Source organism: Ostrinia furnacalis, unplaced genomic scaffold (genome assembly GCF_004193835.3).
Source record: "Ostrinia furnacalis isolate ACB-3 unplaced genomic scaffold, ASM419383v2 OfSCF7173, whole genome shotgun sequence".
Taxonomy (NCBI): domain Eukaryota; kingdom Metazoa; phylum Arthropoda; class Insecta; order Lepidoptera; family Crambidae; genus Ostrinia; species Ostrinia furnacalis.
This window is the reverse complement of record NW_021137412.1, coordinates 183,117-254,497: the sequence shown is the minus strand read 5'-3', so window position 1 is coordinate 254,497 and position 71,381 is coordinate 183,117. Positions and strand designations below refer to the sequence as shown.

At 37.5% G+C, this 71,381-nt stretch overlaps 7 protein-coding genes across 7 annotated transcripts; 5 read left to right on the top strand and 2 right to left on the bottom strand.

Annotated features, from left to right (window-relative positions):
• Positions 1-36,185: 36,185 nt before the first annotated feature.
• Positions 36,186-39,734, top strand: GOBP2 (general odorant binding protein 2). Its single transcript, XM_028319316.1, has 3 exons — positions 36,186-36,367; positions 36,776-36,956; positions 39,093-39,734. The coding sequence occupies exons 1-3, from the start codon at positions 36,242-36,244 to the stop codon at positions 39,269-39,271; spliced, it is 486 nt and encodes a 161-aa protein (XP_028175117.1). The 5' UTR covers positions 36,186-36,241; the 3' UTR covers positions 39,272-39,734.
• Positions 39,735-41,495: 1,761 nt separating this feature from the next.
• On the top strand, positions 41,496-43,037 carry LOC114363557 (pheromone-binding protein). Its single transcript, XM_028319315.1, has 3 exons — positions 41,496-41,700; positions 41,943-42,123; positions 42,623-43,037. Exons 1-3 carry the CDS (start codon positions 41,569-41,571, stop codon positions 42,808-42,810), a joined length of 501 nt encoding a protein of 166 aa, XP_028175116.1. The 5' UTR covers positions 41,496-41,568; the 3' UTR covers positions 42,811-43,037.
• A 2,014-nt stretch (positions 43,038-45,051) lies between these two features.
• LOC114363592 (pheromone-binding protein) lies at positions 45,052-46,204 on the top strand. The gene is made up of 3 exons (XM_028319360.1): positions 45,052-45,236; positions 45,447-45,627; positions 45,835-46,204. The coding sequence occupies exons 1-3, from the start codon at positions 45,105-45,107 to the stop codon at positions 46,020-46,022; spliced, it is 501 nt and encodes a 166-aa protein (XP_028175161.1). The 5' UTR covers positions 45,052-45,104; the 3' UTR covers positions 46,023-46,204.
• A 2,680-nt stretch (positions 46,205-48,884) lies between these two features.
• On the top strand, positions 48,885-50,647 carry LOC114363576 (pheromone-binding protein). Its single transcript, XM_028319340.1, has 3 exons — positions 48,885-49,071; positions 49,186-49,366; positions 49,624-50,647. Exons 1-3 carry the CDS (start codon positions 48,946-48,948, stop codon positions 49,803-49,805), a joined length of 489 nt encoding a protein of 162 aa, XP_028175141.1. The 5' UTR covers positions 48,885-48,945; the 3' UTR covers positions 49,806-50,647.
• Positions 50,648-51,107: 460 nt separating this feature from the next.
• On the top strand, positions 51,108-52,306 carry LOC114363561 (pheromone-binding protein-like). The gene is made up of 3 exons (XM_028319319.1): positions 51,108-51,206; positions 51,397-51,577; positions 52,131-52,306. The coding sequence occupies exons 1-3, from the start codon at positions 51,108-51,110 to the stop codon at positions 52,304-52,306; spliced, it is 456 nt and encodes a 151-aa protein (XP_028175120.1).
• Positions 52,307-53,181: 875 nt separating this feature from the next.
• Positions 53,182-54,402, bottom strand: LOC114363607 (general odorant-binding protein 1). Its single transcript, XM_028319379.1, has 3 exons — positions 54,231-54,402; positions 53,684-53,864; positions 53,182-53,418 (listed from the first exon to the last, which is right to left on the bottom strand). The coding sequence occupies exons 1-3, from the start codon at positions 54,363-54,365 to the stop codon at positions 53,240-53,242; spliced, it is 495 nt and encodes a 164-aa protein (XP_028175180.1). The 5' UTR covers positions 54,366-54,402; the 3' UTR covers positions 53,182-53,239.
• A 3,464-nt stretch (positions 54,403-57,866) lies between these two features.
• Positions 57,867-59,271, bottom strand: LOC114363608 (general odorant-binding protein 1). Its single transcript, XM_028319381.1, has 3 exons — positions 59,041-59,271; positions 58,681-58,858; positions 57,867-58,102 (listed from the first exon to the last, which is right to left on the bottom strand). Exons 1-3 carry the CDS (start codon positions 59,182-59,184, stop codon positions 57,918-57,920), a joined length of 507 nt encoding a protein of 168 aa, XP_028175182.1. The 5' UTR covers positions 59,185-59,271; the 3' UTR covers positions 57,867-57,917.
• Between the last annotated feature and the right edge of the window lie 12,110 nt (positions 59,272-71,381).

Sequence of the window (71,381 nt, the reverse complement as noted above, 5' to 3'; positions counted from 1 at the left end):
ACACATAATGTTTAGTTGATTCTGGGATAATATAATAACCTGACTCTGGATAAGTGGAAAACCGATCAAATTAAATAAGTGAACTTCGTCCGTGCCAGGTTTTACCACCCTTCACAATACTTAAGAATTTATATCTGTCTATAAAAAAAGAAAGAACAGTGTCAGGCGTAATGTATTTGTTTTAAGCTTAAGAATTTACTAAATTTTTCTTTACAGAGTAACCAAATAAGTTCTTCATTTCGCGTACCGAGGTACCCTTCTTATTACGGCTTAAGCCGAGAATCGACCCTGTCACCTTATCCGTGAGATTGGATCTAGAACCGTTTAGTGCCGCTTTACATACGAATTAACTTCTTTGTTTCACGAGGTGGTGATTTAATTAAAAAGAAAAGGTAAACAAATTGTGCAATTTTTACGAAATTAATAAACTCCCTTGAGCAACGAGTAAGTACCTATAGTAACCTGCATGATGTTGTTCATCTTCATCACATTCTTCATACGGAGAGATTTAAGCAGATTAAACATAACCGTAACCTTAAAAGCTTTATGAAAAAAGAAACAATGTTTGAATATTGCAATAGTTTTTCAATGCAAAAAACGGTAAACATGTAAAAATATAATCCACCTGAGATGAACACATTGTTTACGAACATCGAAGCCACCGAACCCGAAACCAATTGAAACCGTATTAAGATTTTTACGAACATCTCTTAGGATCAGACTCGCTCTGAAGAGAATTTCCAATTCGCGTCACATAGCCACGGTCTCACATTCGGAGACGGGTTCAGTAAGCTCGTGAGCTGGACATGAACATATAATCCAAGACTTTTTTGTAAAGATTATTTAGTAATTTGTTATTACACAAATTACTAATACTCCCCCTCGTACTAAGCTAAATATGCTTGTGTCACGAGTGAGCTCACCACAATAGTCGAGCGGCGGTCCTTCGTGTGAAACACGTGTCCATTTTTTGATTTTGGGCATAAGGCCTACCATTAGTTGAACTTTTTCGAGAGATTTCTGCTTTCGCGATGGTGGCATCACCAAGCACCAGTAATCGTAATATGAACAGAGGCAGTATTAGTTTTTTTCCGTACTAATGTTGTGTAGGATGCAATATTCAAACGCAATAAGCAATATTCATGTTATGTCAGTCAAGCACTGCGCAGATTTGATTTGAGTACCGCTTTGTCTTTTACGAGAATACCTTATTTAGCTAATAACTAATAAGCCTCATAGGTAAATTGCTTCATATATAACAAAATGGTTAATTTCCAAGCCGTCGTCGTTACGAAGCATGTATTAGATAGGGAAGAGTAAAGCTACTCCACGTGAGTCAGTTGCGTCAGTATCGTGTCTAGCAATCGTCTGTCTGGCGGACGACAAAACGTCCACGACCGGCCCGATCGGCCGGGGAAATGGACTCGATTGTGCCACAAATCAATATTCAATGGGACCTTGCAAGACGCTAACCTTTATGGGCTATTTGTTTGAGAAAATAAACCATAAGCTGAAATGGAAATCCAGTTGCGATGGCTTTTTTATGGCTGGAGGAAATAAGCATACAGCGAGTCTGGCAGTATATTCCTGTAAGTAACTGGACGTGTGAGTGGGTTTGAATCCTGTTAGGCGCTCGAGAATTGTTATTATTTCTCTTACTACAATAGGTACTTATGAGGGATACAAACAGTGCCTTAGCTGCCAATAACTATTTACTCTAGGTTACTACAGTTGAAGTACCAATGTTCTGGCTACAAAAGCTGTACCAACTCCAAACAAGTAAATAGCCAAAACGGAAACTTGTAGTTTCCTCCTCAATTCTATTAACACACCAACGTTTCCAGCACTCAATCGGCTAAGTCTGCAATCGGTTCGAATTTAAACTTACTATTTCCTAGCACTGATACTGTTAAATTGACAACCCCAGCAACATCAGTTGATAAGCTTTAATAAAACTTTATGTGGGTACTAGTAGAGTTTAAAATTCAATGCCGATGGTTTTCCGATCAGCAAAAGTAATTGCTAGAGCCCTTTTTCCTAGCTATTAGGAAACCGATTCCGGAAAGCGGAGCGGCATCGAGTCGCTACTTACTGCCGGCGAGTGTACGTGGAAATGTGTTAATTTGATTAAGTCGTTTTCGAAGGTGTTGTCGTGCTATTGTGCAACTGTTGAGACTTGGTTGCTTTGCCTTTTTTGTATTGTGAAGGTACAATTGAATTACCTACATTTACGAAAGTTCGATTGCATTTGCAAACATTTTCACGAACGGACTGAAATAAATGTTGGAGAAAAGTTTGCTATGTATTAGTTTCAGATAGTTACTTCTGTGCGTTTCCTTTTCAAGTCTCTTTTGGCTGCCTATACCTGAAGTGTAGATTTCAATTACCAATTACAAGCCCCATCTCTCGGTATTTAATGATGTTCCTATGTGGAGCGACGGGGTGTATTCTCCGTAAAGGCCATCAATTTATTTTAACGACTTTAAGTTATGATTTATCGGCTCCAACGTCATTTTCCGCCATGGCATCTTAACTATTTCTAGACTTATAAACTGTGAAACGACTTTGATAGCTGCTTCCATCTCTTTTCGTCGTGAATACATCTTCCTGTGAGTGATAGAGACAGACTTAGGATCAAATATTTCAAAAATCGTTTCGAGAAATAAAACCATTGCATGGTCGACCGCCGCCTAGAGTTTACAAACAAAGAGTAAGCATTGAATAGCATTGTGTATAACGACTTTGAATTGCGGGTGTTATTGATTGTAATAATGGACCTACTCGTGCGATGGTCCTTAGAAATATTGCTGTTGATGCTTTGAACTGTAAATTTTTGTAAACGGTACTTGCTCTGTCGAATTTCTTGACTGTGTTTTATGCGAAAGCCTTTTTCTTTGCTTTAAGCTATGTATCTGTAGCAAAATGAAACTACTTTGTATGAAGTTGCAGAAACTATCTGGGTGTGATCTTTTGCACATTTGTACCCTATTAAAATATAGATCCTAAATTGCAATATTACTTAAATATCTTAGTTTATTAAAGGACATTTGCAGTTATTTGTTATAATCTCACGTCAATGTAAATCTTCCCGTCACACAAACAGTATTATGATGGTCGCATCCCATTCATTATCATAGGAGCATCTCACTATCTGAGCATCTCCCATGCAAACATGCCTCCAATCGAGATAAGTCTCGCCCGCTCAATTCAAGGAATCCGCTCAGATTGTGCCTGCAATCAGGTTCGTATGAATAGGAAGCGGCCCGCCCGGATCCCATTGTGTGTTAGATAGGGGTGCAGGGATGCCCTTTGTTGGGTGGGACATAGGGTCTAGATGGGACACTAATTAGTGACTAGGGACACGATAATTATATTGGTTAATTGGTTCTTTATTTACTGGTCAAACGCACCTACTAAATAATATGTAATATTTGACTCTGTTCATAAAATTGCTCCATCTACATATTCGATACTATTGAAAATCCAATAAAACGAGACTAACTGAATAATTGCATAACTCTACTTTTAACGGCGCAATTCAAAGTAAAATATTCTTGAAATGAAAATTTAATAGGTTTGTTGAGTGTGGTGGTAACAGCAACAGTTGTAAGTGCTGACCGTCAAAAGATGGCAGTATAGTGAGTTGTCACAGATAAAAACTCAAAAGGGTTAGCGCAAGACTGAAGTAGACCTAGGAGAATAGAATTTTTAATGATCATGTTATAAGCAGATAATACTAGAGCTATCTACCAGTTAGTGATTAAAAAGTTTGTCTGCTGTCCCGATTTCAAAGCATCACTACAATTATCCGATCCTGGACGCTGGGCCGAGCAGAGAAATAGCTGCGCCTGCGCTTAGGCCCGATATTCTATTCAAATGCGCCGATGGAATGGCAAATACACCGATAGGGCTTTTTACCAATTGTCTTGTTTTATACGCTGAACTTTATTTGTTTAAAATGCCCACATAGTTACATGTTTGTTCACAAAGTTGTAGTCAAATTAGGGTTCCTATTGGAAAATGTTTTGGAAGTGCGGCTGGCAAATATATTTTCGCTATCGAAGTAACTTATGTGTCATGTATGCAAATTGTGCGTCAATTATGTGGGACTTCTGTAACAAGTGCACCATAGGAATTGTATATCACTACAATAAGGTACAATACTACACAGTATATTTATTTCATTTAATAATACGAGTACCTACCTATCTTTAATTAGTTGGTGCATACATCGTACAAAAATGATCCCCTCCCACCGATCAACTAATGTATAATAGGTAGGCATAAAGATTGTTCCAAAGACTAGATTTTAAAATTCCCCTAGCCCAAAATTACCAAGTAAATACTTTAAGACTGATCTTTTCTGGTCTTACCAATTTCAAATCAGGAATGCCTACACGTGGATCATTCCTTCCTTAGAGTAACCTCTTGACCGTTTTATAGTCTTCGTTATAACATTGTAATTACTTAACTGATTAGATTCTGTTTGTTACTTTCAGGTAATCACATAAAACAACTTGATAACTTCTAACGGAGTCGTCGTGGAGTGGAGGTGAGTGCGGGGCAAGTGCATGCAAATGAACCAATCGCCCTTATTTATCGACAGGTTGGGGTGAACATACAGATCATTATTCTGTACGGTCACGCTGCTGAACAGGCGTGAACCTTATTACACGAGAACGATGTTTTCATGACTCTCAAAAGTCGCGAAAAAACACAAGTTCATCGCCAATATTGAATTAATAAGCTGTCAGTTTACATCTTGGTATTTATTATAATGAACAAACTGTATACCGTTTAGTTTTAGATAAGTATACTACTTAAACATTATCCTTGCCTATGAATTTGAATCTTAATTTTCAACGGGATGAGTCTTTTAAAAACATCAAATGATCCCAAAGAAACACCAATCTATAGATGCTAAGTTGCGGCCAATAATACGGTTCAAATAGATTTTCGTCACATTTTAAAATGAAATCATTTGAAGAGTGCTTTGAAGCTTTAACCCCCCCGTGTGTTTCCAAGGGTTATATAAAGGTAGCGGGGCGCAGGGCGCGTCCCCGCTCGCGATAATCCGCGCTGATTCGCAAGATTTGCGCGGTGACTCAGCCCGGAACTAGAGCACTGGAAGAGAAGACAGATCAGCCCGGTTTTAAGTTCGACGACACAAAAATGTAGGTTTTTAGTTTGGAGAAACATGCCCATTGTTATGAAATGCTTCTTCTTCTTGTCATGTTGACTGTCGTCGTAGTGCAGTAATTCGTTTCACGGCTTCTGCTGCTGCAAAGGTCGCTCTACGAGAAGGCTTAATGCACTCCCCCCCACCTGAATCCTAACTAGCAAGCTATTAGATGATACTGGATAGTTTTAATCATCGAACTCGATTGTTAAAACTATCCAGTATTCATCCAAATCGATTAGAAATAAGATCAGAGATGTTTACGAAATAATCACGGAGATAGTATGAACGTATTTATTTAGGTCACTCAATACCTTGTAGAGTTCATCTTTTATTAAGTACCGGTTTTGTTGTAGTTACATACCAGGCTAATCTAGTTCACAAATAACTTTTTGTGTAGGTAAAGCAATTAACGTAACTAAAAGTTAAATTAACAAGCACAAAATATTTCAGTAATTTTAACCCTCATCTAGCGGCAATACATCTTGGAAGTAGAGGTACATTTTCAATCCGTGGCATTGTCGGTAATGCGCATAGAAAGCGCTGCACTTTAGCCTAATGCCCGCTTTACGCAGCGCAACAAAGCTCCGTCTAGCGAGAATAGCTTTTAGAGCTTATTAAGCTCGCTACAGCTAGATGGATCTTAACCTCCATCTCTGAAATTATAGGTTCCTAACTGCTGGTTCATAATCAGCTTGGGTTGAACTAGAACTGTAGTTGGCAACTTAAACGAGTACCTATTCCTGGGTCGTGGGTCTGTCTTGCAAGTGGAGTTAACTACTAAGTATTATGTGTTCTCGCATATAAAGTGGTAAAGATACCACTTTTTGTAGTTCCTGGCAAGACAATGAAGCCTTAAATAAACCTAAAGTCCCTTCAGAAACACGGTTCTTGACTCGTTGCCTGACGCATTATGGTCGGCTTATAAAATCGGACAACAACTTTGTTACTGCCGTCACAGTATGAACGTTTTGCTCCAACTATCACATTACCCACTAAGCAAATCTCTTCTATAAGCACTTAACGTTAGTTGCTGTAGAATCAGTCGACATAACTTTTTGGAAATTATTGGTCTGTTGAAAATTTAATAATCTGAATAAATTTTGAATAAAGCTTTATGTTAATAGAGTTCAGGGTATTCTTGGTTTAAGTAAGTTTCAAACTGGGACAGTTAAATTGTAGTTAGAACATTTCTGAAACGTTTTCGACATCAGTCTGGAGTAATTGCTGTCAGTCTAGATAAAGCACGGGAATTCGCCCCACAACATAATTGCACCATTTAAATCTGCTATCAGTCTCTTGCCATAATAATATCACATATCCATCAATGCCTCAGACCCTGTCCAATAAATAGACAACCGTATTTATGAGAAAATAAGACGTATAGTTGCAAAGATAAACACTATGATGCGACAAAAAGTTGATTTAGAGTGGAACCTTGCATCAGTAGTCCCCTCACGCACCAATAGATGGCGTAGTAAGTGTTTAATTGAATTTAATTTGCTGCTGCAGGTTTATTGACGTAACTATTATGGCTCTTTAATTGGCTCGAGCGATTGTTATTGAGTAGCAATTATTGAGCAGATTTGTTTCTAACGTCTAAAAGTTTGTGTAGGTATAAGGGGCCGTCCATATATTACGTCATTCTAAATTAGGGGGGGGGGTTGGTCTGCGGATGACGGTAAATGATAGATAGGGGGGGGGGGGGCATTAAGAAATGACGCTAGGATGATTGTAGGGGGGGGGGTCTACAAACGTTTATTTTTATATGAAAACTAAGCCATTATACATTTATATTAAGAGCTCAAGACTTACAATTGTGCAGTTTTGCAGGTAAGTATGGAACGCATGATGTTGCTGCTTTACAAATTATTGTACAATTCAAAGCTTATAAAAATAACATGCTAATAGATCCCATATTTCATTCCAATCCCAACGATGGATGTCAAGATAAAATAATTTCCATAAAAATTCCATATTACGACTGATGCCATCTCCACAAATGACCATATCCGATTTTTGGGAACAACTTTCAACAATAAAAAGACAAACAGAAGACGGACAAGCCTCTGTATGACAGGACGGGCTTAGTGTTGAAAAACGATGTCTGCCAGTCAACAAGAGATGTTTATGGGCGGCGCATAGTTATCTCGTCCGATTCATAATGTATAAAGGTTCTTGCGCATGCGTTATTATATGCAGCGGGTGAATTGTGCGCACTTTGATATGCACATATTGGTTAGCTTTTACTTCAGTGAAATGTGTCCACAGCGTTGTTAATGTTATTCTTAAACTACTGCTTGTTGCATCTCGCGACTTTTTCTTGGTTCATGCTATAAAAATAAAATGTATTGGTTATTGGTTGGAATAATTTTAATTTCTAGATAAATTAAACATTTATAAATTTTAATGTACACACGCCCACACTGTTAACTATCCATTTCCGTTTTTGCTCTCGCTCTAATCAAATGGCGATTCTTTGCGATAGAACGAGATGACATGACTTTCAATGGGCAGTTAACACTGTTGGCAATAGTACGTACATTAGCAAATACCTAAATATTTAGAAATTAAGTAACAAATGATACGAATACGAATCACCAAGTCAGATTATACTCATAGTACAGTGGGTAAGCTATGTGACTTTATTTTGCAACAAAATCCTAACTTTATTTTCAATTAAGTATTCGCGATAAACTATTGTTGAATAGAGTCTCAATAAACTCAATTCTATCAGGAACTTGGACAATAAAATGCCACCACTGCCCGTTGTATGGTAATGCTGAGCCGATAGTGATAGCGCGCAACTAAGCGTGCCCCTTTGAATGTAGACTGTGCAAATGTCACCTCACTCTTGTTTAGTATTAGAAACCTTAATAAATGTGACTACACTGTGACATAAATAATTAGATTAGATTTAAAAGCAAGACTAGCTGATGAGACGTGTTTTGGAAGCATTCAATTTTCAATTTACGTACAATCAAAAGTTTTATAGGGTTATTTTTACAATTTTGCATAAAATGGTATGTTTTAAGAGAGCCTTTCTCTATCCCTTTGATAATAAAATGTTTTGCTGATACCAACATTGCTTGGTAAGTTGCCGAGGAGTCTATTGTGGCGATGTGCGTGACAAACATATTAACAAATCAATCTGTTTACCTCTGCCTAACAGATAGGTAGACCTTCTAGTATTTCCATTTATTATTTTTAAATAAAAATATACATATCCTGGGTAGAGGACACCCCAAGAAAGGGCGACATAACTATCATGATAGAATTAAATAGATAGAGAAAAAAGTAGATAAGACATACATACACATTCTTAAACGAAAATTCAGCTAAAAAATCACTGCCAAGAAAAAGGAAGACAGTGACGTCATCAAATAATATTCTACAAACTGTTTTACCGAAGGATTCTTCAAGACCAGTTATTGGTTAACAAAACATAACACTGTAATAACTCGCTGTCGTTCAACATAATTATCCAGGTTTTTAGCGTCTACATGAAAACGCATGTCGGCCACCGCGCCTCCGCGTACTTAGCTTGTAAGCGCGCGGTCTTTTTGTAGCCCTGTATTGATTATGATGATGAGAGCCGAGGAGTCAGGACCGGTCTGCAGGATACCTTTTTGACAGCCATTTTATAGTCCAGTTTTAGTGTTGCTCTTGACAGAAAGAATCTAGATTCAAGTTCAAAGACATACAAACTTAATAATCCTATGTAAGTAGAGTAAAAACGATTTCCTGAAAAGTACTGATTCCGTTTTCAAGAATAACCTAAAGCCTTACACTCCATGATTCATGTCAACCCTTACGCTCATCTGTAAGCTGTGACTATGGAAAATTAAAAACTGTTTGTAGTCCTGTGCATAAAACTGTTAACAACTGACCTTTTGAATTTGTCCATTCTTAAAAATGAAGATACAATTTTACTCTAGACAGATATACAATGTAAGTTTAACCATCAAGAAATATTTTAAATAATTTATATCTACTATAACTTTTTGGTCGCCACATCAAGCCATGTCAACTGGCCGCCGCTGCAGCGCTGTAGCTCATCGCGCGCACCCAGTTTTTGCGCGTGTATAAGGCAGATCGAGATAATGTCCCGATGGCGCGTATTTATGCGCCAAGCTGCGCCCGCGCAGGCCTACTGGCGAGAACGTTTTGTTAGCCCTTTTTGAACTGGTGAGAATTTGCTAAAACAATGTGGGCAATTTTTCAAAACAGTGTTAGGTAATAAAATGAATTTTGTATCTGCTGTGCAATTATGTTGTAGGTAGGTTAGGTAATTCTGACAACTTTGTCATAACTACCTAACTTTGGGTAGTGAAAGGAATGAAAAAAATAAGAATAAAATTGATCTCAAAGCAAAGAAAATACATGCGGGAAAAGCTGCACTCTATTCAACGAATATGCAGTGTTTGAATCCGAGAATATCGGTCCGAAGTATGACATCATTAGATAATAATGGGTCATTATAAAATACATTTTTAATGGTTAAGAATTTAAAGAAAACATTTTCACATACCTACATACATGTGTGCATAGTGCCGCTAGAGACATGACTAAGCACAAGTAAATCCGTTATATCTGTAATCCCTTCAACGCCCTATCAAAGTCACAACATCCCATATCCGTGCGACAGAGACGCGGTGTCAGTCACTCTCGGTGCCGGACATAACGCCGGCGGGTGTCAGGCACGGCGCGGCGGCGGCGCGGTGCGTGATAAATCTAGCGGCCCACACGCTTGCTTACAAGGTGCGAGGCTCCACCACTGCTAGTGAGAACTGCAAAGGTCTTACCTACTCAGTGTATCTATCTACCTTCCTACATGTATTTTGGTCGTAGAATAGGATTTTCTTCGCGATAAAAATACTAGCACAGAGGAAAGCTGTGGTAACAACACATGAAACATAATAAAATCCCTTCCAAAATACTTTAGGTCTTTAGCCTAACTCGACTTAAAATGAGGAAAAATCTGATATTGATTAACTTATCTTCCTAGATGTATTTTGGTTTTAGGATAGGATTCTCTACAATGTTTTGGTCTCAATATACCCAAACTGCTATCGGCTCTCCTACACATGCTCCCATTAAACACTAATTACATACACTCGAAAAACATAATCCTCCTTCTGGCGCAGTCGGGATAATATTAATTTAGCTTCCATATTGTGAATTTTTTTGTTGGAACGGACAATTCTGTTGGCGTGGAAAGAAGAGGCTCGTTTACCACCAAAGACAGTCGATGTTCATAGGAATTCTCGTAATAATTATAACTAGTTACAACTGTGTAGAACTCCAAACTTATCAATGTGTAACTCGAACTAAATCTCGACTTGTCTCTAACGGGCGCAGCGCAACCGGTTGCAGTCGCGGGTTCGAATCCCGACGCAGGTTAATTGCTGCTGGCGTAACACTGTGTGTGGAGATATCGTTTTATATTTATTACGAATTATCTGCTACAACCGTGCTGCGGAAATAATCGCCTTGATACCTATTATTACGTTTAAGTCTTTTGAACTAAGCTTGTGCTTTGTTCATTTCAGTACGGTGCTGGATTATTAATTAATAATACAATACAAAATGAAATGAAATCGCCATTTCTTTAATTTTCAAACAACGATTTTCAACAAAACAAAAGGCCGGCAACGCACCTGTAACGCCCCTGGGTCTGCGGGTGTCTATGGGCGACGGTAATCACTTACCATCAGGTGATCCGTCTGCTCGTTTGCCTCCTGTCACATTAATGATTAATTTATTCATCTCAATGGATTTTATATTTCCTGTAAAATATACCTTATCAACATTATATTACAAGTAAACACTTGGAAATCTACGCGCAAGCACTTTCGCTCTCACCTCGCAGCCGCCGCATCTGTAGGGCGGGCGGGCCGCCCTCAGTCGCGCGCTGGCTACAGCCGAGGGCGCGCGTACAGCCTTGGACGGTATCACCTTGAGATCCCGCGATGTATTTTACGTGACGTAAACAAAAACTAAAGTTTCGTTTAAAATAGTTGAATGAATTGTTACCAGTTTAAAAGTTCAGTGTTGGAGATTTTTCTGTTGCGGATATTAGTAAACAAAATATTCGGTATTATGTAAACAAAGTGATGGAACATTTGTACTGTATTTTGACTGGTCAAGTTACAAACTAATTTCTGTGAAACTGATGATTCTATTTGAAAGTTAGCGTTTTTGATGAAAGTGTAAAACATCAGGAGGTGCTATGAAAGTGTTTATGTAGTGAAAGAATATTCTTGAAAGGAAGTGATTGCTGAAAAGAAATTTTGTGGACTCAGAATATTAAGGTAATCGGTACTCAGAAAATTTTGTGCTTATTATTAAGTCGTAGATTTAAAATCTGTTTAGGTAATTATGTTCCTAAAAAGTTATTATTTATTACCTACAAAAAATATTTTGCTAGTACTTGGAAACTTAACGTAAATAAACCGTTATTTAGGTATTTCGTTATCCTCGTTGTTGTAATAATCACACCAATTTCCTAGTCCCAAAGTAAGCGGAGCTTGTTTTATGATGACTATGTAAAAGGTAAACAAACAAACATACAGACCGTTAGATAATAGGCCGTACACATTTTGTTGATTCCATGTATTCAAATTTCCATGATCCGATCGATCCTTACTAGCCACTATTGTAAGTTTAACGATAAATCTCATAAATAAGTCTTTGATATTCATTAATGTACTGTGCTCTACAAAACAGTTGAAATCAGGCTGTATACATTCAGAACAGTTTGATAAGTGGAAACAACGGCTCATTATAATAAATGGGACACAATAGTTGGGCAAGACCGATGCCAGTTGGCATCGACTCCAATATTCGTAGCTGGCAGCCACAAATTGCATGGAAATGAGTAAATTATTGCAACAATCATATAGTAAATATTTACGTACATAATATCACATTTGAATTTGAGACACAAAGAGCAAATTTCAACAAAATAAGGAAGAAAAGATGGTGGGAACTGATACTGAAAATCTTATTCAAATGCAAGTTTTGACTGAAAAATTCTATTACATAACTCTGATCTCACATTAAGCACTTTTATTTTTTACTAGCTGACCCGGCGAACTCTGTTCCGCCGTAAAGGTAATAAATAAGCCATCGCAATTTTTCCTTATTTGCTCACCGTTTAGACCTACCCTGGACTACGACAAACATTTTAAAACCAAAATCAGCTCAATCGGCCCAGCCGTTCTCGTGTTTTAATCAGACTCACGAACAGCAATTCATTTTTATTTATATAGATAGATGAAATGTAAATATTTTACAACTATCAGCACGAATAGTAATGTGAATCAGTGAGAATATCTGTGATAATTGTGTAAATTGTTATTATTTCGCGAGTTGACTTAAAAGAAATTCCTGGAGACGGAGATTCGTCCATACCTGACCATACAGGTACGAGTAAGTCTTTGCAACGGATTGTATGTCTCAACATTTCATTTCACACGTTCCAACTATAAGCTTTCGATACAAACTTTCTATTTCTACCTTACAGTCTTTCTTAACTACTAAAAATACACCCCACCTCATAAGGCAACTCCTGCTATGATAACTCAGTCCGGGGTGTTTGTTATTGTAACTTTACACCAAATATAGCGGCCGGTGTTACTGTGAAGTAAACAAACATAACCCAATATACTTCGGCCGCGATAAAAATACTAGCAGAAGGGAGCTGTGGCAACAACACACGAAACAAAATAAAATCCCTTCCAAAATATTTTCGCTTGACTCGCCTTAGAATAACGATATTTCAAATATCAAAATATTTTTTCAAAAAGACGGAAGACATTCTACGGAAACTTTACAAAAGCAATAAAGTAATCATAATCATAAAGTCGGTGAATATTCTTCGGTAAAAACAAAATATTTAATTGAACTCTACATCATTTTCAATGTCGCATAATCTTCAATTCGTCTGTTCTATCAACTTTTCTCTTAGTAAACTTAATAAAATCAAAAATCTTACGGAATGAAAATGTACGAGTATGTCCAATAAAAAGCATGAAATTGAACATTTTACTGTATAGATTAGGCTCTACATCATTTATGAATAAATGCTAGTTGCAAGACTTATTGGATGAATTGTAAGATTTAGATTAAGATATTAGTCCGGTTGTGGAAACCAGCCCATTAGTAACATTTATCATAATCGCTGGCGTGCAATAGCGTTTAATAAGCAGGCAGGACGTAGCAAGGTGGTTTTCTTTTGACAGCATAGCCACGATCTTACGAGTACCTATACGCGCCGTGCGACTATTCAGTATTCTGCTTGCGGTTGCAAAAGTTTTGGCGCATTAAATAAGTACTTACCTGTTTTTGAATTCTAAAAAATATTTTATTACCTCAAGTGGGAATTGAACCCAGTTATTCGACTTGCATTTTTATTTTTGTAAGCCTTATTCCTTCAGGAAAAGCAATTAATGAGATCCTATGTAATGTTATTGTCATTTAAAATCTTTTTTAAATTATTTTGTCATAATGGTTTTAAAAATAACGAGGTAACTACAAGAGTTTGTGGTACTTAATGAAACTAGTCTAGTCTAGTTTTCCGTAATCACGAATCTTTGTCTTTTGGACTTTGTCTAAATAGTACAATAACCGCTGTATACCTATGTTTATTAATTCATATTTCATGAATATTTTTCACTTGCTGTCTGCAAGTACGTATGTTACTGTAGTAAACAATCCCAGCATACAGCCGGCGGAGCACCGAGCGGCGCAATAAACAACGCTAAATCAGTCAGGGGACAGCGCTCGGTGCCGCGTTTAGTATCAACATTGTTCGGTTTAGTAGTTAAGTAAGTAAGCAGAAAATCTGCTTGCTTCGTTGACGCAAATTGACAATGAAAATTTTGGTTAAACAATTATTTTCACAACCACATTAAAGAAGTACGACAATTGGGGGCCCCAACTGTCGTAATTCTTTAATAACTTTAATAATTTGGGGGTGTGTATCCTGAGGTGCAATTGTGTAAAGCAATCCTTTTCATTTGACAGATCAAAACGTACAATAAAATCTGGATCACAAAGCGTTTGACAGAATATAGCGTACGTTTTGAACTGTCAAATGAATACGATTACTTTACACAATTTTGCACCTTAGATGTTGCAGGCAGTTTTATCACAGTAGTTATTATTACTTAGTTACTATGTACTGTATGAATTAGCAAGCATCTTCTGAGCGAGTTCTTCATATAAATCGCGTTTATCTTCAGGTTATTGTGATGAAAAGCCAACCCATTCAATGTAAAGGCCTCACCATGTTTCTCATCGGATGAATTATTTTTTGAAGTTGAAACGTTGTCTGGTGGAAAAAACTGATTTATTCAATATTATATTGATTACAAAGTATTCAAGTTCAAAACTAAGTAGGTACTAGTAGAGCGTTCAGTTTGGTGCATTGAAATAAATCTGTTGTGAAAACAGTCAGTTGCTGTAAATTTATCATAAACGTTATGAAAAAAAAAACCTACCAATTAGTGAAACATAACCTTCTTTTCTATCGGATAATAACGTAAGCGAGTACATTAGCGCGAGTCGACTCTCCCGCCCAAACGCTCTCGCAGCGCACGTGCACCCGGCCAGGCCGGACGCGAAGCTTTCCGCTGCTGCCGCCCCCGCGTCACTTCCGGTTGTGCTGCGATCTGTTGCAGCGCTCGTCCGGTTTGCAGAACTTTCGGAAGCTTGCGGTTAGGTAGCCGTTACTAATAAGAGGGTTTAACAAGGGATTAATGGTTGATTCGGTAAAAACAGTTTTGTTGGCAGACAATTCACAATTTTGGTTTTTGTTTTTAAATTGTTTTCTAATTCTTTAGCTAACGCGATGTTTCAATTAACATTAAAGGTGTATAATGTTAAATTCACGATTTTATTAATTATCGTGTTCTTCCTCCTTGACTTTTCTTATTATACAAGCAAGAGTGACTTACAGCGTCTGACTTCGTATGCTTATAATGTTCATATAGGAAATCGATGACGTATTTACCAACCATCGTAAAGAAAAATCATCCACAAGATTAACGATAGAGTTAGAGTTATCAGAGTTGGAATGCTATCATGCTATCACTATATTTCCTGTGTACTTACATAACCCACCAACTTATAAATAACTATAATAGATCTAAGATCCAAATCTCTTTCCGACTCAAACAGCACATTACAAAATAAATTATTTGTTTTAAGCAACACGATCCCACTTTAACTGTGAGATCGATATGTTATTAATAGGCGATAAAGTTAAAAAATTGAACCATTTATCATGTAAGGTGAGACTTGAAACCTGCTATTATTTCTTTAGAGAACTTATTGATGGTGTAGAACAGATTATGGTTTTATATTTGTGGCGTGTAGGCTCTAATTAAAATACGCATTTAGGAACTTGGATTTATAACGACATAAAACTTGCGATGTAATAATGGAAACTTTATTACTATCGTGAAATGATAATGGTGATCGCGAAACAGAAGTTTTACCTATGTTTATTCCTTGATCCTACTAATATTATAGATGCGAAAGTTTGTATGGATGTCTGGAGGTTAACATGTTTGTTACTTTTTCACGCAAAAACTTCTGAATGGATTTCGATGAAACTTTACAGTATTATTGTTTAAAACCCAGAATAACTTATAGGCTATAATTTATGACGATCTGTGACAAACTACGTAAAAGACAATGCCGGAAATTGGCGTCTTTTTTTTTCGCGCGGCCATCGATCAAACTTTGTTTTTTGATTACAAAATAGTGTAATAAACCAAACTTACTATGACATGTATACCTGTAAACTCAGTCTGAACTGAGTTACGAGCATTAGAAGTTTGATGATTTTCATACTAGATTTGCTTTTTTCGCGCAAAGTTTTGTAAGAAATTGCAACAAAATAGTGAGATTGTATGTGTAAACAAACAATACCATCCATTAAAGGCTCCAGACATCAGTATGGAGCAGAATCAGCGCAATAAAAAAATAGCGCAATATTTTGTTGCAATTTCTTTCAAAACTTGCGCACAAAAAGCAAATCTAGTATGAAAATCATCAAACTTCTAATACTCGTAACTCAGTTCAGACTAAGTTTAGAGGTATACATGCTATAGTAAGTTTGGTTTATTACACTATTTTGTTATCAAAAAACAAAGTTTGGTCGATGGCCGCGTGAAAAAAAAAAGACGCCACTTTCCATACAAAATCTGGCATTGCCATTTCACGCGGGTGAAGCCGCGGGCAAAAGCTAGTATACAATATATTCGTATATGTATATTTGGACTTATTGGTAAATTCTGTCGGGGCACGGCAGTGAAAGTCGAGCGCTCGATATTCTATTAAGATAGCCGCCTCCAGTGCTGGCGTTATTATTGTAAACGCATATTTTCGTCACCCGCGGAGCTGTCAGCCTGAGATACGACACTTGTAGACTTACCAAATTTTTAGAGGCGATCGGTTTTAAAATATAATTAATGAAATATTTTTAGACCGTAAAGTTAGATACCCAGAATTAAACCTATTCCGTAGGTATACGTTATCCCTGAACCCTGATGATAGTAAGTTAGTCTCATCCTTGCTGTGTAGGCAGATGCTCTGATATCCAAATTATCCAAAGTGCACGTTATTAGTAGGCACGTACGAGAATCTGTCATATTTTTATAGGTTCTTTGAATAGTACCTAGTTGGTACTCTTTATCCCCTTTTATTTTAATTCTAAATAAACATCTTGCATTCTGCCAACTTGGCCGTGAATTCTCATCTACGAGTAATCTTCCAGACAGTTAACGTCTCCTATTTCACCGCCCGATCAGTAAAGTTGTCGCCTCTAAAACTTTACGAGGTGCACGCAAAATATTCATATTATTCAAAGTGATTTGTCGCGATTGAAAGGCAGCCGTTACCGCCATCTGCTGGCGATATAATAATATTTTATAGCGTTTCCGCGGGGTGGGCGCGCATACGGATTGGGATAGCGAGTGGTCGCTTTTCACTTGCCATGAAAAAATTGAGGACTTTGTGATAGCAACAACAGACCAAAGAAACATGGGAGAGTACGCTCATGATGATTTCTGTTTCTTAAACCAAGATTTTATGGACCTAGTGATTTGAGTATGCAAGCATTAATCTAATTGTAAAACTAATCTTTACTCTTATGTTGAAGATCAGACAAAGAACAATAGGTTGGTTCGCAAATAGAAGTATGTTGAAGGTGTCTATTCAGTAAATTATAATACCTACGTTTTTATTAGTTTTTCAAACTTTTCATAGATTTTTTGATGTTCATTGGACTCTATGAAAACCGATTCTTATTACTACTTATGTAGACTTTGTCACCGTTATGCAAATTTCCTTGCTGGTCCCATACGTAATAGGGATGTGGGTGTGTGAAGTATTTTCTAGAAGTGGGGATCAGGATTGACTTTTTGCAAAATCGACACACTATAAAGTTTTATTTTTTGCATTTTTCCTGAGCAGCGCTGCGGGGTGGAAGAAAAGGGATTTTAGATGGGCATTTCCGTTTTACGGACTTGGGGTTTGATGATCATTTTATGTTGCTCTAAGGAAAGTAAAAGAATATAGCCTTTGTTGATACGATCGTTATCATCAGCAGTATGCTGTGTCCCAGTAGTATTAAATTCTTGGCTATTTAAAATAATTACTATGCGTTTTCGAAATTATCTTGGATATTTGAAATAATATTATGAGGTAATCATCATCATCATCATTATTTCAGCCGTAGGACGTCCACTGCTGAACATATGCCTCCCCCAATGATTTCCACAATGGCCGGTTGGTGGCGGCCTGCATCCAGCGCCTTGAATTGTTATTATGAGGTACCTAATCTATCTATCTATATAAATAAAAATTAATTGATGTTCGTTAGTCTGATTAAAACTCGACAACGGCTGGGCCGATTGAGCTGATTTTGGTTTTAAAATGTTTGTCGTAGTCCAGGGTAGGTCTAAACGGTGAGCAAATACTCTTAGGATATTGTTTTTCTGTGACAGACAAAATTCCATGCGGGCGAAGCCGCGGGCGGAAAGCTAGTACATAATAACAATTAATTTATTGAAATAACTTGCTATCCGTATTGCTCCGTATCCGCTAGCCGGCTGTTCGTTGTTACAAACCGCGAATCCAAACCGTTTATTCAGTTTACATAAGTCATTTGGCATGCCGAACGACGCATAACTCCTCGCCGGGTTAGAGCCTAGATTTATGCCTAGATCGAGCGCGGCCGTTCCTCACGACCGCTATTACGGGTAACGGGTTCCGCTCCCGGTGAGGACATTAGTTTTCATCGGCCACTGATATGAGTGTAACAAACTAACGACGTTCCGCGTTCGATTCCTTGGTGGGCTGATGAGGAACGCTAATTTATAGTTGGCTTGGTTAAATATACTTCAAGTAACTTGAATTTGATCGATGGTTACAAGGTCCGGTAGTTTGTGTACCGGGCTACAATGGCAGCCGCGGTTGCAGGTCTGAATCTATCTGGGAGCAATTTCGTATTTTAAGCAAGTACGTGTGGATATTGGTTAAGCATAAAACCTTTCCCCCCTAGGAAGTTTGAGTTTGGTGCTATGGGCAACGAAAATGTGTAGTCAGTCTTATGTGCATGTTATTGAGTATTTTGCATTTAGATGGACGTATAAATGTGGTCAATCAAAACAAGCTTTCATGTGGGTTCAAAGCACAAATAAAATGAAATAAAACTCAGCGATTGATTTGAACGGAAAGGGGTTTTATTTTCACAAACGCTTTGGAAAACATTCACCCTCTCGAGTAGGTGCCTAGCTCGAATTAAATGCAGTGTTGTGATGGTATTTGAGATCAAAGCCGAAAAAAAGTTAATTAACCTATTCGTCTGCTCGCATTACCGATTACACACCCCATTTGAACCCGCAGTTAATCGGTCAGGCGGCTCGCTCTGAGCGAATTTTCATAGAACAGCCAACGACTAGTCTGCGTACATTCCAGCTCCTCTAGCCCAGAGATGGCGCTGGATGTAAATTAAAATAATTGATAGCGAAAGAACCAGGCGTTTTCTTTCAATTACAAAACAAAAACACACTTTTAATGGAAATATGCCAAATTTCACTCGATTTCGATATTAATGCTTATTTGCAATGCTTATTTAAAAAAATAGGAGCTATTGGACAGTTTTACGAACTCTACCCATTGTCAAAAATCCAATGATTTGAATGAAACTTTAACTGGAAACTGAAATTGGTCCTGTTTAATTTGCAAAACGTCGTTGAAGTGACAACACCTCCTAACTGCAGTTATTTTATTACAAGAGGTGGAAATAACACTTCAATATTACTTGCGCATATAGTAGCTACGAGTATTTCCGCAGATTCACTTCAACGACGAAAAATAACTATGCTATTGTTTTATGTGGCACCTAAACATTAGGAAGATGTTTGTATGCTATTTAAGGTTTTGTTATAGTTTGTGTGCTATTTTCTAACAAAATCCTGTATTACTCTGTTGTGCCATGTGTAATCTAACTGTAGATTATGATTAGCAAATGTTTTGTTGCAGGTAAGCGACTAATTAATTCGTGGGCACTGGCGGGTGCGCATTATGCGCCGGCACGCGCCTCGCCGCGTCGCGGCGGACCGGGGGTGAGTTTATATTCATTTATGTAACTGGTAGACATAATTCATGAGTGCGCATTTTTCACTAGATAGAAGCGGACTGCATGTCTTGGGAAAATTTTATAAAAAATGCTATCGTGAATTTTATTTACCTACCTACTTTAAGTGCAAATCATATCTTAATACAGGTAATTTTCAGCATCGTTTGACTGGGAATTTCCATAAGGAAATATCTTATTGTAATTAGAATCATCGTGATCGCGTAGGATGTAGCGGTAAGCCAAGTATATTTGCGGATGAACATAAAGCGGTGTGACGTTTATTATTACGGGCTACGTTTTAAGAGACCATCGTCCGAAACTTGTAAAACAATATGATTTTTCTTTACCTACTTTAATATATCGCCATATTATTATAGATTTACGAGAATATCACTTTCAGTTTTTGGACTGTTTATTAATTTCAAAGCAAATTTTTTTTAATCTTACAGCTTAAAGATTTGAACTGTATAAAAGTGATTTATAGTAGTTGAACCTGCGAGTTAGTGGTTTATCCACTACGCAATTTAGATTAGAGCCATAGACCAAACCTCTTTAAATAATGGCGAGGAAACATGGCAGGCTTATCAGTAATCTGGCTTGTTTTTGTTATTCTTGATGCAAAATGTAAAAAAAAAGATAAATGTGAAAAGTGGCTAAATTAAAACATGTCTAAACCCATTCGGGGTCTCTTAACTAATTCAATAACAAAATATGTCCGAGCTCCCGTCTGGGGACCATGTTGTGGAGACGGGAACCCAAAGTGAAAAGTATGGTAATCAGACCTTCCGAAACGCTGACGTGTTTATAGAAAAACATCCAACATTGTTGGCATTTGTGCCAGTTTTAATTTTATGAAATAGTGTTTTGCGTGTCTGTTTTATTTACTTCGTTATTTTGCTTGAGACAAGGTAAGTAACTGCGTTTTCATTTTAGCACGTAGTTTTTGTGGAAAAAACACGTTATCTTAATTAATGTATCTTGTTGTTCGTTATAAAATATTTGTAAAAACGTCATAAATTGTCCATTATTAAAAAAATACCTATTCACACAATATCAATAATGGTTTAACGATCGATGAGCATTTGTAAATAAATAAAGTATTCTACATTCATAGAAAATATCCATTCTCGTTACCAATAATCACGATGTGTCTTTATTATAACACTATTTACTTTACCTGTTATTATTGCCAAATCGAAAACTCCTTTAGAGGTAAGCCCTATTAATAATTTGATTGATGGGTTTGAAAAACTACCTATTACAAAAGGAAGAGAAAACAAATCAATAAAACTAATCAAGTCAAGTGCAATAACGATATCGCATCGCATTGGTGCAGCGAGGGCCGGTGCACGCTAGGGCTGTGTGCTAAAAAGGAATTTGGGACACCACAGTCTACCTCCACTACAACTTTTGTGTGACAAAACAAATCAATAAGCCCAACAAAAAATTGTTAGTTCTTTTTTCATCTTTTTTTTCTTACCATCTAGCTAAGGTAATATATAAAACAAACAAAAAAAGAACTGTGTGTGTGTGTAGAGATGCGTCCCGTTAAATCGCAATGGGGCTCGCAAGTCGGGACAAGACATCAAGCACAGCGTGTTTATGTGTGGGGCTGCTGCGGGGACAGTATTATGCGCATTTGGTGCCGACGCTAAATTATTTTTAAATTTTTAATGAACGCAATATATTCTCACGCGCTTGGATTTTATGCTTGTATGAGCGAGTTTTGACGGCTGAGTGCCTGTATTTATTTTGTAATAAAAAATGATACGTCCGTATATTAAAAAAATACCCGTTGGTTTACCTACATACCTATGTCCTATCTAGGTATTTAAACCTTACTAGCCTTAAAAAATATACTTACCAATACTTCCATAGGTAATAAAATTTTAAATGTCTGCTAGGCATTTTCATGTGGAAAACGGTTACGACTTTTACCAGACCTTACAGTTAAAATGAAAATGTAGCGTCACAATGTACCGAAATGAACCGAGCCGTGTTATTCCAAGGTCGACTCCAATGCGCCCCTGTGCGTACTACGAGCAAATGAATGAACGAGGGCGCCGGACATAGGGACGGGGTGGAATACCCCAGCACGCCGACTGACGCTTTTTGATACTTGACGCATTTCGGACCGTTTATTTTAAACCATTTTCACAGTTTGATCGTTATTTTGGAATGTTAGTTTAGCATTTTTAAGATCTAATTTATAGCAATATCAGTTTGTGTAACGTGCGATTCATACAATGTGCGATTTCATACAACACAAATACTATTTATAACTCAATAGCATTACACAAACCATGGCTGTATTTTCAGCTCTCCTAGTTTTTTATGTTAGCGTTATCAGGCTCTACCTAATTACCTACCTAGCTTATTTTATACTTTAACTAGAAAATGTTGTCTCGTAAATTATAAAGCGTTTGTCTTATTATAATATGGTAAGCTCATATAAATTTCTTGCTAATGAGTGTAGACTCCGGGTGTTGATGGAGCAATTTAGCGTTAGCCGTTTTGTATCTAAGAAGTGTAAGTTTCCCACAGCTTAAAGATGTTAATCTGTGATGGGTGCACAATGTAAGAAGATTATCTCGTGGTACAAATGTATTCCGCGCTACACGGTGGGCTAATTAAATGGCCTATGTCAATAAAATCTCAAGAATGTATTAAATGGTTGTCAATACTTTAATCGTGTCATATTAAATACATTTTATATGTTCATTTAATTTGCATACGTTAAGTATGGTCACTGAAATTAGATCTTTTACGACCCGTTTAAAATTATAAACGTTCCGTTTGCATAAAATTTTATCGCTAATGGATTTTAATAGGGTCGTTAAAGATATACCGGTGAATTTTTCACTATAACCGTTATTTAAATGATTTTGTTTCAAATATTATCAAGATGTAAAGCTTTATATTGCGGGATTTAAGTGATTAAGCTTCAGTGACTTATCTAAGACCTCAAAGGATGCGCTTTTAATGGGATCTAAATGCAGAAACACGTTGCCCGACCGCCGCAAGTATCAAGACCATTAAATCAGCATCGGCTTTTACGAGCGGGTACTGCACGCGGCAAGGTTAGGTTAGTTCGCAACGTGGCCGCCTAGACGCGCCACCTCCGCGGCAATGTCAAAAATCGAACGCGAAATATTCATTTGTTTCATAATTTAAAAGTGGTTTAAAATTAAAAATTTAAGTGTGTGTAGTGCCAGAATTTGTCAGTGTATTGTGTAAAGTGAGTTAGTTTAGGTTTTGACATTTAGATCAGTGTTGTTTTTGAAAAATATTGACAGAAATGCAACTTGTTGATTGTCTTTTCTTTGGTTATACTTAACCAAAGTATAGTCTAAAATATTTTCTTTTAAAAGCTTTGTTTTCACTTTTTAGTTATGCAAAATATTAAAATTCACCTAACTTTATCCAAGCTCTTTGTTGTAATTTCGACTGTATGTCTATTTACATAAGGTCAACTTTACTCTATCACCCTTTTGTTTGTGTTTAATTATTGTAAGCCTTAATAACATCACTAAACGCCAGAAAATATTTTTCAAAAATGTTTACTCCAGTAAGTTTTCAAACTTATTGCAACGCTTGCAGCACCAAAAAATCAATAAAAAGCGTAATAAAGCTCAAGTAACATGCACCTCCTGCATTTGATTGTCTCCCCAAGCAAATAAATAATAAGTCCCGCCGCGCTGCAAGTGTTTACAAACACACATCGATTTCGCATAAACCGCGCGGGACACGCGCGCGACGAGCGGGGGCGGACTGTCATTGTGACAGCGTGGCTCTATGTTGTCGTTGGACAGTGATTGTCGGGTTATCTGTGGTCGAATTGTCTGTTTTTCAGTTCCTTTTTTTTTAAATTATAGGAGAGCTATTACTATAATATTATGTAAATTAAAACATTATTTATTTGGCAGCTTTTCAGTTAGGTGTTAGTTTTGTGTTTGCTAAGTAACCGATTAAATAAATATTAGACAAAATGTTTTTACGTGTAGTGGAAATTTTTCAGGATAAGTTTTATTTAAACAACAGAAATGTAAATCCGTCCCTCCCTCTGGTATCTATGTCTCGATTTTTCATAATAAGGAGCAACGAAAACAGACTATGTACCTGCTTTTTAGTGTAGGCTACTCCTTGGGCCTAAACTACCTTACTGTTTTATCTACATATTAATTATGTCTCTGTGTTTTATTACAGTTATAAATCATCTACAGTATCTTTCCCTCTAGTTTCTCTTTATCCACTTTATTTACTTAATATCAGTTGAGTATCGTCTCCTTTAGTCACTCTGCGCACTACCTTACATCTGACGCGCAGCGCCTGTGTGCGTCGGACTTTACCGTGACTCACGCTGCGGCGGGACTTTGCCGCCTTTTCGCCGGCTGGCGCTCGTCTTCTCAGACTAAATCGCTTGCGAGTCTCAAATAAATTAGTTGGAAAAGCGATTTTTATTGTAGATTAGTTTTAAAGTAAATTAAAGCGTTACGAGACATTTAAAAGCAGGATTCATATTACAAAATTAGATTTCGTCTTGTAGAATTGTTAGAGCAAAGTAGACTTTTAAAAAGACTGCGTAATTAATTTATTCAATTATACATTCAAAATTTCGTTACAGTAGTTTTTTTGGAAGTCTTTACCACGAGGATTGAATCAAAACAAACAGAACTTCGTTCTAATATGGCCCCAATTCTTATAAGAATAAGACCTATTTATTTGAAAGGGGTGACCTCCCCTAAGTTAGACTCAGACTGCATCGCTTTTTACACATAAAATTAAAAGTATGTAGGTACTACCTACCTATGTTCCAAAGCAGTGCCCGACAGGGTCCATAATTGTATCTTACCTTACCAATAACACCGTTTGTAAACATTATGGAAGCAATAAACTATTGAGTATAGGTATCGTAAATGAGTTCCTATTTTGCGGTGATTGTGTGAAAAGAATATATGTATTAACTTACACACAAGAAAATTTAAACCTAACAATTCATTGTTGTTCAGTCTGCGTGATTTTGAATAATATCAAAAAGTTTCTGACAAAAACACTATTATTTTTTAAAATTCATATTATTATTAAAATAATAATCTTGTAATGGACAATAATATACATGATCTATTGTTTATCAATTTTCAAATGTTAGGCTAATTAACGGAGTAGTGGCACTGAAAGTAGCCGCTTTTAAACAAGCCCGCGATAAGCTTATCAGTCCGCTGTTGTCTGACGAGCTTAGAAAGTGGTCCACGTGTTAATTAAGGCTGATGTGCGAGGCTGATACTGCAGTGCACTGAGTTATTATTGTCTTTGACGATGCATGCTCATGAATGCAAACGTAATGAATTTGATTTTTATCTCGGAGCCCGCCTGGCTTGGTGGTGCGTGTAGAAGAAAGTCAGCGGTCGCGTATTCGAACGCAAAGGGTAGACGTTTGGTTTGAACAGGGTGACTTTGCATGGTGTTGCCAATTTTTTAGGAGCGACTAAGAATCAGTAACTTAATCAAAGTGCAAAAAAACTTTTTTTCAAAACTAATTATTTCTAAAAATTGCACTGTTGCAAAATGTCATATCTCGAGGGCGTCGTAGTAACAAAAGTTTTGGAAGACTTGATTTACAGAGAAACTGGTTTAGGATTTTAAAAGGTTCATTTTTAACCACTGAAACTTGGGTGCTTTTCGTATACTTTTTACTGCACTATGTCGACATGTAGTCGCGAAAATACGGACGTGTTACTCGTACGAGATGCAAGTCTAAAAACAATAAGTATTATTGCTTAGAAAACATTTTCCTATGGTTTCCTACTCGTATAGGCAGTCTTTCTGAAGAAATTTCTTCAAACAGTTACCTACTGATAAGGTTCCGATGTCAGAATTGTCTGAAATTAAAATACTCATACAATAGGTTTGCTGGAGGGTGCCGTAGCCACCAAGAATGTGTAAATGATAATGTGCCATAAATCACTCTTCAACGGAGGGCGGGGCCCTCCTGTGTGCAGCAGCGGGGACAATAGTGCAGGGAAATTTCATTATTTCCAACACACTTTACAGTTCAAAAGAATTGTTATAAGGCACGTGGAAGAGATATCGCCGTAAACATTTTACAAGGCGTTTCTCCATTGTGCAAACACGTATTCTGGCATAAATTACGTAGCTATTTTGTTTCTGGTAAATAGGTATGATTTATGAATCGCTAAATTAGCATTTATGTATGTATGAGTGCTAGTAAATTCCATTTTCGTTATTGTACACCTGGTCAAGACGTATTTTCTATTGGTTAGGTAGCAGAAATAAATGGTTTGTCCAAAGAATATTCAATCCTTTTACTCCACAGATTTCTGTGTCCCGAGATGCAACAAACTATTACGATTAGACAGTGACAGAGGTAGCGCAAGACAGTAGGTGCGGTAGAGACGGGGCATAATGGCAGGGGTGCAGTTTGTGCACCAAACACGGCACTCAGAGGGACTGATCAAATAAATTATCATTAACTCATGCAATGAGGGAAATTATTTTGGGGCGTGACTACCAACTACACAATTTGGTAAGTTCTAGAAATTGATTCGGTGGTCCAATGGAAATATTCTTGGTATTTGCAATATCATTAAGGGTGGATTCGACCAGACTAGAGTAAATATTAATCTCAGAATAAATCGTCAGTTATTCGATATTTTGATATATTTCCCATACTGAAACTGTCAATGTGCCAGTTATACCAGGAGTTATTCTCGGATAATAGTTTGGTCGAATCGTGCCTAAGTTGTCAAAGTCCTTTGAAAGGTAAACTGCTAGATCCTTACCTAGTAGACCTACATTTAGGACTTGCTCGTGAAGTCGTGACTACTTGATTTGTCACGGAGAAAGTTCTTTGATTAGGAACATGTTCATCATAAAATATAAACTATTATAAAGTACAATTTTATGTTCAAGTTCTTTGATTGATTTTTCATCCACTAACTATTTCGCAACTTTTAAAACTACGTCGTTCAGTTTCAAAGATTAGTCTAACTAACAAATAATTAGAAAATTGTGTGACTTTCGAATTTGTAGGTAATTTATTGACTAATTACTTAAGTAACAACTTACGATACTTACCTAACTTTAACCAAGCATACACCTCCTTCGCCTAAAACTTCTAATATTACATTAAAATTTATTTGATTCTATGAGTTTCTCGATTTGAGCAATCTCCTCAGTTTAATTAATGGGTCCTCACATTTCCTCCTCGCCCTCGTCGCGGCAGGGAGAGGGAATCCCCGCCTTCTGTTTATGACTCTACATTTATTTCTAGTATCGGCCACTTTTTACTGATTGTTGCATCAATTCTTCGATTTATTCATCTATCTTTCTGCTAGTAAACTATTATTTATCAGTTTGTAATATTTCCAGAAAAGCCATGCAGAAAAGGAAAACTATTTTGATTGTCGAACTCGCATCTTGGTGTACTTCCTCATAATTATTTTTCATGAAACTGAAAGAATACTGTCTCATAATTTTGAGCCCTTCTATTAGACTACTCATGTATTCCCATATTGATAGTTTATAGACAAGAAAATAATATTTCTTATCTAAATAATATGACTGAAAATATCGAAAGTGGAAATTGAGAGAAAAAAGGAGTGTCTGGCATCCATCAAATCGTATGAATGGTTCTCGATTTGAGCAATCACCTTAGTTTAATTTTCGTCCCCTATGTTTCCGTTACGTGTCGGTTATGTCGCGGTGGGGGGAGTGGGGGGAACAACCCTCGACGGGGGATATTATGACTATTGCATTATGTCTATACCATCACGTCAGCCGAAATTTAATGAAACGTGGTTGTATACTAGGTGTTATGTTTTTTGAAACGTTTGTACCTTAGATCTTCTTCTTCTTGTCGTATCGACAACAAACCTACACAGCATCAGCCCAAAACTCCGCCACAAGGGTGGCGTTGTCAGTAAGGCTGCTGCACGACTACTAAGCAACTGCACGCAGGAAGATTAAGGCTGGGTTGACCCTCTTACTTTTACTTTGACAAACGTCATAAATCTGTCAAACTCCATACAAAAAGCACCGGTTATCGTTATAGTTACGGTGAAAGTTAGGTGGTGCTACTCAACTTTAATGAAGGCTCATTAAATCTTCCTGCGTGCAGTTGGTTGTTTACTTTAGATTGATAGTTTCGTTAAAATACTCCGTAAAAATGCTCGTTCTTAAATCACAAACATCCTTACTACGTCACCCTGGTGCGTCATCCCCGCTACGTCGCAAGCGCGTCTGCAAGTCTACGACCTTAGTCTGCGACCCCTGCGACATTTATTAGGTATGTCTTCAAATTATAGCCAAAAAAGCAATACCTACCATGTGAAGTTACTGTAAAACAGAAAATAATGAATTGTAATTCAGTTGTTTTCCGGAAAATTTGTCGAAGATGATTCAAGGATTCTGTTGACTATCCAATAAGACACGACAACCCGTCTTGTCAGCGAATCTGAACGAGTCAAGGGAAATGTTCCTTTCCTTTCATGGAAGAAACACAAAATAAAACGTCAATGGTCAATGTGGTCGACTACCGGAGATACATTTCGCAATCTATTTCTTAATTTTCCATAGTTTTCCCGTATAGCCATTCTGTGGTTCAGCTGATCACAGACGTGTACCTGAAAAGTAGTTATATTCAGGCGATTTGATTACAACTGTACACACTGTACAGTACAGGTATGAACATTGAACAATAGGGGGTGTTGATTGCGTGTTTGCTCATTCATTAGGTATGAATTTTAAAGGCACGCGTTGACGCGCCGAAACAAAACGGCAGACTCAAAAATAAAACAAATGTTATCATCACTTTTAATATGGTACGGTGAATTTAGTGTAAAATTAAATAATAATATTGAGTGGATTTATAAGTTTTCTTTCTATATTTTTTCAGTCACGAAGGAATTAGGTAGACGTATTAATGTATTTACCTTATACTATGGTGATTGATATAGCATCCTACTATATAATACTAGCTGACCCGGCGAACTTTGTTCCGCCTGAATGGCAATAAATAAGCAGACTTTTTTTTAAATTTCGAACGGGATAAAAAGTATCCTATGTCCTTCTCCTGGCTCTAAACTACCTCCCTGACAATTTTCAGCTAAATCGGTTCAGCCGTTCTTGAGTTATAAGTGGTGTAACTAACACGACTTTCTTTTATATATATAGATTACTAGCTGACCCGGCGAACTTTGTTCCGCCTTAATGGCAATAAATAAGCAGACTTTTTTTTTAATTTCGAACGGGATAAAAAGTATCCTATGTCCTTCTCCTGGCTCTAAACTACCTCCCTGACAATTTTCAGCTAAATCGGTTCAGCCGTTCTTGAGTTATAAGTGGTGTAACTAACACGACTTTCTTTTATATATGTCAACGCAAAATTGTGAACTCTGTCAGTTTATAATATAACGCTTGAGATTGTAAACTAACAGTGGGTTAGGTTAGGTTAGATTGTAATTTAACTACGTCAGATTATAATCTGACGGAATTTACAATGTTACGGTGACATATATATAGATAAATGCGAAAGTTTAGATGTCAGGATGTCTGGATGTTTGTTACTCTTTCACGCAAAAACTACTGAACGGATTTTGTTGAAAACTTTACAGTATTATTGTTTGTGACCCAGATTAACATAGATATAGGCTATAATTTATGCCGATCTGTGACACTAAATTTCACGCGGGTGAAGCCGCGGGCAAAAGCTAGTTAGAAATAAATGTATAAGATGTGTATAAGTGCCCTGGAAAGGACCTAGGCTGGGTATTGAATAAATGATTTGATTTGAAATGTTCGCGCTTGTGATGAATTTTGAGTTGATAACGTTTCATAAATAACCTAAAGGAAGAACTTGAAAAGAACGAAACCGTTACCAAGCCCTTTAGATTATTTTAATCACACAATATTTTATTCAGCTTGGATTTGTACCGTGCCGCAGTAAAATTTCAATACTCCCCAAAAGCAAGTGGGCAGTTAATAGTTTCCACGTTATCAGTAGATAGCGATCGCAACATTCGGGGCAGTTCGTGGCATTCTCGAGCAGTTCCTGCACTCAGGCAGCAAGGGGTTTAAGATTTATCGCCCAGCGGCCCGCGCCGGCCTATTCTGGACAAGCACGATTTATGATGACGAAGACAGATTGCGAATGATTGTTTATTTTTAAATCCTGGAGAGTTTATGAAACAATGAAAAATTATTTATTGCATTAGGCCGCTACCAACCAGGAATGGAAATCATTGGGGAAGTCATTTGGGAATTATAGACTACTAGCTTTCCGCCCGCGGCTTCGCCCGCGTGGAATTTTGTCTGTCACAGAAAAACTTTATCGCGCGCGTCCCTGTTTCAAAAACCGGGATAAAAACTATCCTATGTTCTTTCCCGGGACTCAAACTATCTCTATACCAAATTTCATCAAAATCGGTTGCGAGGTTTAAGCGGGAAAGCGTAACAGACAGACAGACAGACAGACAGACAGACAGACAGACAGACAGAGTTACTTTCGCATTTATAATATTAGTTGGGAAGTTGGGATAGTTGGGATGCCAAGAGCGACGTATGAATTAACGCTGCGAAATGTCCTCCCTGAAATTAATATTTTTTCATCTTACGTCCAAATATGAATTACGTCAGTGCAACTGACAACATATTTTTCCAGAATAAAGTCGAAGGGTTTCAAAAATAACTAATGGTTTCAAAAACTTTACTCGACATCAATCTTCGGTCCCAGAATAAGGCGCTGTAAGGGGAACTTTAATAATGCTATTTTCCGAAGGGTGCTAAATGCAATCGCTTACATTGACGATTCCTTACTATTCTTACCTTTGCATCTTATTCCCTTTTACTATAGTTCATTTTCCTTTACGAAACATCGAAATATTAACCGTACCTCTTGCAACTTAGTTGCAGTTGCCGTAACCCTTGTAGTTTAAGTGGTAAAGGTTGTTTTAGATTGAAGAAAGTTTGTGGAAAGTTTGCGCCGTGTTCTGCAGACGCTGTCTCCTTAATCCATTATCAATCATTGTCTTCAGATTTAATAAGTGTTCGTGGATTTGAAGGATGAATTTCGCGAAAGGTCTTGAGTCTTGAGACTCGAGCACAATGAAAGTGAACATAGTAGCTCAATCTATCGGTGCTTCGTTCGTTTCAGCCAAATGACGTCCACTGCTGGATAAAGGATTCCCCCAAGGTTCCACAATGAACGGTTCTGCGCTGCCCGCATGCAGGCTCTTCCCGCAACCTACCAGATCGTGCCTACGTGATTAGTAATACCTACTCATAGGTATAGAGCAAGTTAAAAATATCTCAAACTAGGAGCGTGCGTTGCGATTCATTGCCTATAGAATCAGTACCTTAATAAAGGTAAAGAGTCAAACATTGAAATAATTATTTTCTATGATCTTTGGAAAATGGAAAATGGGTTGATTCAGTATGCGTGGAGAGAGTTCACTTAACGATTTTCTGTTGTACTTAGTTAAATATTAGTTTGTGTGGGCGTTGACTGGGGTAAATCGTGTTTAGACGCTGATTTGATTTATTTGAATTTGAGCTGTCATGACATTTCTAAGTGATGGATGAATTTGATAGTCGAATCAAAATCCGAAGAATTTACGAGGATCCTAACTTGATATTAATAACAAATTGGGTAAAATACTTTGAGCTTACAAGTTCAATTAAAGTTCACATAACATAAAGCTGACTGTGAGTCGGTTTATAGATGTTATAAAAAAACTTTTTTTAAAATTTGTTTATTACAATTTCCACAATAATTTTCTCTCGTTCAACTAAATCACTGATAATGTAATTTTAAAGACACGACTTGAAAAGTTGCATTTCTGAAAATATTTTCGTGAAAATAGGTTTCGAAAGGGTCCATAATGGAAATCTCTTTTATGTTACAATGAACGTTTCATTTGCGTTCTGTTATTAAAAACAGCCTGAACGTTGCATAAGATAAAGTGTTAAAGCAGTGGTCAAGCGACCACCATGGCCGACCACTGGTCGTGGCTTACGGGCGCCGAGGCGGAGTACACGTACAGCCCGCCCACACGGCCCAGCCGCCCGCCGCACCGGCCGCTGGTGAAACTGGCGACCAGCGCACACCTGCACACCATTGCCAGGTGAGTGTTACACAGCACACAGCGACGAATGAGTTTGCTGGAGACTACTGGTGGTAGCTAACGGGCGCCGAAGCGGAGTACACGTACAGCCCGCCAACGCGGCCCAGCCGCCCGCCCCACCGGCCGCTGGTGAAACTGGCGACCAGCGCACACCTGCACACCATTGCCAGGTGAGTGTTACACAGCACACAGCAACGAATGAGTGCGCTGGAGACTACTGGTCGCAGCTGACGAGCGCGAGGCAGATTTTGTTGACAGCCTGAAATTCACGGTAGTAAAGCAGCGACGTATATGACTGCACCAGACAGTCTGCCAAGGAGTTGTATCCGCCTCTACAACCGACTTGAACATCGCCTCAACGTGACCACGACCGCTCTGCCAAGAGCGACACGAATAAAAAGAAGAATCAGCGATCAATAGTAGAAACGACATTGATGATGTCGCTTACTCGAGGAAACAACCGACCACTGTGAGTCGGCTTAGAGCAAAGTTCTCGTATTTTCTTCATATCATAATCACGAACGTTCTTTGGTTCACTTTTTTTATTCGTGTACGTCAGTCACATGTCTGGGACATTAATGTGTTTTATGCTTGCGAAATGCAACTGAACTTTTCTATCTATTGCGTAACTAAACTGATTTTTTCTGATTAGTAAGGCATATTAAATTACAATATTCACTTATTTTGAAAGTAACACAAACAGACCAACAAGATTTTATTCTTTAAGAAAACCCTCCTAAAATAACAAGAACATAGTGCTACTAGGTAGCACCTAACGACGACTTACATGCGAGACGCTAAGTGTATTTTCATTAAACTAAATGAAACTTCAGTGGTCTTAACGATATTACTACTAAGAAACTAAGAGCACGTCGGGCACCTTCGTCTGCTTTTGAAACTAAAGACGCTCCGACCCTGCTCAAACTTTTCAGACAGTCGCTAGTGTTAACTAGTCTTAAAATAGGTTATTCTAGATTTTAAGAACTCATGCATAGAGTTCATTTTAAAATGAAAATAAACTCTTATTGTATTGGGGTATGACATGTCTTAAAAATTAAGCAAAATTCAAGTGGAAATTCATTTCTGTTACCAAAACATTACTCCATGCATTTCCCTTCATTAACATTCAGCACGTATTTCATGAAAAATGGTTTGACTCTCCAAGGAATCCATTTGGCAAAGAAAACCAACCATTTTCTGCTACCAAAACTACATTTTCGCCACAAAAACAACCTTAACAGCTTTTGCAATAAGGAATTTGTAATTTTCTTCGGGGGAAACTCGTTTGAGTTTTCCGTGACTTCTTATTCTTGTTGCATTTTTTCCTTACTTTCCTACGTGACCTTTATGCATACTGAGTTAAGGTTCGGTTTAGTTTAGCGGCTTAACCTGGGCAGTACCTAATGATGTTTTCTTACAAATTTCTATTTTCAGCTGGAAAGTGAATTTTCAGGGGATTTTTAAGGTTTCAACTGCAAACGTATGTTTGTTGGCGAGTGAACGTTGACTGCAATGACAGCTTGATGGATGAACACGAGTTGAGGGTTTAATTTCACGTGATGTATGGAACCATGAATGTTTCATGACGATGTCAAGGTCTGAAAGCCGTATTTTCATGTTTTTAAAAAGTTTCCTAATGCATTTTATGCGTCAGAGGTTCTTTATAGGTGTTTGTCATTGTCCGTTATTTACCATAACATAATGACTCTATTATGTGTTATGAATTTAAAATTATACACTTACTCAAACGATAAAGATTCGTGGTATGTTTTCAAACTTGTTTACGTAAGTACTATGTAATTATTTGAAATTAGGAAAATTTTTAAAAATTAGTTTGTAGGTCGTTTGGCCAATCTTTTGTGATATGGTGGCTATGCATTATTGCGATTCAAAGGTATTTTAACACTAGTAGTATGAGGTAGAGCAAGCTAGGGGCAAATAGGTAATCTGCTCGTATATTATTACTACCTGGCGACGAACATAATTGTACCAGTCAAGTCATTGCGTTTTAACGAGCTGATCATACAAATTACGAAGCTCATCCGCCATCCTCAATCAGTTAAATAAACAGTATGTCATCTCAAGACAGCAGTCTCAGGTAATGCCGGGGAATCTCGGAGCGTCATAAACACGGGGGAAACAATGAGCCATCGCTTCACGTGTGGCTGGTGCATGCCAGGGCTGTCTATCTTGAAATGTAACAAAAGTTGCTATGATTGAATAAAAAAAGCTAGATATTATTATATTGATTAAAGATGGAGCGAAGGATCCGATGACATTGTAGTTTGGGGGATGAATAAAAGGTATGGAATAGACGCTCTATTGCTATAATTTAAGTAGCTACTATGTAAATGTGGTCCCAGGTAGAGCGCAGTGTATTAGGTAGCTGAAGTAGGTACGCAGCGAGACTATGGCCTGCAACCAAACTCCAATGAGAATGGAAGTTTCTTAATTAAGATCATACTTCTAGCAACTGATACTTCTACTAAAATAGTAAGACTCGGATCTTAACGCGACGTTTATTAATGAGTTACATTATGTACTCACGGCTTGACGTTTCGGCTGCGATGCCGCAGCCGTGGTCACAAGCAGACTGGGCGGCTCGCGGCATCGTCCGTTCTGATACTTCTGTTGCATACTTAAGACTTGATACAGTTTATGAGGATTATGTATATTATGTTCAGCTATGGACGTCTATAGTTTATTATACTTACCCCTTTTTACTCACAAACTACTTAAGGTAATATTTCAGATGATTCTCGTGATTAATGTGATGATTTTTGTTCAAAATCCAAAAACGGCAACCCTGAAACCATCTCCCACACCAGTCACGTATTGCCAGGGGAGAAATAAATTTTCCCCAAAATCGCGACTTGCTCTATATGGAAATTTTTATATTTTCCACAGACAGTATGTTTGTCGTTGTTTTTATTGTTGCCCATGATGGGGCGAGCAGGTGGTAGGAACTTTAAAGCGTGCATTGAATACGCAGTGATAAGAAATTGTATGCAAATATCTAATACCAACTTGGTGGGGAGAATGTGATACCGGTTTTGCATAAGTATAAGGTAATATTGTGTGTTTGTTTGGAATGTAAACGTCACGTTAATAACTTGGCGTTCCCAATTTTGGGAGTCGGTTGTCTTTATACGTTTGCGCTGACTGATATTTAGTTTTATATTGAGGAAATGTTTATTTTTTTATTTTATCAACATATATTTTTTAACATCTCTTTTGTTGGTTACTACATTTATATTCATTATTTATTTAAGTTTGAGCTGAAACTTCTTAGATCTTTCAGGGACGTTAAAGTCAGATGTTCTTTTATTAAAAAACATTGCTAAAATAAAATAATAAAGACATTATTACCCCTGTTTTTTAAAACATAAATAGTACTTTTCTCACCATTTCCCACATTAATAGCAATATTAAATCACGAGGCACACCTACGCCATGCGTCACTGCCGCACGAGGGAATCGAACCCGGGCCAATGGGCCGTGGGATGGCGCCGCGGGACGCATACCAACTTGGGATAATGTGCGATACACTACAGGATCGCACGTTTTTCACTTAGCCTCTTTGTTTTGGAGATAAACTCTATGAATAAGTAGTAAAAACCATTGTTTTTATGTATTTCATTTGCCCTTATAATATGTTATTATTCTTATTGTATATTTTTATACTGTCCCGAAGGAGCGATAGGCTTAAAATTATACCGGACTGGCAATAGTACAAAGTGCTTTTCATTATAATTAATGGAAAATCTGTTATGGGAACAAAAAGTCAATCACTCAATTTTGTCTAAAAATAAATATGAGACGTCCCATAATAGAATCTCAAATAGTACTTTGACATCTATTTTTACCTCAATCGACAAATTGAGGGAGGCAAACTATTGCCTCCCTCAATTTGTCGATTGAGGTAAGTACTAACTTACCGACAATCGCACGATTCACTTTGCGAATAATTAGCATGTACAATCATCAGTAATGACATCCAACCACAGGCCTCACCATGACTTGCTAGGCCGTTCCATTACCAACATACTATTACTTACTTCTAAAATTACACATAGATGCACCAAGGACTTAGGCCTGCTGTTTGGATCAAAATCTTCTTTAGCTCTTACAAAATAAGAATTATACAAAATTCATGATAAATTGGCCAGGTAATTACGTGTAATGTGAAGTGAAAAAAAAATGAATTTGTAATATAATGAGGTCCGTGAGCGGTGCAAGCCATTTTGGTGGAAGGATCGGAGCGAGATGTGTTCGCCGTGGGTTCTGCTGGGGCTGGTGATGGCAGCCGTGTCGGGGGCGCGTGGCACTGCCGAGGTGATGAGCCACGTCACGGCACACTTCGGGAAGGCTTTGGAGGAGTGCAGGACTGAAGTATGGACCTCCCTTTGTGTTTTTCATCATACATTATGTTTTTGATTTACTATTGAGTTGCCAATTAGTTTTTGATTGGGTTTCAATCGAAGTTTGACGTTGTACGGACCACATCACATCATGCTAAGAGCTGATTTGTGGAATCTGTGGATTAATCATAATTTAAAAGAAATCCAAAATTAAAGCATAAATGAAGCGCATTAAGCCCTTTTCAGCCTTATCATTTTGGATGTTAATTCAATCAAGTATTTCATCACAATATTCTATTCCTGGATACTGGGACAAGCTTTGTGACTTAGACCCATCATATTCCAGACCATAGTCTCACGACATTAGAAGCGTGTGACCTGTAGAGTCATGATCTCACATCACTAGTCGCGTGGTCCTTTCACAACTTACTACCCCCAGTCGGGCCTGTCCCCCGAGATCCTGGAGGAGTTCCAGCACTTCTGGAGCGAGGACTTCGAGGTGGTGCACCGCGAGCTGGGCTGCGCGCTCATCTGCATGAGCAACAAGTTGTCTCTGCTGCAGGACGACACGCGCATCCACCACGTCAACATGCACGACTACGTCAAAGGCTTCCCGAACGGTTAGAGATCCATCATAAGATCGTAATTTTTATACTTTACTAGCTTTCCGCCCGCGGCTTCGCCCGCGTGGAATTTTGTCTGTCACAGAAAAACTTTATCGCGCGCGTCCCTGTTTCAAAAACCGGGATAAAAACTATCCTATGTTCTTTCCCGGGACTCAAACTATCTCTATGCCAAATTTCATCAAAATCGGTTGCGAGGTTTAAGCGGGAAAGCGTAACAGACAGACAGACAGACAGACAGACAGACAGAGTTACTTTCGCATTTATAATATTAAGTTGGGATTCATAACAAGGCAGGTGTTTGACCTCAATCGCACCTGGTGTTAAGTGGGTTGCAGTCTAGGATGGTACATATCTGCCCTGTAAACTGCAAGTGCCTATTCACTCGCCTTGATAAAACCCGGATTATTATGTAGTCTTCGGGAAAGACAGCAGCAGGCAGCGAATTCCAGTCCCTAGCTGTTCGCGTTATAAAAGAGTCATCGAAACGCATTACTAGTGCGAGCTGGTGAAATGTCGACAATATAGGGATTGTTCGCTAACTTGCGTCTGGTTCCCCGGTGATGGAAGCTTGTGTTAGCTTGTGTAATAGGCTAGTTGCCTAAAAAAATTTTTTTAGTCCGTAATGTTTAATATCAAAAAATATTGGACACATATAATTTTATTTGTCAATCTAACAAATAATTACATAGTTATGGTGCGTTGAAGTTGCGCACGACGTCATAACGTGCGGCATTTTTAAGCAAGCGTTGACGTCACGGGCCTCTTCTTATGAACTTGGGCGCTTTATCTCTTTAAATTTTCATTAGTTTGAAAAAGTGAAAAATACGTGTATAGTATTTTTTGATAAGTTAACTGACCTTGACCCAGGCAACATCCCCATTCTTTCACACATTCTCCGAAGTGTAGCCTGCAGAAAACCGATAGAGATGCTCCCCTCAGGCTATCAATAGCACGCCCATATACATAAATCATTTTTAGCTTGGATCTTCATTTGTTATGATCGGCTCAACTAAGCACTTATTTGTATATCTAACGATTCTTCTTGATACTCTATCTAAAAAAAAGACGTTGCTGGTTACTAACATTATCTGACAGCTATACAAATTGTAGTTTAACTAATATATAATTTCTTCATCCACACTCATCATAGAGAGTCCTAAATCAAGTCTTCATGACAGACTTTTGATTGAATTGGATTTTAATACCTTGTGTGAGCATTTAAAACAAAGAATTCAAACGCATGAATTACTCACACTAAAAATCGTTGTAAATCTCTTTTTATGTATATGTATTTTACAATCAATTTACTTTCTAAATTATAGTGGTTTCAAATAAGTTACAGTTTTGATCTAAACTAAAATTTTAAATAACACATTCCAACCCATAACAGTAACATGCATTATAAGTTCATCAAAGGGCCATATCATACTACCTAATGCCCCTTCATACATAGCTACTTAGGTGTTTCTTACTCCTGGCGATTAGGGGTCATTCCCGTAACCGGTAGTAAACGAGCAAAAACGATGCTTTAATCTATCCTTATGGAAGACTAGATTGTCAATATATTTATGTTAAAACATACGAGTAACTGCACCTGCAAAGTTTCATAAGGTTACGATTACTATCAATATTAAATTAAAAAGCTGTAAATGTTGTTCACACATAAGTACTCTATCAATTTACTCATCTCGTAGCTACGTACGAGTATATCATTTGAGCAAATAGTCCCATATCTTTCAAAGGTAAATGATTGCTGATTTGTAAATATCAATGATTATTAGTTGTGTTTCAGAATACTAAAGTACCTGATATTAAATTGGACTCTCTCTACGTGGTTCACGTTTCGCATCATAGATGCACATTGTGTAGTGTAAAAACACTTTAGTATCTTTCTACTCACATCACATCTAGTCAATTTTACATCACATCAGGCCTAGCTAGGGCTGATGGAGAATGAGCTTAAACTTTAGGCGGTCTTGATCATTATCATTGGATGTCGATGTGATGTGTGTCGATGGAGTGCGATGTGGAAGTCATTGGGGGAGGCCTATGTTCAGCAGTTGACGTCCTGTGGCTGAAATGATGATCATTATCAATTTCTTTTGTATTCTACCTCCATATAAATTCCAGGCGAGGTTCTCTCCGAGAAGATGGTGAACCTGCTCCACAACTGCGAGAAGCAGTTCGATGACATCACGGACGACTGCCAGCGGACCGTGAAGGTGGCAGCCTGCTTCAAGGTCGACGCGAAGAAGGAGGGCATCGCGCCGGAGGTCGCCATGATCGAGGCCGTCATGGAGAGATATTAGCACGGATGTTGGACGATACTGAGAGAGCAATGGAAATATCTTCAGAATCCTTTACGAGTAGAGCCACTCTTGAAATGTTTGGATAGCTATTTCAGATATATGGATCTCTAAATAGAGGTTGCTGGTTACTGTTGAATTTATCTGCCAGATATCTTTATTTGTGACCTGAGAAAGAAAATATTGTAGTTTATCGGAAGTAGCAAGTGATGAAAGACTGTTTTCTAAAATGACGCTTGGAACTAAATCTAAACTCAAGTCTGTAATTAAGAGTTTAAAAGGAACTGAAGGTATTTCTATTTGCTCGCAAAGTTAATGACTTAAGATTGTTCTATTGATGTTTTGTTGTTAGTAATAGAGTTATACTGATACACAGACGATGTATAAATAAAATTACTTTGGACTTGTAACGTGATCATGTAAAAATAATTCTTGCATGTCACCATGAAATACACTTTTCAATACACTCTTTAGTTTTATTAGTTTGTATTGCCTATATTATGTCGGTCTAGCGAAATATTTGTCAGTATTCTGTGATTTTAAACTATGCTTATGCAAATTGTATGCAATAACCGAATAGATTTATGACGTAACTAGCGGCCGCCCGCGACTTCGTACGCGTGAATCCCGTTTTTCCCGCTAATTCCCGTTCCCGTGGGAATTTCGGGAATTCCTTTCTTAGTGCACCTCTACGGTACCTAAGCTACGTCCCTTCCAAATTTCAAGTGCCTACGTTTAGCCGTTTAGGCTGTGTGTTGATCTGTCAGTCAGTCAGTCAGTTTCTCCTTTTATATATTTAGATTTAATAAAATGTTTAAGAAAACCAAGCCTATTACCATAAATAACCTAATACTCGTACAATTCCTATAATACCAACTTAAAATAAACCTAATTACGTGAACTAGTAAACACTTGAGTCTCTTTACACGTAGCGACCTAGTTCACATTTACTCTAAGTGAAAATGGTACGTCATAGTGTACTGAAATAAGTTTTAAAACTAAACTTGTGCTCGTCGCGCTTACGCAGGATTCTAATCCACAATCGTAGCTGGTGTTGTAATTCACTAGGTACCTAGACGATCTACTAGGTCAGCAGAAGATTGTCTACGAAAAGAAATGTAGGTACCTAAGTTTTTTAAAACCTGTCGATGCTTATAATGCTTTAAACATTTTAAATAAATAAATATCCTTAGACATTTTACACTGCGCTTCTAGTCCCAAACTAAGCAAAGCTTGTACTATGGGTACTAGACAACGGATATAAACATACTTAAATACTTTTTTTTTGTATATACCTACATACTTATTATACATAGAAAACACCCAGTCCAATACAAACAAATATGTTCATGCACACAAATGTTTGTACTGTGCGGGAATCGAACCCGCTACCTCCGGAACAGTAGTCCGTTTCGAACCACTACACCAAACGGCCGACTTTATCCACTATACCTAAAAACGTAATCTAGGACATTGCTTACCTTCACTTTAAAGATATGATAGTGATTTTAAAGCCAATGAAAATATAAATATCTTTAAGCACCAGATTCATACACAGCCTACAGTGATACTGATTTAGAGAAGCTGCCCTTTAGGGCTGCTGATTGTGGATCCTAACTGACAGGCGTCGCTGCGCAAATTACAGCGTGCTCTCTATGACTATGCTGAGCAAACGACGAAGGCTGAACGAACACGTGTCAATGAGATAATTGTGGAGTAACATGTTAACTTGTAAATGCGCAATGAACAAATTAGGATAAATAGACCCAAGTGTACAAAAAACTGAGCAGATTTTAGAGAGATAAAGCTTTAAATATTACTACTTGCTTGTGTTGAATACATACACTCTATGGTACCGGATAAGCTAACTTTCTTTAGAGAATGACTTAGCCTCGAAAGATTAGGTTTTATTTGCGGAAAAGCGATCAAGGTTCTCTCTTGACTTTACAGAAGTTCCAAATATGAAAATAAGAGAAGGGTATGGGACTATACCCTTCTCTTATTTTCCGCAAATACCGTAAGAACTCGTAGGTAACTATCTTAATTAAGCGGCACAGAATTTTCATTAGTGCATTTTCTTAGCGGTTACGTATTAAAAATAACATGAAGCGGTTTTACGTGTTAAAAATGACACCAACTTATTGCAAATAGTCATCACCAAATTAATTACACGTTGACGAGCCGATTCACACTGACAGCTCTTCAAACAGTAATTAAAACTAAAACCCATTAAGCTGTCCTATATAAACACTATGCGCTCTAGTCTGGTAATGTAGAAGGGTTAGATAATATAACCGAAGATGTGGCTGTCGAAGACGCTAGTGGTGATCGCAGTGATGTGCTCGATGAGCGTTGTGGTACATTCATCACAAGCAGTGATGAAAGACATGACGAAGAACTTTATAAAAGCCTATGAAGTGTGTGCAAAGGAGGTAAGGATTTTAGAGTTTCAAGAACAAATACACAAGGAAACAAATAATATAATTCTGGTGAATTTAGAATCTTGAACAAAATGAGCAAGTATTAATTGATCTAGGATAACCCATTACTAGATATGGGATGGATCTATGCACAAGACGAAGTTATATTCTTGGCAAAACCGTAATTAGCAACTTTTCAAGTTCAAGTTCCACAGAAATATAGACATCAACTTCCAAACTTATTTATCTTTCAGTACAATCTGCCTGAGGCCGCAGGAGCAGAGGTGATGAACTTTTGGAAGGAAGGCTACGTGTTGACGAGTCGCGAGGCAGGATGCGCCATCCTCTGCCTTTCATCCAAGCTGAACCTGCTGGACCCTGAGGGGACTCTGCACCGTGGAAATACTGTCGAGTTCGCCAAGCAACATGGCTCTGGTCAGTCTGCATATTTGTAGAATTAGCATATCAAAACGGTTGATTTGAAGACGACATTTTTGACAGCCTATGGCTGAAAGTAAAACAACCCAAGTGATACATGGAGCGAATATTTCAAAAATTTAAGTTAATTTGAGAAATTAAGGATTTTAATTATTCATATTACAAATTTTGTCTCTAAATAAGACATGGCATAAAATAGATAATTGGAATTAGGGAGGTCAAACACGTAATCAAGAAAATCTACCCAGACTAAAAGTTTGACCGTTAATTCCATAAGGTACAGTTAAGCATGCTCATAAAATGACATGCTTATTAGCATATTTAAAACAAGCGTGCTCAAACAACGCGAAATGAGCATGCATAATATTAGCAATGTTTCGACACACATATAACTAAATACTATGTAGCAATTTCTTAATAGTTGCATAATTTCATGTTAGAAACGAGCATGCGTATTATTCCCATGGACCTTTATTTTATTCCCATCGTTTTTCAGACGACGCTATGGCTCACCAACTGGTTGACATTGTCCATGCTTGCGAGAAGTCCGTCCCGCCCAATGAAGACAACTGCCTGATGGCGTTGGGCATCTCCATGTGCTTCAAGACCGAGATCCACAAGCTGAACTGGGCGCCCGACCACGAGCTGTTGCTAGAGGAGATGATGGCCGAAATGAAGCAATGATTTTATTTAGACGATGACATTTTTAAATGAAAATTAAACTGAACATTTACGTTATATTGGACTTAGGACTCTGAGAATTTTGTAACTCTTTTTAGTTTGGGTTAGCTTCTTCCTTTAGACATTATATTGAATATATTTTTTCCTCTTTCATACTAGGTGAAGGTAAATGATTTGTTTTTGATGCCTCATGCATGTAAAATGTAAAAAGAAAGTTCTAAATAGATAATTATTATTAATTAAATAATTATTTTTTTGTCCCTAACCTGCATTATAATTTATTGACTGATGAATCAATAAAAAAAGTTCAAATATCTGTTAGTACCAATCCCTGGAATCGGAATTTTGAGGTTTTTAATATAATAGAAAATTAATAGTACAAAATGATGTGCGTATCGCGACGATCGAAAGGCGAAAGGCAAGTGAAATGACATTTAAACATTAATAACAGTAACTAGCTAAACGCCTAGGATTTTACTAGAGCAATGTTACATAATTTAGTATGGCGAGTGACGTATGCGCGCAGGAGCCGTAACACTATGTTTTACAGCTGGACTGCCATTAAACCTAAGGAAGGTTTCTGGATGTGAATAATCACTTGTTAAGGCGCGAATCAATTTTCCGAGAAAATATTTGAGCTTGAGGACAAGGTTAAGTTGTCGATCTAAATAAAACAAGATCACAATCTGGGATATAAAGCTATTTAACAAATATAAGTTGCTGGTTACTGATGAATTTATCTGACAGATATCTTTAAGACCCGTCAAAGCAAAAATGTTGTAGACATCGGAAGTATCAAGTGGTGAAAGTCTGTACTCTATAATGACCCTTAAAGTAATTCCAACTCAAGTTTGTAATTGAAAAACGAAACTGAAAGTGAATAGGTAAGTATATCTATTTTCGTTCGATTATAGTATTAAAAGAATTAATCGTTATAATAAGAAAATCGACGATCGACGAAATTCTATTTAAAAAATGAGGAGATCCGTAAACGAACTTAAGTCGCTGACATAGCTCGACGGATTATCAAGGTGAAGTGGTAATAGCCTGGGCACATAATACGCAGAACTGACGGCCAATGGGGCAGAAAGGTTCTGGAGTGGAGGCCACATATCGGAAAACGTAGCGTACGACGTGGATGCAGACCGCTGCCAACCAATCATTATGGAAATCATTTGGGGAGGCCTTTGTTCAGCAGAGGTCATCATATATTGCTGATTTATGACGATGATGGTGATGAATACAAATATACTTGTATGTTACCATGAAATATTTTTTTTGTACTTTTCATTATGTAGTCGCACTTTATGGAAATGTGAAGATGAAACGTCTTAATATACCTACCTACTGATTAAATTTTAAATACATGTATCACTTTTAACATACGAGTAATTCTTGTGCTCATCATGTTAACGGCTCCAGGGACGCTAACCTATTCATATGAATTAAGTTATTTATCAGATCTAGGAGATCATAATAAGAAAATGCTAAAATATCTATTATGATTTCTCATAAGTAAAAGGCACCCGGTTTCTTGCGCTGCTTCTTCTCAGCACTGGCCCATTTATTGTCCCGAAGCAGTGGTAGGGTTAATATTGGGACGTGTAAGAGTGCTTTCTAAAAGCCTATTTGCAAAAAAAAAGATGGATACACGGCCTACAGTGAGACTGATTTTGAGCCGCTGTACTTCAGGGCTGATAATTGCACATCCCAACTGACAGGCACCGCGTTAATTACAGCGTGCTCCCTATAATCGAGTCACGCGCATACGACTAATGCTGAGTAAACGATGGAGGTTGGACACGTGTTAATAAGATTATTGTGGAGCAACAGATCAACACGTAAATACGCAATGAACAAATGAGGATAAATAGACCGAAAGCGTCCAAAATACAACATGACCAAATTTCTTAGAGTTTGCAGCTGCTGAAAACTACTAATTGTGTTGATTACACAACACTTCTAGTATCGGATAAGCTAAATTTCTATAAATAATCTTAGTCTTGACTGATAAGGTTGGCTTGGCTTCACAGAAGTTGCAAATGAAAAATAAGAGATGAAGCATACAATTTGCCCCAACACTTTCGTAGCATGTCGTTCTCAATACGGCAGCAAGTTACGGGTTAAAAATGACACCACCTATTGCAAATATTCATCACCAAATTAATTACACGTTGACAAGGCTGATTCGCACTGACAGCTCTTCAAACAAACGGTAATTAAAACTGAAACCCATTAGACTGTCCTATATAAACACTATGAGCTTTAGAATGGTAGTCTAGATAATGTGACCGAAGATGTGGCTGCCGAAGACGCTTGTGGTGATGGCAGTGATGAGCTCAATGAGCGTGGTGGTGCATTCATCACAAACAGTGATGGGAGAAATGACAAAGAATTTCATAAAAGCCTACGAAGTGTGTGCAAAAGAGGTAAGGATTTTGGAGATGCAATTCTAGTGAACTAGAATCTTGAACAAAGTGAGCAAGTATACATCCACACAGCATTCATGTGGAATGATCGATTACTTGATATAGTTTCGGCGAAAACCGACTCTCGGCAAATAAGCCGTTGTTTTCTGAATTTAAATTTGTTTGCAACAAAAAGTACCGTCTTCAGCTGCAAACTTATTTGCCTTTCAGCTCAACCTGTCCGAGGCCACAGGATTACAACTGATCAACTTTTGGAAGGAGGGCCACGAGTTGACGACTCGCGAGACCGGATGCGCCATCCTCTGCATGTCGACCGAGCTGAACCTGCTGGACGTTCAGGGGAGTGTGCACCGCGGGAACACTGTTGAGTTCGCCAAGCACCATGGCTCTGGTCAGTCGACGTAATAATTATCTTAAACATATCAAAGACTGATATCTAAATGCAAGTGATTTCATGGAGTCTATATTTCAAGAATTGTAACGTTCAATAAGTTCGACATCGAAATATAATAATATGTGAATTAAAGAGGCCTTAGCCTTGCCTTAACGAATGTTCGTTTGGCCGTCATTTCTTTATTTTACTCCTATAATTTTTCAGACGACGCAATGGCTCACCAAGTGGTAGACATTCTCCATGCTTGCGAAAAGGCTACACCCAACGAGGACAAGTGCATGTTGGCGTTGAGCATCGCCATGTGCTTCAAGGCCGAGATACACAAGCTGGACTGGGCACCCAACAACGAGCTGATGTTTGAGGAGTTGGTGTTAGATATGTGGAATTCGTGATTTATATTTTTTTACATTTATTAGATTTTTTTGCTATGTTTAGTTGATGTAGTTTATTCTTTTATCCATTAAATCGAATGTGTTATTTTAAATTAAATAAGAAGATTCTAAAAATATTTTTCCCGTAGTACTCAATTAATTAGTTACTAGGTGATGGTAATAGAATAGTTATTAAGGATACATCAGAAAATGTAAAAATATACGATTTTTATATAGTTAGTGTGTTAATAAACAAATCTTTTATTTATTTTCTCTTAAACCTTTAATTTGTTTTCTGATAAAAAACCAGCATCAATTTATCGGAGCCTTGTGATTAGGTCTAATCCCACCTCTAGCTTTCGTTCCCGGCACTGCAATCCCTATACAGGATGTTAGGTAAATGGGTTTTATAAGCCGACACTAGCCCATGGCATGGTGAAGTCAGAAAGATATCATAATTTTATTTTTTTAATTTGCATACAAAATTAAATTTAAAAATCAGATTTGTATTAAAAATTAAAAAATTAAATTTTCTGACTTCACCATACCATTTATATGCACATGTTAACATGGGCTAGTGTCGGCTTATAAACCCATTTACCTAACAACCTGTAGAGCTATGTTCTAGAGCTTGACCAAAAATAGCTTGACATAATAAAATCCAAGGAAGGCTCAGTAAGAACCAGGAGAAAGTTACTTGCAATGAAATTAATTTAAAGGAAATAGGAGTTAGAAGCTAAAGATCTACTCTCCTTTAGTGCCAAGTGGCTGATAGAAGACCACCTAATCACACATTTAATATAAGGATAGATATTCATCTTTGGCAAGGTCAACGAAACATACGAAGATTTTTCCTTATCAAATTTTCCTTAATGCATGTAAGCTGGATTGAATTGAGCACGTTATAGGAAAACCAACATCTGAATCTAATCAAAGCTTGCTTCCCCCTGAATAAGATGCATAATATGCATTATAATAATAATTGCATCTTATTCAGGGGGACCTTTGGTAAAGGTCGCGGGAAGAGCCTGGATGCGGGCAGCGCAGGACCGTTCATTGTGGAAAACCTTGGGGGAGGCCTTTGTCCAGCAGTGGACGTCATTTGGCTGAAACGAACGAACGAACGATTCAGGGGGAAGGTATTCTACGTAGGTATTACCTACATCCAGACAAGGACAATTGAAGGGGTGAGTGGACAACAAAGGTGTTATCTGACAAAACTGAAGAATCTACTTTTTTGCATGGACTGAACATAGGTTTTAAGTGATGATAAAATCGACTAATGAGCTCAAAACACGCAATTTTGTTACGTGTCAAACCTTAACAAAGGTGTTATCTGACAAGCATTCATACATTTCAGGATTCAAATGTGGTATGAGCAGATTAACATTTTCAAACACTCATAACTCATTTTGTTAGTTAAGACCTTTGTCCACTCACCCCTTCAATTGTCAATGTATAAAGTAACAAAGACAATAACTGTACGACTAAAATAACAATATGCCACAAGTTCTGGGTAAGATATTTCGTACGACAATAAGTTAGCAGAAAATTACTATGTCCAATGGAATAACTAGAAGAATAGAATATGAAAATGGCAAATCAAAAACTAGAAAAAGAAGAAGAAACACGAAAGCCTGTGATAATTAGCTGAGAAATTTTCCCAACATGTGCGAGAGTGTGTGTCGTTGCTACACTCGCTCGAAACGTAGGCGAATAAAGAATGAACACCTAATACCTCTAAGCATGATCCTACTATCTTCAGTTTTTGTTTATGATAAAGACAACAATTATTCATTTTTTAAAAATTGGTCTCCTGAGGGGGATGTGTTTGAGAAAAGTAAGGAATTTTATATTTAACAGTCCCATTAGTTCACGCCCTACTGTTTAACTATGGCGTATCTTTTGAGAACAATGAATGGGGTGAAACTCGTTACAAAACTGAATGCTTCTTAATCGACTCCACGCGTGGTTATAGTTAATAAATCTATTATCTCTAATCTTACCAATTTAATCACTCCTTATTATAGCCACCCATAACCCAGGCCACTCTGGTATTAGGATTACCGTTTTTTGAAGGTGTCGCGTCGTATTTAAAACCCTCAGACCCGACGCCCTTGGGCTTTTATTGCCACGTCACGCCTTTTCCATGAATGGAGCGAAGGCAATCATATGAGGCTAGAATACTCGTAATACACAGAATACGTTTGTGAGCACAGTCGACTTCAAAAATAATGGCACAAGTTGCATAAGGTTATCTATTTTTCGAGCACTTCCGCGCCTTCGTTGCCGCAATTTCCAAACTTTCATTCTCCAATAAAATTAATCCAAAAAAATTATTATTAAGTGGGTAATCACTTAATAATAATTTTTAAACACTTTCTGAATGAGTATTTTATTTTGAGTGACTGATAAAGCATTGTGTTTTTATTGGCAACTAGCTGACCCGGCGAACTTCGTACCGCCTTAGCGTAGAGATTTTCTTAATATTTTTTTCCGTAAGAACCATCCTTGGACTTGGACAAACATTTAAAAAAAAGAATTATCGAAATCGGTTCAGCCGTTCACACGTGATGCCGTGACAACGCGAAACGGGTTTCATTTTTATATATATAGATTAAATTTTACCTTTCCGAATTAATGTTTCTGTGCTTATTTTTTATTGGTTTTAGCATTGGTTTTTATAATATTTATGTCTTAAACTGGGTCGCATAGCAAAAAAATTCATAGCCAACTGTACTCCCGTTTTAATTGTCGAAGGAAACCTGTGAATGAATTGCTCTTTACCTCTTGAATGAATGAGTTGGGCGTATTTGCGACAAACTAATTGTTAGGTACCTCATCATAAGAAGCTGGCAATTAACAGTATCAATTAAATCGGTCGTGATATATAAAGAAATGACCAGCACTCGAACCTTCCTCAACTGTGCCCGGAGCTGAGGAGATGGGTCTATCGTTGAGGTTGCTTGTGGTGGTGGCGGCGGCCATTTTTGGCGCGGAGAGCTCGCAAGATGTGATGAAACAGATGACCATCAATTTTGGAAAAGCGTTGGATACGTGCAGAAAGGAAGTAAGTACCATAGAATGAGGAGCTTCTCCTTTTTTTTTGAAAAACTAAGAAAACTATTGAAACGTTTCCTTCTGCAAGTTGCTATTTATCGTTAAAAAAAACTTTCCTTGCCAGCTTGATCTGCCAGACTCCATAAACGCGGACTTCTACAACTTCTGGAAGGAAGGCTATGAGCTCAGCAACCGGCACACGGGGTGTGCTATCATGTGCCTCTCCTCAAAATTGGACCTCGTCGACCCCGAGGGGAAACTGCACCATGGAAACACCCATGAGTTCGCTAAGAAACATGGCGCTGGTAATGACTTTTTGAGCTTTAATTTACTACATAATTTACGAGTACCAAATAGTAAAAATTTTGCAACATCTTTTTTCTTCGAAAATCGTTATAGCTTATTACTACTGGGGTTGTCCATTCTGAAGGTAAGATCTTAAAGACTTCCAATCCTGTAAAAATACTTTAGTTTGTCAGGCCTCCATTTTAAAATCAATCTTTCTACATTTTGAACTGTCTCATAGCTACATTCTAGTTCTACCATATCTCAAATTTTCTAGATGATTCCATGGCGAAGCAATTGGTAGAGCTCATCCACAAATGCGAGGGTTCGGTGGCGGATGACCCAGACGCGTGCATGAAGGTGCTCAACATCGCCAAGTGCTTCAAGGCCAAGATCCACAAGCTGAACTGGGCTCCCAGCATGGACCTGATTGTTGCCGAGGTGTTGGCTGAAGTTTAATGGACCGAGGCTTGGACACTTGAACTTTGACTTGGATATTGGACAGCTCTAGTTTTACATTTGGGCTATTGACATACTTAATTTTTTTGCTACAACAATTGGTTTTGTACAGAAAAGGAAAACATTCAGTCTATTCTGTTCCTGAATTCTAGTTTTATTCGTCTCTACGTTTAGATAATTTATCATACCTGCCGAAATGATTAAAATATTTTATTTTCAGTTCCTTTTGCTACCAATTCCAAATGATCTCAATTTCTGCCTTAATTAGGTATTTATTCCACGTATCTTCATAAAGCTGAATCTTTAATTTGCAAACTCGGAAACAACTTCATGAATAATAATTACTTGAAAATGTTTTTACATTTCATATTCTTGATGACAAATAATTAATCAGAGCTGTTGAACGTTTGCGTCATAAATACTAACATTCAGTATTTCTGAATTGTACATACATGATTTGGACATAATATGTCCAAATCATGTACAAATTCTGTAAATAATTATGTCCAAATATTCAAGTCTACTACGATACGACGGATTCTGTTTATAGTAATAACTTGACCAGGCTGATGCGATGGAGTTGGAATCATACTTAGACACCAAAGTAAACATAATGTGCTGTGTTATTTTATTAAATTAGTATAGTTAGTGGCTAGCTGTAGCGTTTGTATTTTATGTACTCATTTTGTAGTGATATAATAATCCCCTGTAGTCTGGTGTTGTTGGGTTTAGTGGTTAGAAGTTTGATAAATGTTTAATCTCAATTTTGTCCTTGTGTTTTGTAGCTATAAACTTTATTGATTTGAGCAGTTATGATCGACAATATAATATGTAGATCACAATGACGTTGTTTTATTTCAACTTACACATTTTCATGATTTTATCATCTATAACGCTTATTATTGCAGGGCAAGATAGTGTTTACAAGGTTGTATTTCTGTTATTGGTTTCTCAAGTTCTCAGATCATAGCTATGATCTGAGGTTAAGCCAGTAACCGTCAGTAACTAATATAGTTTTCTTGTACACTACTTCAGGCACCTTTCGAAAAGTATTAAAAAAACTTTGCTTTACGTATTTTCGCTGAGTTATGAGTAGTGCTGCCAAAAAATATGAAAGAGTGAAGAATCATTCTTAATAACATAACACTAATCAACCAGCTCATAACTCAAAAACCAATTAACACTGTTTGTTAATTGCGTTTTACCAATTAAGAATTTTAGAAGAAAATTTCATATTATGATTGATTTAACACACGCCGGTGCACGTTAATTAAAATGATGATTATTTTCTTATTTTTGATCATGTTTTGGTGTCAAATTGTGAACGGACTGGATAATGCTTTAGTCCTAAAGACTGCCAGCATTAGCTATGGGAGAAAAGTGTACCCATGTCTTCAAGAGGTAACGAACACAATACCTACTCTTTAACCTCTTACTTCCAACCCAAGTAAGTCAGTAACACATAGTTTGGAGAAAATACAGTAGCCAAATATTTTTTTGCTAAGCAACCAGAGAATTATGATGACCATGGTCTCCACTTTGCCACAGAAGTTTCACAGTATTCTGCATTATTTCGTCATCAAAATTCTAGCTTCATCTTGGCGAAGACATCTTGACGGACTTGCTGAACTATTGGAAAGAGGATTACGAGTTCACCAATAAAGACATCGGTTGTGCCGTGATCTGTGTCCACCAGAAGCTCCACCTGCTCGACACCACTGGCGGGCTGGATCCGCCCCACACGCAAGCCTTCGTCCAGGCCGCTGGTGGTGGTATGTTAATTACTTACTTAACCACTAACACTGTTACCACCTGACTGATTGACTAACGAAGAAACTGGCCCGCAACCACGGGTGCAGGTGAAAACCGCTTCGTAAGTTCTTAGCACAACACCTCATTCTTGACGCAAAAAAACATTCGCAATTTAGCGCTGGTAGGGTAAAAAGATTATGAGACATATAGAGGTTCCTTAAGAGCAAAATGACGATTTGTAAGAACTATTTATTAGTCTAAACAAATAAAGAAATTTTGACTTTGAATCAGCATTTGATGCCTTTGGCGAGGAGTCCTCCTGACTAAGTTTACTGTCATGTAACGCCTTCATTATGCCATTAAAAATACACCTAATCTGGTATGTGACCAATTCTTTATGTACCATTTTGGTGCATGTACCTTACTAAAAATAAAAAAATAAGTGTTTGGTTTTATTAAAACTAATCGTTATTTTATTTTGTACTTGCATCGAATAAATACTTTTTCTTTCTTTCTTTACCATCTAAAGTACCAATTTATAATTATTTTGCATTTAATTGTTCTGATTTTCAGACGTCAGCATGGGGAAGTACGTGTCGTACCTTTATAAGAGCTGTGAAAAAGTAGCCAACGCGACAGATCCTTGCGTGAAGGCGTTGGAGGCGACCAACTGCTTCAGAAAGGCTGTTCATCGCGCCCAGTGGTCCCCTAACAAGCCCATAGTGATAGAAAAGAAAAGCGATGGCTGAATAGGGACACAGAATATCTAAGACATTAAAAGTATTTGCGTCCTGCGTTTTTGTTTTATTATTGATTCTTTATTTAAGAGGTGATTTTCGTGTTGTTGGCATACCACTTATATTATTATTATTAATATTTTGTGGACTTTGCACTTATTTGTGTCTTAGCCTTGCTTTGACAAAACGGTTTATTCTTTTTACTTTCACAAGGTTGTTTGTTACATCGCGATTATTAACGTGAATCTTATTATTCCTCTCCAAACTCCTACAGTAGCAATAGTCGCTAATATTAAACACAAAAATTACGATGCTGTAGAATAACATAACACTAGCCTTAGGATCTAGAATGCCTAAAGATACTTTACTACACCTATGGTGCAAACAAACAGTTTTCGATCGTGTCTCGCTTAGAACGTGGCAGGTCGAGATAGACGCGAGCTAGTTCCATTAAGCACTTGATTACACGAGCACATTGTCCGCGCGTTCTTCATAAATCTGCGCACAATGGCCGCCGTCACCTGGGCCTTAATTAGCGCCCTCTAGCGGCCCAGGCGCAGCTGACGAGTCGATTGTTCTGTCGGGGAGATAGCGATGGAGTTATAGCACAATTAACTGGAAGGGCGATCGAGATTAATCTTCGGGTTGGCTAGGAGTGTTGGCTGTCTGTGATTTAGAAGTCTGTTCGTCCTAGTGTGTGCAGAAATTCAAAGTACTTACGTGTTCATGCATATGAGGCTAAACTACACCAGTATATTAAGGAAATTAGAAGGTTTGACACTGTGAACTGAAATAACGAACACTTTGAAACAGCCCCGTTCTGAAAAAGTACTTTCTTTATTTTGTTGGACTAAGAAATTAGTGTGATGGTTGAAGAAAATTATTAATATTAAATTGTGATCCAGTTTATTGAAAATATTTAACTAATTCTTTAAATTTTCTTCATCAAACTTCTATAACTTCGGTGATGATGACCTCCATCTTGGGCGTCCAGTCGACCTGCTTGACGTCGCTGCGGAAGCACTTGGACATCTCCAGGGTCCGCTCGCAGTCGTCTTCGATCGCCGCCTTCTGCTTCTCGCACTCGTGCGCTAGTGTCACTAGTTGGGTCGCTATTTCATCTCCTGTAGAAATGCAAACCAATCGTAAAGAGCCATTTCTAACCAGAAAACATTTTGCTAGATATCAGTTTCATGAGAAAATTACGAAATAAAATTTGGAACAAAGCTTATGAAAACGCTACGAGTAATATCTAAAGATGTTTTGCCGTTTTCTCTGTGAAATATTGAACGGAAAATGCAACAATCTCACGGACCATTAAATTACTCTTTATTCATCAAACTGCTACTCTTTTGTAGCCAACAGTTTGTTCTTATTTAAACATCTTACCAGCCCCATGCTTCAGCGCGAAGTCTTTGATGTTGACGTGATGCATCTTCCCATCTCCGCCTACCAGCTCCAGCTTCTGGCTCATGCAGTGGATGACGCAGCCGGCGTCGCGGCTGATCTGGTCGTATTCCTCCTTCCACAGGTGGTACAGGTCCGAGATCACGCCGTCTGATAGGTTCAACTGATTACAGGATTTACCATCATCGTTCGATCATAATGCTGCTGATAAAGGTCTCCTATTTAGGGTGCCGTGTGTGTTCTTTGGAGACAGTTTGAAATGTGGTTTCATAATTGAAACGACTGATTTTTCGCAGAATTTTGGACAATTTGATTTTGTTTTTGAAGTTTTAGACACAAAATGGTTATTTAAGTTACTTTCGCATTGCATAAAATATATGGTTATAAAATAAAGAATGCATGAACTCCTTTAAAAATGTAGCAAAAATTTGGCACTTGTAAAAACTCATATAAAGTACAGCTCATTAGAATTAAACCCTAATAAGTTCAAACAATTTATGTGAAATTCTAATAACATATTCATACATACCTCTTTCTTGCATTGATCTAAAACCTTGAGGAATCCACCAGTCAACTGCTTCATTGCTTCGGGCACCATTTCTATCTCGCTCACCCCTATCAATACCAACATAAGAGTGACAGGGACGCCCGCAAACCCTTTCATGTTTCGGCAAAAAGTAGTAGAGGCATTTGATGGGAGATCTTTTATATGGTGTTTCTTTGTAATGACAGGTAATTGGCATTAATGGAATTAATTACCCGTTGCGTATCGACAGCGTTCGCCTTAATTGGAGTGCCGCCCCCTGGTGCTGCGCTTGCGCATCTACTAATTAAACGATTCCTTCTAAACGGTAGCTCCGTGGTATATAAGGTGAACTGAGGCATCAAGATCAGTTTTTGCTCTTGAAATTAAGTCTGTAATGCTAAGCTTAACATTAGATTTCATTAATTGAAACTTACTTAATGGTGTCTGTGATTAGAAATTGCTTAAGTAGGTAATTTACCTTTTTGACCATAGTAGGTATTATCGATGTTAGTAAATTCTATAAGACGTGGCCATAAATTGTGTAACATTTTCCAAGTAAGATTATTTTATTACATTAATGTGCCTATGCACAGGAGCAGTGGCTGAGCAGCTATTTATATCTGAAACTTGCTTCTGCCCGCGGCTTCGTCCGCGATGACTTCCGGTCTGTAACAGACAGTTCTGGTACCTAGCATTAATCAAAAACATTTTTAGTCAAAGTTTAAAATGAGTACACTGATAATGAGTCATGATGGGTTCTTCAAACCCTATCTTACTCCCTATAAGATTTATTTTTGTGATAAAAGTTATCGTAATGCCCGTTTTCACCATCAATCCCGAATTTTTAAGTGGGGTCACATGGTAACAAATAACAGGAATTTTGTTTTAATAGGGGTTACTTAAAAAATAGGGATTGATGGTGAAAACGGGCATAAGCCTCAGATCATAGAAGCCATCTAAATTATGCGTAACATAAGCACATAATAGACAAAAATACACCGGTTCTTTTGCATTTTTTATATACTGCTTACTTACATTAGTTATTTCCGCAGAGTAATCCTTATGGATACAGAATTAATCAAACCAAGAAGAAGGAAAATAAATAATAGGTACGTATAAGCTTGTTATACGACGCTTTCTTTTCCTCTCATCCTAATTCATTCCAGGATTACCCATTATCCTCACGTACACTAAACAACCTCCTCTGGAAAATACATTCGTCCAATTGCAATTGAAATACGTATCGGGAAAAACGAAAACAATTCTAAACCGATATTTTATTGTATCTGCGAACAACACGCGGACCGAGGATTCCGTACAAAATAATTAATTTTATTATTAGGTATTGACTGATTATTATGTTCCATAAATGCTTCGTGTTTGATTTGTTTTGCATACGCCTGCTAACGTGATCTATTTTTCTAAAATTAACTTGTGTAGTAGGTAGTTGGAAAGTTGACTTTTACTTACTTATTAAGCACTCTAAGGCTGGTTGCACCACCTAACTTTGACCGTAACTATAACGATAAATGGTGCTTTTTGTATGGAGTTTGACAGATTTTTTATGTTTGTCAAAGCTAAAGTAAGATGGTGCAACCCAGCCATATAAAATATAATCATTTTACTGCCGATAGCGGTTTCTTCGGAGAACACCCAAAACTTGCTTCGCCTTCGAAGTACCGTGCCGTTTCTGTGGAAAAATAAAACTATTACTACTACGTACTACTGCTATAGAATTTTAAGAATTCTTATGTAGAGTGCCTGAAAATAAAACTCGTTATTTCCATTTACAATATTTTTGTATTTCGTAGTTTCTCTGTCTGCCCACGGGCCCCTAGCAGCAAAATGGCGGCGCGCTAAATCTCATCCCCTCAGTGCGAACACCTGAGCCCATGTTTACTTCCATCGCCACCCATGGTGATGGCACAAATGTATTGATATCTACGTGTAGAACTTCTACATCTAGGTACCTACGCAATGCGATACAATCCGTTTCGTTACATTGGATTTTATGTTAAAAGATGATTGAGAAAAAACGTGATCAAGAGGAAAATGATGCACATGAACTTCATGTAAAGTTCAATTTTATGTTTTCTTCTCCTTTCTTTTGATTTTCCTAATAACTCTTCATGTCTTTATTATTCATGACATAAGTAGTCTATCTATACTTATAATAAATCTGTAGAGAGGTCAATTCTGTACATGAAATATATTTTCAAAATAACTATCGGGGGGTGATTAGTGATCGATACTGATGCCAAAAATGCAATCAGTAAAATTTTTGTCTGTCTGTCTGTCTGTCTGTATGTTCCTTATAGAAACAAAAACTACTCGACGGATTTTAACGAAATTTGGCAAAATTATTCTTCGTACTCCTGGGCATGTTATAGGATACTTAGGAATTCCCACGGAAACGGGAATTGGCGGGAAAATCCTTTTGTATGAAAAATCTAAACCGCTTAAGTTAGACGCTTGAAATTTGGCATGCAGGTACCTTAGTAAATTTAAAGCTTTGTTACAACAGGATATTGCAAAATTCCCACGGGAACGGGAGTTAGCGGGAAAAAACATTTGTATGAAAAATCTAAACCGCTTAAGTTAGACGCTTGAAATTTGGCATGCAGGTACCTTAGTAAACTTAAAGCTTAGTTACAACAGGATATTGCAAAATTCCCACGGGAACGGGAGTTAGCGGGAAAAAACATTTGTATGAAAAAATCTGAACCGCGTAAGATATATGAAGGGGGGGGTAAAACGAGATCCACGCGTACGAAGTCGCGGGCGGCCGCTAGTGTTTAATATAAATTTAACTACTTCAAGCTTCAATTACCTACCTCTATCTCTGGAAGTAGTCACTTAGCAAGTAGACAGTTTTACATTAGAATATGCAAATGTCTGCTTAAATTAATGTAAACTGATTAATATTTTAATCTAACCAGTCACTTCATCTGCAAATTTCAATTTTAGATGCGAGCTGAGATGATCTTTCGCACTTAGAGTTAATTATACTAGTTCTTGATCCGATTAACTGATAGAAGTCATTTCTATCTATCAAGCTCTTTAGATGCTTATCAATGTATACGATAGCATACATTTTACGTTTATTAATATCTGTCACATTTTGCTTATCCCGCATCTTGACTAACCTCTCGGGTAGTAAATAAATACCATTCCTATTATTAATAAGTATTTGACAAATGACAGCATTACTTGTTATCTACGTACCTTATAAAAATTACCAGTAAAACGCATTTTGAATTATGTCAGTCTTTTTAACTTTGTTACATTTTCCATTTGCTACATGTCTTTAGGGAATAATGATACGCCTTTCAGTTGTCAATAGTGTGATTTTAGCACTCTTATTAGACTTGTTGGTAGACATTACGGTTGATTGATTTCATTCATATTAATTTATACCATGAAATTAGCTATAAAAGATTTATAAAAAGTTATCTACATCGCATCTCTTTATAGCCATGTGGTACCGACATACTTACTAAAGTGGCCAGGCATGGAGAGTGTGGATCAAATCCTCCATTTGCCTCTGGTAAATTGCAGAGGTCTGACCCGATTAAGTATAGTGGAATATAGTGATAATGATGATAATGACAATGGAAATCTTCAAAAACAGTAAGTAGTAGTAGTAAAATAATTTAATCAAATTCAATTACAAGTTTCAAAAGCCGACTCCTAAGCCATCCCAGCCAGGATCTCCTCCACCATGACCTCCATCGAGGGCGCCCACTGCAGCCGCTGCATGTGCGCCTGGAAGCATCGAGCCACCTCCAGCGCCCGAAAACAGTCGTCGGTTATGGTGATGAACTGCTGCTCGCATTCGCGTAGGAGGCTCACGATCTCTGTGGCTTTGTCGTCCTCTGAAAGAGTGGTAAATTTAGCAAAGGTGCGGCTCGCTTTTTATGAAATGGTAATCGATGTCTTAATTTTTTTTTTCAATAACAACGGACCGTCTGGAATCTAAAGCAGATTAATGAAGAAAATCTTGATTAAGTCACCTGTAGCAAAATCAATCAACTTTTTTTGGTTAATAGTGGTCATGCATGGCACTAGGATACACACGCATAGTTTCCGAGAACTAAGCGAAAAACCTAAAAATGGGACCTTCAAAGATATCTTTTTTTTATCCACAACGAGGAAGCTCTTGGCCTGTATCTCTTGGCCTGATGGTAAGTGATGATCAGACCGAAGGTGGAAGCGAGCTTCACCCGGAATCCTCAACCACGGAGGAACTGATTAAATTACCTCTGACTGCCAGAACATAACAATGCTGTTAACATTGTTGTTTTGGCGACAGACTTAGGTAAGATGGTGGTAGCTAGCCAGGCGGGCTTAGAACAAGCCTTACCACCAACCAAACCGAACAGAAAAATCTTTAAAATTTTGTTGCAAAAAAGACTACTTAGAAGTTAAATAGGCATAATATAGGATTTCTAACCAGCTCCATGTCCCCTGGCGAACTGGTGCGCGTTCTCGTGGTGGATACGCTTCTGGTCTTCCAGCAGATCCTTCTTGTGCGCCATGCACAGGAACACGCAGCCCAGCTCGCGCTCCGGAGCCGCGCCCTGGCTCCAGAACCTTACCAGCCCTTCGTTGATGTTCGTGGTCACTTTGAGCTGAAAGAATATTAAAAATATTTGATGGTTCTATAATCAAAATTTTAATTACGGGCGATAGCACATAAGCCAAACATAGTGAGCGTCTTAAATCGTTGTTAAATAGTTTTTTTGCAAATAAATGTTTACACTGCTGTTGACTGTGTACATCGTTTTTAGCAGAGTTTAATAATAAAACTTACTTCTTTTTTACACTCTTCTAGAACGTTGAAAAAAGTTACACCCATTTTTGTCATAAGTTCTTCAGATGACATCACTGTGTTCAAGTTAACGGTGAAACAAATTACCAAAATGGCCGCGACCCGCCATTTTGTAGCGTCAGCCATCTTGTTCAGATTTTAAATGAATGTTTTTTTTTGCAATCTTGGGTATTTATTGCAACTGTGTTGCTTATTAAACAAATTGCTAGGCTTGTTACCTTATTAGTGTTCTGATCACGAAGTAATTATTCTAAAGCACGAATGTGAATTACTTTAAATCTATGTTTTAACAAGATGTCCGTAACTAATGATATAGGGGAGATTTGAAATCCCCGAGTCAGTGTTATTGCAGTACACGAAGGATGGAAAATGTTAGAGCAACACGAAGAGTCCAATGTTTATCTTGTTTCCTGTTCAGTGGGTGGACTGAGCTGGAGATGGATGGAAAATTTTGGGTGGCAATTCTTTTGTTCCGAATTAGCAGTTGCTGATGGTGGTTGTATTAATGGTGATAATAATATTCACTCTTTCATCTTTTCTACTACAATGTAGGGAGTGGAGGTCGTGTAGGTACCGGAAAACACAGCGTAGGACTGGAAGTAGGCCGCTACCAACCGGTCAACATTTAAGCCAATGGGGGAACCCTATGTTCAGCAGTAGACATCCTATGGCTGAAATTATGATGATGATGACTGAAAGTTACCGAAAATTTAAATATGTAGTTACCTTAAATCCATTTTTTTCAGATAACTTTCTTAACAAAAAATTATTTACCTACTTGAGTATTTTGACTAAAAATATCTTCTATAGCTAAATATGTGACAAAAACATTAACATGTCTCAACCCGTGAGTTATAATGATGTTAAATGAATCGCTAATTGTTGGCTTTAGCTACACCACAATGTGTTTAAGGCCGCATTAACCATAATGGCAGTGCATAGACACACAAATCCCGCGGGTGCGGTTCCATTAACACACGTCATGTGGCTATTCCTCTGGTTTCCATTGCTGCAACTCCTATGTAGCGAGGGTCTGCAGCTTGACCGCCAATAAAGTTCCAACCGTTGGGCCGAGGGAAAGTTTTGAACTCGCAACAAATTCATCAGATGAACATAGGAGGAGTTTGAAGTTCAGGATCGACTTCCCTCCGGTGCAAAGCGGAAATATGTCAAGTAACCTCTTTTTATTTTTCATACAAGCTATTTTTCTTTGCAAAATATCAACCGTATAAAATGCGTGCGTCATGTCGTTTGGTTCCATGATGGAAACGAGCTACAATAATATGTGGGTACACGCTGATCCCGCAACGCGCGCGGATTAGTCTTCGTTAGCGAGCACTGGCAGACATTTGTCACGGCACTAAGTCCGCCTCGCTGGGATTCACTATACGGCAAGCCCTAAACCGCGTAATTGTAGTAATTATTTCGATTGCGAGTTGTTGTTTTGTGGAGCGATGCCAATAACGAACATGAACTAGGATGGAATAGTAGTAAAATGCTTATAAATTAAGATAGTAGGTAGGTGGCTAAATAAACACTAGCTAGATCTAGTTGTATAGTAGGTAACTCTCGTACATTTGAATCATGCAAAACTTCTACTTACTGTAGTATCCTTTTAGTTTTTATGGTGAAGAAATAAAATAAATCATCAATCAGCAGCCGCTAGATAAACAAACTGTAATTCTTTTGTTGGCAAATAAAATACTTTTTACTTTTACTTTTTTTTTAAATAATGTGTACCTACGCAATAAATATTCCACGAAAAATATTTGAAAAAGTAACATTTGATTTCAAATCCTTGTATTTACAAAAATAAAGCTCAAATTCAAAAATCTGCTGTGAACAGATGGACAGACAGATTTATTGCGAAGTGTGATTGCGTCGCGATTTGACGCGGCGCGGCGCGGCGGACGGAATGCGAGCGCCGCAATTGTGCGCCGCGCAATTTTCACTTTAATTACAATGAAACTGTATTTAATTTGTATGCAAAGTCGTAAATATTTAACAAAATATTGCTCGGTGCCTAAAATTGTCCAGCTTTTGTTTTGTATTGAACTTTTCAGTACGGCTAGCACGAAAAACTTTCAAGTTCGAATCGTTTGCGTACTCGAAACGCCATCAAAAGATTTAGTAAGAACACTACAACAGCGCCATTGTGAACGTGTCGAAAAGTGAACTTAGTATGAGATGTGGTTGCACGAAACTTATTTTGAGAATCAAAATTTACACGTTATCGTTTAATTCGAAGATTGAATATCGAATTTTATCGAATACGCAAACGAATCGAAGACGAAAGTTGTTCATGTTAGAGGTACAGGACTGAAACTGATATTGTTTTCTCACCATTACTCACCTAATCTAGTTACATTAAGATCTCCTTAAACAAAGAAAAGAAGACTTTGACTCTAATTTGTCTCTTTTAATTGTTACAGGTATGTACCTATACATGTACTTCTTCAATGGCTGTCAATCCAGCAAGTCAAGTGGTAAGTGATTAGGAATTTAATAATTGGTTATGCTGTGTCCAAATAGAAGGTAACACACAATAAAAATACTTTTGTGATGATTTATTACCATCACAGTCAAAACAAATCTTTAATTTTACACGAAAATTTTATTTACAGACTCCCCATCTTACTTAATTGAATTACATGCCTTTGAACATTGAATCATTCTATTTGCATCTCTAAACTTATTTATTTAAAATCTTTATTGCACACAAAAAACAGTGGTACAACAGACTTAACCTTCAAAACATGGGTCTAATCGCTTGAAGTAATGTCCATCTGCCCCTCGCATACGATCGCCGCTCGTGCCGCGTTAAGCCAAATTCCGATCTTGTCTTACAAGCATTAGCCGGCATTGTCTCAGACACGGCGAGGTAATGCTGTAGCATTAGCAATGACGCCGCCCGACCACACAGTATGCACAAGTAGAAACTCTACTTCGTAATTACATGCATTATTACGTAATTATTTACATTCGTAAATACATCGCCAGAAGAGCAGCTACCCTCGGAGATGAAATTAACCCACCATGTACCTCGTCAGCGCAACCATGACCACTCTGACAAGAGTGCCGGACTAAGAAGAGACTTCGTAATTTTAAAATAGAGTGAACATTGCCTTAAATTCACTCTAGAACTAAGCAGTAAAATTAAAGACAAGTTTTTCTATGACTTTGCCTCTTTAAGAATTACACGTTTTGTTTATGCTATATATAGTTGACAGCTAATTGTTACTCTGCATCAAATCATACGTATAAGCCATACGAAACATTACATTGTTACATTTTGAATTGCCAACAGAAACTTAGAAATAAGAGTCATTCAAGTGCAGAGAACACCTGTATGTCATTCGGGTTACTGCATCTCTTTTGTACTGTGGTGTGGCGATCCCGGGGTAATCCCGTAAATCCCGCGACTGCAAATCCCGGAGCCGGGGTTGCGGCGACAGCTGCGGGACCTATCGCGCTGAGCGATCGCGTCGATTTGTCTCACTGACCCTTAAGAGGGTTGGATCCACAGATCTAAGAATGGCATAGTTGGAAATGTTGGAATATCCATGGGAAGAAGATGCTAGGTACTGCCGAAGACCGAAACACACGATCTGTCATAATAATATGTGAAATTTCAGTGAAATTTATAATAATTATTACAATCTATCAATTACTGTAATCTTTAATCCCATCAAAGCTTGCATTGTGAAAAAGTTACTTATCAGATCTGATAGAGCTAAGCTTGTAACTCTCAAGATCTAACTAAACAAACTCTATACCTTACTTAGATAGTATGTGGCACGGCTAGTCCCACATACGAGTACATAATTATACCTCTTCATAGATTTCGAACACTTTCGACGATGAACTTAAAAGTTTGAACTTTGCAAAATGCCAGCTCTACAGGTTCCCAGCTCTGCCCGTGTAAACTGTCGCTTGTCTCAAGACGGTGCTTATCTCGGCATTGTCCGGGCAGAGCGCACACGCCCGGCACTAGATTACGGAGAATAGCCGGTGCGATGACCGGGGCGGATTAGTGCTAATTTTCGTGGATTTTGAACGGTAAGGACTAACGCTAATCTAAGACGTTTAGTTTAATGTCCGAAATCTACTTGGGAGTTGGAAGACATTAGAATTTGGTACCAAATTGAAATGACCATCCGTGTCTCATTCACTTTTGTTGTCAGTCTTTCATATGATCCGCTGCAGGCGTCTAACAGAAGGAATAACCAGAGTTATTCTAAATGCTATACCAAAGTTATTGATTATTTTTTTACTTTTGTCTAAATTTTTCCTGAAAATTTAATCTGCGTTTGCCCTCAAACTTGTTTGCGACGATGTGATCTAATTTAATGTTAGTTTACTCGGCCAAAATACAGATTTACAGATTTTTTATAACCTTTTTATCTTTGATAGTTTCATACGTAAATTTCAGGATTGTACGGCATTTAACTTAACCCTAGCGCTATCATTGACAACAATTGGCCAGCTATTATGTTAACCCCACGCTGGCGGGCATCCAGGTACCATTGCTGATAATCAAGACTATTTAAACGTAGTTTCGTACTATGCTTTCACTACATTCATAATTATTCGTTTATTTTATCGACTATTAAACTTTACCCAGGTCTTGTTGTATGGATATGGATTGGAGGTGATTTTTTAGGTGTTGATTTAAAAAGCTTGAAAAAATCACTTCAAATAAGACATTTTCATGTCGGAAGCTTTTATTTTATTCAATAAAACTCGTATAATGTGGTCCCATTATAGGTACGAGTTTTGTAAAATCGCAAGTTCTTAACTGATTTGACTTATTAATAAACTACATTGATTAATTCAGTAATACTTACATAAAAGCACAGCAAATGTAACAACATCGGATGCATTTCCAGTTTGAAACCAAACAGAATGCGCTTAAAGGTTAGCAACAGAGTTAACTTTCAGTTAAGTAACTAACAGATAAGCCATGATTTATTCACGTTAGTTATAACATAGACCTCGTAAGCTTTAGATAGTCATTGTAAATTACATATACTATACAATACTTAAAAATACATCAGTAGACAAAATCCACGATACCCTTATGTTGATTTCATTCAACATTAATAGAGTGTTTTTTTTTAAATTTAGTTAGAAGGCAGGGCATGTCTAATGCCTGAAATAAGAATAAGAAAGTCTTTATTCAGCACAATATGGCGGACAAAGCAAGACTAGATTATCATAAAAATATGCTGAACAGGCAATGGTTTTTCAGATTATGACTATCTATTTTATTGCAAGTATTTGCAAGTCGTTTCTAAAAGTTAAAGGTCTACACTTTACCAACTTTACATAGAGTTTAACAGTTCTGATTTCCACAAATCGTATGAATTGTTACCTCAGGCACGCCCGCGTGATATACGGCCCAACTAGAGATATTGACACTGCGTTCTAATTTTATTAGCTTATTGCTGCTTGCGTGTTGTTCCATTAGCTTGTCTTTAAATTGATATGAATGTCTATGTTTAAACGAATTCATTTAGCAGCATGATAACTGATATAAATGAATGGTCTAGCTCAGTGTTTTTCAACCTTTTTCATGACGATAGTATGAAAAAATAGTTTGCGACCCCCCGACCGCTCGATTATTTTTCATGCGTTTTTTAATGTTACAAAGATGTTGTATTGTAGGAACTGAATATTTCAATCCATACAACATTTATGCATTCGCATAATTAGGTTTCGGGTAAATCTATTTTTATAACTGTACTGTTTTTTTTACTGAGGTATTTTTTACGACCTCTCGCGACGACCCTCCAGGGGGTCGCGACCCACAGGTTGAAAAACACTGATTAGCTATAAATGATCTGAAATTAGTGGTTGTGAGATTGAGGTAGTTCAGACTAGTTACAAAAATTTGAAACTTGAATCAAATTGATTGTTCAATAATGAGATAACTGAAAAATTGAGAGTGCTCCACCAACATTTTGTTAATAGTTAGGTAATGTTAATTAAAGATAATAAGATATACATATAATGTAAACAATGATACCTTAGTTAAAATAATGTTAGTGCCGTATAGTAAGAAAATAACGAAATGATCGGATAACGGGAAGAGAAGTAGCCAGCAGGCTAAAGTGCCAAAGGTTAATGTTTAAAATAAAAATACCTAATGTGACATGCAATAAATGTTATGAATTTAAATTTAAACGAGAACAATTTTCTATTATTATAAAGCTTTATTTTCGTAAACAAATCAAGCTTCGCTGGATTTCAATAAGTCTGAGCGCTCAGCGACACCTATGAACTACTGCGGCAACAGCTGATACGCTGTAGTTTATTTACGCGTGGATAGATGGCGTTAGGACATGCTTAATTCTAATTGACCTTAAAATATTCAAGATCACTTCAAGATCGCAAAACTGGTTTGGTTGTTTTATTTTAAGTTAAAAAAATAAAATAAACAAAACTAGATCCATTGACGATTTTGTATTAAATCACTACCTAAGTATTTTTTTGAATGGGTTTAGTTACCTCATCCCTTTTCAATCGCAATAACTGAATAAAAAAAACTTTAACCTTGATTTTAGCATTTTTAATAATACAAAGTAAACAAACATCAAAGTGCTGAAAAAAGCTAGTACAGACACACGCGACTCGCCTAAAAATAAATGTCCTTGAAAATCATGTCAACAAAATGAAGTCAATGTTGGATCAACTGCGCGGAGCTAGTGCGCTTTAAAGCTTTGAGTGCAAGGGTCCCGTCCCGGGTTCGATTCTTGTGGGTTATAATACACTCGACCTACTTTTAGTAAATGTTAATGGAGTCAGGAAAGTTCTCGAGTGGCGACCACGGGCTGGAAGACGTAGCGTGGGCAGGCCTCCTACTAGGTGGACCGACGATCTGGTGAAGGTCGCGGGAAGAGCCTGGATGCGGGCAGCGCAGGACCGTTCATTGTGGAAAACCTTGAGGGAGGCCTTTGTCCAGCAGTGGACGTCATTTGGCTGAAAACGAACGATAATGGAGTCAATGTAAATTAACAAAGGTATGAGACTCGCAAACTGTATTTGTGTTACTGACACAAACAAATCACCCCTTATCTATGACAAGCCCTTACACCATGTTAACCATACTTTAGGAGCTCATAAACCATGGTTCGGTCAGTTCAATTTCCGGACCTCTGGCCGGAGGTCATTCGTTGTCTATGGTGTCGGTGTCCCTCCCTTGTCTTGACCCCCTCATTTAAATATCTTGCTGATAAGGATCTAACATCTCTAAATCATTGACTATACACGTGTTTTGTTTTGGTTAGTAAATCTGTGGTGAATGAAATTAAGAAAGCTTTTTGTTTAGAAACTTGAACTTTTAATTATGTTGATTTTAAAATTTTACTGGGTCAATTGTTTTGTTTTTTGTTTCTCATCAACCAATTTTACTTGGCGTGTTCATCAATTGGTATAATATGAAATGTTTTCTTTCAATGATGTTGTTATCTTTTGTTAACGAAAAGTGAAACAACGCCTTCACTGAACTAAATATATTTTAACTTTAAAACATTTACAAAAGTTACACTCAAAATATAATCAAAATAACTCCGTCCGACTATTCAAGTTTACACTTCGAATTACGAAAACGTAGTGGCGCTCCGACGACTGCGTAGCTTCTTTTTTATAACTCGCCCGAGCGCCGCAGTGGCGCCATCTACGACGAGTCACGCCATCTACGCCGGGTGGCGCCATCTACAGCGAGTTACGACAACTTCCGGCTGCGTCTTGATTTTTCGGCGGCAATGACGTCACTTCCCACCGGATATCGCAATAAATAATTGCGATTGCCAACACGGCCATTCTGCGCGGTGCCTGCCCCAGGCACTTCAGGTCTAGATAAAATGCTGAAGCAAAATTAAATATTAGAATATATTATTTTAATTACATTAAGGTTATGCGGTCAACTTGTCAATTATTGCTGACTTACACATTACTATAGTCNTGCCAACACGGCCATTCTGCGCGGTGCCTGCCCCAGGCACTTCAGGTCTAGATAAAATGCTGAAGCAAAATTGAATATTAGAATATATTATTTTAATTACATTAAGGTTATGCGGTCAACTTGTCAATTATTGCTGACTTACACATTACTAATCTCATGCACATGCATTTATTTAGACTGCTCGCACTTAAAGGGACTTTACCACATTTAAGAGACCAAGTCAGTCTTTTCCCGCTAATCACAGAGCTACTTGCACTCAAAGGGACATATGCCACACTTGAGCGTACCAAGTTCGCTCCAGATCTTATTTGTGAATCTCGCATGTGAAAAATTACCAACAATGTGTAAGTCACCAATCTAAAGCATTTTATCTTGACCCGCAACCTTAATTTATATTGTGAATACGAATCAATCAAGTTACAAAATGTAAATAAATTTCATTATTGTGTAAATAATAATAATGTATTATGTAAAACCTTCTTTCAAATAAATAAATGTGTATATAAACTGTTTTTTTTTTAAATAATACTTTACGATCTATAATTTCATACAAGAAAATTTGTTATTACCTTGCCAACACGGGTTATTATTAATAGATAAGTAGTGCTAATCACTCCAATTATTGATATTTATCCATGGTTTCATGTTTTCGACGGCTGTTATGCCAGTGTACTTTTTAAGGCTTCTTTCAGTACCTTTTATATCCGTCACCTCATATCGATCGTTTCCCATGACCTTTTTTACTTTAAAAGGTCCTTTAAAAACAGGCAATAATTTTCGACTTTTGCCATCATTACTTTGACTTTGAATTTTGACGAGTACCAAATCCCCTTCAGAATAAGTACGTGCAGTTATTCGACCCTTATCAAATCTCTCTTTTTGTATCTTGGCATTGGCTTTTAAATTTGCATCTACTCTCTCACGAAGGCTAGTGACATCGAAAATAGTCTCATTATCAAGTTGAGGAGCCAAACTATCACTATCAATACGTAAACGGTAGCCAAAAAACACTTCACTTGGCACGGCCTTTGTAGTTTTATGGATAGTACTATTTAGACCTTGTTGTAACACGTTTATGTATTGATCCCAATTATCCTCAGTCGTATTAGATCCGATGGCTTTTAAGGCTTCTAAAATAGTTTTATTAAAGCGCTCTACTTGGCCATTGGAGCGAGGCATACCCGTAGCCACAGTATGCAAGCGAATATTTTTATCAGTGCAATAACGAACGAATTCGTTGGAAGTAAACCCAGATCCTGCATCAGTGATAATTCTTTTGGGGTTACCAAATATTTTCGTTATATTATCCAACTGTTTAATAATGCATGCACTTTTAGTAGATCGTACTGCAGAAATAAATACGAATTTTGTAAAGGCATCCACAGTAACAAGCAAATACTTATTTTTGCTTTTAGTTTCAACAAATGGGCCCAAATGGTCCAAATGGAGTGTATGAAAGGGCTGTGCATACTTTGGTAACGGGTGTAATTCTCCTTCCTTAGGGCCGCCTTTGTTTTTATAATATATACAATTAAGGCAGTTTGCAATGTATTTTTTTACAATACGTCGCATACGAGGGAACCAATATTGATGACTAATTCGTTCAACAGTTTTATCTATTGAAAAGTGGCCTAAATCGTCATGGTTGCATTTTATAATTTGCCAAATACACTTTTTGGGTACCACCCAGCGTCGACCTTGAGTCGTTCTCCTATAAACCTTACTACCCAATAGCTCATATTTGTTAAAAACATCCCTGTCACTATCAATATCACCTGACTCTAAAATTGTTTTGATTCGTTCTATCTGGGGATCCTGTAATTGTACAGTAAGCAACCAGTCTGCCTCAGTTATTGACATAATGATTTCGGTTTCAGATTTTTCTCCGGATGGCACGGGGTTTCGACTCAATGCGTCTACATGTTGCATTCGCGACCCTTGTCGGTGAATAATTTCAAATGAGTACTCTTGTGTTGACAAGACCCACCGTGCTATCCGGGGAATAATCTCTTTTTTAGTTAAGGCATATCTCACTGCATTGCAGTCGGTAATAACTTTGAAGGGCGATCCCAACAAATACAGTCGGAACTTCTGCAAGGAACAGACGATGGCTAATAATTCTAACTCAAAAGAGTGATATTTTTTTTCATCTTCTGTTGTCTGCCTACTATAATAATGTATGGGTTTCTCACCTTCGTCTGTTACCTGCATAAGTATTCCGGCTATACCGTCTCTACTAGCATCCGTATATAGAATAGTCGGTCTGCTTGGATCGAAAATTGATAAAACACTCTCTGAAGTCAATTTGGATTTTAAATTTTGAAAAGCCTGCTCCTCATTTGTACTCCAAACAAATTTAGCATCTTTTTTAAGTAGTTTCGTCAAGGGAGCAGATATCATGGCACAGTTTTTAATAAATTTTCGAAAGTAACTTATTAGACCAAGAAATTGACGGAGTTGGTGTACTGTTTTGGGAGTGGGAAAGTCGTTTACGGCTTGCAATTTCGTTTCATTTGGCATCACACAGTCCTGTCTTATTTTATACCCTAAAAATTCAATTTCAGTTTTAAAGAAATGACATTTTTTTAGGTTCAGTGTCAAACCATTGTCTCTAAAGATTTTCAAAACCTTTTCTAGTAATTTAATATTTTCTTCCACTGTTTCGGTAACTAAGTAAACGTCATCTAAATACAAAATTACATTATCAAATCTTAAATTTCCCAACACCTTATTCATCATTTGTTGAAAACAGGACGGTGCGTTTGCCAAACCAAACGGTAACCTTAGAAACTCATAGTGCCCATCCTCAGTAATAAATGCAGTTTTTTCTATCGATTTTTCGCTCTCGCTCATCCTAATCTGGTAATAGCCACTTTTAAGATCTAGACATGTAAAGCATTTACGGCCCTGTAGCCTATCGATCAAATCCTCAATTCGAGGCATCGGGAATTTATCTTTAATTGTGATTTTATTCAACTGCCTATAATCTACGCAGAGCCTTTTTTCGCCATTTTTTTTACCAACAAGAAGCGCGGGGCTAGCATAGGGCGAGTTGCTTTCGCGTATAATATTGTTTTCCAAGAGTTCATCAACCATTTCGCGTATAATTTTCCTATCAGAAGGTGAAGCTCTATATGGTCTGCATTGAATTGGTTGAGAGGTGGTCAAATTAATAATCATTTCGTGGTCTTTCACTTTACCTAACTCTTTGACATTTTTAGCAATGCAATCACTATATTTCCTTAAAAGAGTTACCAATTCATTTTGGTACTCAGCAGAACAATCTACCTCAAGTTCGGTCAATACATTACAAAATTCAGTAAATGCATTAGCATAATCAAATTTAAGTATACTTCCTACACGAGAGTACATCAAGTCAGGGCGCTCCGTTACATTTCTCCCTATCAAAATTTCACAATCCGCCAAATCATCAATAATATAAAAATCTATGTTCGTGAGTTGCACAGAATCGATTTTTAGATTAACTGTTACTTTGTGGTCAACTTGTTTTACGTTTTGTTTTGAAAATCCTTGTAAATACACAGGAGAGGGTAATCGTATATAATTAAGAGACTTTGATTTCGCTAAAAAATCTGACATTATTGAGCAGCTGCTGCCTGTATCAATAAATGCTTCATGAGTGAAGTCGTTTAATAATATAGATTTAACAAATTTATTTCGTGAGTCTGCCGATGAAACGGTTTTTGTTTCTTGTTTTTCCGTTTTCAAGGCATTCTGTTTATGGTAACATACATTTTCTAAATGGCCTCGCTTACCACAATAAGCGCATTTATTGAGCTCACATTGATTCCTCCTATGATTTCCACCGCATAAGTAACATTTAATAGGTTTACGATTCTGCATTTGACCCGAATCCTGTTTACTAGGGGGCATATTACTATTATTCGCATGCTGACCCGATATACTCGCGGAAGGCAAAGACGGTGATGTAGGAATGGGTGTTTGTGTCGTAGGTAAGTGACTATTTATTTTATTAGAGCTATCGCGTGCATTTACACTCGTTTGTTTTGGTGTTTTACTTTTATAAGTGCGCCCATGTAAAAAGCTAGCTAGACTATCGCAAGTAACGAAATTACTCGCTTCAATCGACGCTCCTATATTACTATCACCTATATTTCCAATAATTATGGAAATTATGTCCTGTTCCGAGAATTCTAATGAGAGGCGATCAATCTTGCACTTTTGGTCAAAATAAAATTCATAAAGAGATTGATTTTCGGTTGGTTTTTTATCTATTATCTCTTTCAATAGTTCAAACATGTTACGACGGATTTGGAAACTTGAGGCTAATTTCCTTTTCCAATCCTTCCATTTCCATGAAGGCCACTGATTTTCA

Coding starts and splice junctions, on each gene's coding strand:
- LOC114363561 (XM_028319319.1), top strand. CDS start 51,108: ATGTTTTGGTGTCAAATTGTGAACGGACTGGATAATGCTTTAGTCCTA. Junction 51,207..51,396: donor TGTACCCATGTCTTCAAGAG/GTAACGAACACA, acceptor TCAAAATTCTAG/CTTCATCTTGGCGAAGACAT. Junction 51,578..52,130: donor CGTCCAGGCCGCTGGTGGTG/GTATGTTAATTA, acceptor TCTGATTTTCAG/ACGTCAGCATGGGGAAGTAC.
- LOC114363607 (XM_028319379.1), bottom strand. CDS start 54,365: ATGAAAGGGTTTGCGGGCGTCCCTGTCACTCTTATGTTGGTATTGATA. Junction 53,865..54,230: donor TAGATCAATGCAAGAAAGAG/GTATGTATGAAT, acceptor TCCTGTAATCAG/TTGAACCTATCAGACGGCGT. Junction 53,419..53,683: donor CGCGCTGAAGCATGGGGCTG/GTAAGATGTTTA, acceptor GCATTTCTACAG/GAGATGAAATAGCGACCCAA.
- LOC114363576 (XM_028319340.1), top strand. CDS start 48,946: ATGGGTCTATCGTTGAGGTTGCTTGTGGTGGTGGCGGCGGCCATTTTT. Junction 49,072..49,185: donor TGGATACGTGCAGAAAGGAA/GTAAGTACCATA, acceptor TTTCCTTGCCAG/CTTGATCTGCCAGACTCCAT. Junction 49,367..49,623: donor CGCTAAGAAACATGGCGCTG/GTAATGACTTTT, acceptor CAAATTTTCTAG/ATGATTCCATGGCGAAGCAA.
- LOC114363592 (XM_028319360.1), top strand. CDS start 45,105: ATGTGGCTGCCGAAGACGCTTGTGGTGATGGCAGTGATGAGCTCAATG. Junction 45,237..45,446: donor ACGAAGTGTGTGCAAAAGAG/GTAAGGATTTTG, acceptor TTTGCCTTTCAG/CTCAACCTGTCCGAGGCCAC. Junction 45,628..45,834: donor CGCCAAGCACCATGGCTCTG/GTCAGTCGACGT, acceptor ATAATTTTTCAG/ACGACGCAATGGCTCACCAA.
- LOC114363557 (XM_028319315.1), top strand. CDS start 41,569: ATGTGGCTGTCGAAGACGCTAGTGGTGATCGCAGTGATGTGCTCGATG. Junction 41,701..41,942: donor ATGAAGTGTGTGCAAAGGAG/GTAAGGATTTTA, acceptor TTTATCTTTCAG/TACAATCTGCCTGAGGCCGC. Junction 42,124..42,622: donor CGCCAAGCAACATGGCTCTG/GTCAGTCTGCAT, acceptor ATCGTTTTTCAG/ACGACGCTATGGCTCACCAA.
- GOBP2 (XM_028319316.1), top strand. CDS start 36,242: ATGTGTTCGCCGTGGGTTCTGCTGGGGCTGGTGATGGCAGCCGTGTCG. Junction 36,368..36,775: donor TGGAGGAGTGCAGGACTGAA/GTATGGACCTCC, acceptor TACTACCCCCAG/TCGGGCCTGTCCCCCGAGAT. Junction 36,957..39,092: donor CGTCAAAGGCTTCCCGAACG/GTTAGAGATCCA, acceptor TATAAATTCCAG/GCGAGGTTCTCTCCGAGAAG.
- LOC114363608 (XM_028319381.1), bottom strand. CDS start 59,184: ATGGCTGACGCTACAAAATGGCGGGTCGCGGCCATTTTGGTAATTTGT. Junction 58,859..59,040: donor TAGAAGAGTGTAAAAAAGAA/GTAAGTTTTATT, acceptor ATATTCTTTCAG/CTCAAAGTGACCACGAACAT. Junction 58,103..58,680: donor CGCCAGGGGACATGGAGCTG/GTTAGAAATCCT, acceptor CCACTCTTTCAG/AGGACGACAAAGCCACAGAG.